The sequence below is a fragment of the Maylandia zebra genome, linkage group LG15 (assembly GCF_041146795.1).
Source record: "Maylandia zebra isolate NMK-2024a linkage group LG15, Mzebra_GT3a, whole genome shotgun sequence".
Taxonomy (NCBI): Eukaryota; Metazoa; Chordata; class Actinopteri; order Cichliformes; family Cichlidae; genus Maylandia; species Maylandia zebra.
Window position 1 is genome coordinate 6,985,311 of NC_135181.1, and position 62,853 is coordinate 7,048,163.

At 41.4% G+C, this 62,853-nt stretch overlaps 6 protein-coding genes across 14 annotated transcripts in view; 5 read left to right on the top strand and 1 right to left on the bottom strand.

Moving 5' to 3' along the window:
• Nucleotides 1–2,663, top strand: part of nkain2 (sodium/potassium transporting ATPase interacting 2) — a 107,996-nt gene extending 105,333 nt beyond the window's left edge. Inside the window, exon 7 of the mRNA XM_024805210.2 lies at nt 926–2,663. Within this exon, the coding sequence (XP_024660978.1) occupies nt 926–935 (10 nt within the window). The 3' untranslated portion in view covers nt 936–2,663. The remainder of the gene's footprint in view (nt 1–925) is intronic.
• A 5,319-nt stretch (nt 2,664–7,982) lies between these two features.
• Nucleotides 7,983–24,468, top strand: rnf217 (ring finger protein 217). Of its 2 annotated transcripts, none has more exons than XM_012916630.5 (7): nt 7,983–9,243; nt 14,068–14,289; nt 15,301–15,465; nt 16,275–16,372; nt 16,459–16,565; nt 18,826–18,897; nt 20,371–24,468. In XM_012916630.5, the coding sequence occupies exons 1-7, from the start codon at nt 8,275–8,277 to the stop codon at nt 20,451–20,453; spliced, it is 1,716 nt and encodes a 571-aa protein (XP_012772084.2). In that variant the 5' UTR covers nt 7,983–8,274; the 3' UTR covers nt 20,454–24,468. The 2 variants fall into 2 exon arrangements, with proteins under 2 accessions (XP_012772084.2, XP_012772086.2); XM_012916632.5 differs by having other exon boundaries at nt 7,989–9,243; nt 16,462–16,565.
• Nucleotides 24,469–25,402: 934 nt separating this feature from the next.
• On the top strand, nt 25,403–40,594 carry tpd52l1 (tpd52 like 1). 8 transcript variants are annotated; one of them, XM_004542007.4, is made up of 11 exons: nt 25,404–25,558; nt 27,393–27,491; nt 28,588–28,791; nt 30,892–30,912; nt 31,970–32,085; nt 32,193–32,341; nt 34,380–34,481; nt 36,554–36,568; nt 37,112–37,150; nt 37,608–37,668; nt 38,826–40,594. In XM_004542007.4, exons 1-11 carry the CDS (start codon nt 25,540–25,542, stop codon nt 38,946–38,948), a joined length of 948 nt encoding a protein of 315 aa, XP_004542064.1. In that variant the 5' UTR covers nt 25,404–25,539; the 3' UTR covers nt 38,949–40,594. The 8 variants fall into 8 exon arrangements, with proteins under 8 accessions (XP_012772056.1, XP_004542064.1, XP_004542065.1 ...); XM_076873771.1 differs by lacking the exon at nt 25,404–25,558 and adding an exon at nt 25,570–26,280; XM_012916602.4 differs by lacking the exon at nt 37,112–37,150 and having other exon boundaries at nt 25,403–25,558.
• hddc2 (HD domain containing 2) lies at nt 38,606–43,577 on the bottom strand. The gene is made up of 6 exons (XM_004542009.4): nt 43,435–43,577; nt 42,939–43,060; nt 42,580–42,682; nt 42,440–42,508; nt 42,225–42,363; nt 38,606–42,150 (listed from the first exon to the last, which is right to left on the bottom strand). Exons 1-6 carry the CDS (start codon nt 43,510–43,512, stop codon nt 41,993–41,995), a joined length of 669 nt encoding a protein of 222 aa, XP_004542066.2. The 5' UTR covers nt 43,513–43,577; the 3' UTR covers nt 38,606–41,992.
• A 735-nt stretch (nt 43,578–44,312) lies between these two features.
• cenpw (centromere protein W) lies at nt 44,313–45,553 on the top strand. The gene is made up of 3 exons (XM_004542006.4): nt 44,313–44,510; nt 44,591–44,704; nt 45,349–45,553. Exons 1-3 carry the CDS (start codon nt 44,424–44,426, stop codon nt 45,373–45,375), a joined length of 228 nt encoding a protein of 75 aa, XP_004542063.1. The 5' UTR covers nt 44,313–44,423; the 3' UTR covers nt 45,376–45,553.
• A 2,787-nt stretch (nt 45,554–48,340) lies between these two features.
• LOC101478542 (E3 ubiquitin-protein ligase rnf146) lies at nt 48,341–52,709 on the top strand. Its single transcript, XM_004542005.2, has 2 exons — nt 48,341–48,547; nt 49,098–52,709. The coding sequence occupies exon 2, from the start codon at nt 49,099–49,101 to the stop codon at nt 50,155–50,157; it is 1,059 nt and encodes a 352-aa protein (XP_004542062.1). The 5' UTR covers nt 48,341–48,547; nt 49,098; the 3' UTR covers nt 50,158–52,709.
• The last annotated feature ends 10,144 nt before the right edge of the window (nt 52,710–62,853 follow it).

The following is a 62,853-nucleotide window of genomic DNA, read 5'->3' on the forward strand; positions in this document are numbered from 1 at the left end:
TAACCTGTAACGCCCTAAAAGTGGAAGAAGATGGATGGATTGAAAACACTGCACAGTGTGCTAAAATATGATATGTTTTCAGCTAAAGACTAGAAACTGAAGAAATGGGAACAAATAATGTGTTTTGGTAACAAAGTGCCTCAAGATGCATTTTAAAATGGTTTCTTAGCTAAGTTGTCTGTTATGTGTAGATACACCACTGGTTTATCACTTGAGTGAGGGGAGGTTTTTTTGTACTTGAATGTTTCAAGGGTCAGTGTTAAAGGGCCTAACAGAAGAAAAACACTTCTCTGAAAATGGTCAGGTAAAAGAAATGGGCTGATACGAAATAGTGAAAAAGCAGCCACTGCCCAAAGAAAAACTTTTTTCAGAAAAATCTGGAGAGCTGTTGCTCAAGAGCGCTCTAAAAAAAAAAAAAAAGACAAGAACAGATGGCTCAAGACTTTTTCAAAGTACAGGTTACACGGCTACCAAATCTTAGTCTTACTCTTACAGTTAGACATCACTGCATTAAAGATGATGTAATATGATTGCATTAATGTCAGATGATTGTTTTGGCAACAAAAAGGGGGTGTGGGGTATCACAGAGCCAGTGTACCCTTGAGATTGTCAGGCTCTCTCTCGAGTGTTATCTTTCACAAAACACATGGGACAAGTGCTCATGATGTTCTCATCCAGCAACATTATCATGAGTAAATGACTAAGTCAGGGAGCGTACTGAACACAATGTACTGCTTAGCATTTCAGCATAAACCTCTTAACCTTCAGTGTTCTCATTTTTACGGAAGATTTGACCGTGTCACATACACTTTATGTTTTCATGTCTTATCGCACCTTAAAAATAACTACTTACCAGTTAGAATAGAAATAAAATCATTGGCATTGTTTTGGGTTTTCTTCATCTTGTCTTTTTTTCCCCCCACAGGTCAAAATAAGCCCAGAAGCGACTCCAAGAGTGCTGCCTTACCAACGATTCCTGCTTAAAATCCTGTTTTTATTACTCCCAACTGTCTTTTAATAAACAACAGAGACACAGACAAGTAGACAGGGAACAGATGACTCTCTGCGATTCAGCTCACAAATCTCCCCAAACACTTGGTCAGATGGCTTCCCACTAGCCTGTCTTTCAGTGGAGTTCCTGATGAAACATTGGCCTCATGTGGCTCAGCATGGTAACTGCAGGACATTTTTCATTCCTTCCTCAGACCCGGTCAGTAGCCAGTGACTTGCTTCTCCCTTGTGCTGCTGGGCGTCTGCTTTACGAGGGAAACCGAAGGGATGCAAAGAGGCCACGCTCGACGGTCGACGGTCACGTGTTCCTGCGAGCTTCCAATGAGAACTCGTTCAATTTTCTGCTGTCAAAAGAAAAAAAAAAACATGTTTCAGGAGCGCTGGTTAAGTGTGTTGGTATCTAACAGCTCTTGCGCCTCACCAAAGAGTTTAAAAACCATCCCCGTGCACACAACAGAGCCTGTTTAACCTTCTCTGGAACTTTTTGCTCTTTGTGCCTGACTGATTAACACTTGGAAAAGTCCAGCGAAGAATCTCCGAACATGACTACCGATTAAGGAATGTTAAACACCTTTCAAAGTTTTTTTTATTTTGTTTTAGTTATTTATTTATTTATTTTCGGTGAATTTCAGGATCTGGTTTTCTAACGGTGATGGCCAAGACGGCAGGAGGACACATTTTACTCTGGCAAAAAAATGTTGAATGTTATCCAACAGCGTTGATTTTACCGTCCTCTCATCTGTGCATGCGTACAGGAAGCAGACGCATTCACAGACAGGCGTTGAGTAATGTACATGTGAACGCATGCATGCACACAAACACACACACACACACAAACTTAGGACAAATCTTAGCACTTCACTTTTTTTTTTTTTTTACTGCTAATGTGAATCTTAATGTTTACAATTGAGAGACTGAACACTTGACTGACGCAGCAGGTAGAGATGACCCACACTTCTTAGCTGCAGCATCCCAAAGGTCGGGGTGTTTTCAGCCATACAAGGAAAAAAAAACAGCTGTGTCTCTTGCTGTATAAATATTTCGTCTTCCACCCAAGACACATACAGAGATGGCAACAAAGACAGAAAATGTCACAGGAGAGCGACAGGTTCCCATCCGTCTCAGTCCTTGTGTAGACTACCCCATATCTGTCACCGAACAATCGATTCTCTTTTTCTTAATTAGACTCTTTTGTTTTTTTAAAGAAAGAATGGCAAATCACCCTTTTTTGCAATATCCAGCTCTTTTTAATAATAATTCAAAAGCAGCCAAAATCTTCTGCAGGCAACACTTTATATAAATGACAATCACAGTCAGAGCAGCCTGTCGTGTCGTGAATTGGCATTTTTCTGTCAGTTCAGGGAGCTGGATGTTAGAGAAGGAAACCTTCCCGAAAGATGGTGGTCACCGTCACTGGAGAACAGGGAAGCCTTTAAATGATATTCTTTGATGCATTATTTGATGTTTCGCCTTTGTGGTGAATGATAAAAGATTGAAAGGAACAAATGGGGAAAGCAAGGTTTGCCGTATCCTTGCACACCCTCGCCAGCAGCCTGATGAGGACAAAAAAACAGAGAAAGACATTTAGCAGTTCTCCTCTTTCACTTCATTGCTCCACTTTTAATGCTTAAAGTGCCAACTGTACCATCACATAGACCTCTGTAGACCTCGGTTTCAGAGAGCCGCACACTGGGACCAATAATAGTAGGTCTCAAGTTTACTTTGCAGGGTTTCCATGAAAGAAAACTGATAAAAGAAATCACAAATTAAAATTATATTGGCATTCCAGATAGCCAGCAGGTTTTTTTATTTTATGTTTTATTTTTATTCAACTGACTCCTCCTGGAAATGTGACTGATGTTGCATTTGTATTGTAATCACTGGACCAAATGTTTTGAGGCCTTTTTCTTTTACTGAGAAACTTTTTTTTTTTTCTGGTAGGAAAAACACTGGCTTCTCACGAAAGAAGGATGGACAAGGTCAGACTGTTTTCCTCAACAAAATTCGTCTCAAAATCCACCTTAAGCACCCCCTCGGCCAGTATCTTCAGCAGTATATCCGTTTTGTAATGAAACTCCAGGCGTTTCAAATCGCTGCCCTGTGGGGCTCCGCCGACGGTCGCTCCGGAGGACAGAAACAGCATTTTGTGTGTTTGCATGAGGTGTTTCCCAAACTGTTGCATATTTAATCTCATGCTGCGTGTGACTAACTAGCTACTTAAAAATGGGAACTGTTTGGTTTGTCGAATGCTCCTCAAAAGCTCCTCCAAGAGTCCTAAATGTGAACTTTGTGGGGTTTTTTCTATAAATAACACAGTCTGAAATGTCTGCTGAGTAAAGGGAGAAAAATAGCTACTACGATGTAAAACTATGAAATGTAACTTTGACCTTCTAGACGTTTTTTATTCACATGTGGCTGTGTTTACTGTTTTTTCTAGTTGACTAATACTGTATGATGTTGTGTATAAGTGGGACTACTATGTTTTACTTCTTCTAACTGTATAGTATATTTGAAATCAGAGCGGGAAAGAGAGGACAAGGCGGAGGGAGAGTATTAGTTGCACTATAGGCTGTAATTGTTTAATTAACTGGTCTGTTAGGCCTTAAAATTCACTTTCAATTCAACACATAATTAAATTAACTAATATTCATTTGTATTTGAACTGTCAACCAAACACATGCACATGTGGCTTTCTGACAGCTTGGTTTGTTTTGCACAGTTCAAATCGGGAAACTGTGAAAATGTTCCATTATTGTGAAGCTTAATTGAAAGAGCTGGTCAGTCGCAGCATTATGAAATGACTTTATTTGAACTGAAAGTGGATTTTATTTGTTAATAAATTTGTCTTTGACCACGCTGTGTAATCAGTGATCTAGAAAGTCCTAATTTGGTACATTTAACAAGCGAGAAAGGATTTCAGAAATATAATGTGACCCGTGTGTGTGTGTGTGTGTGTGTGTGTGTGTGTGTGTGAGACCACATGTGGGACTGTGTACTGCAGTGCATTGTTTTCTATGTCATGGTGAACTATGCAGACTTGAACCCCGAACCTAACAAAAAGACAATTAAAAAAACACACGCTCTGCTCTAAAGCGAGGTGCCACTTTAAGCTGAAGGAAGAGCTTGTTAAAGGTGAAAAAACAGCAATAACAACAGTAATAATACATTTTTAAAGTAAAAAGGAAGACAGCAGCTACACTGTTTGTTATTTATCTTGAGAGCTGGTTGAGCCCATTTAGACTTTGGAACAGTCAATAGAGCTTTTGTGTGATAAAAGGAAAAAAGAATTTGTAGAAGAATTGAGCCAAGCCATTATTGTGTTGATCAGTGTAAATAAACATTCAATCAAGCCAGTGTAAAACTCTTGACACTGCAATAAAAAAGCTCCAAGATACTCTGTGTGGTATGAGATACCAGTTAGCTGAGTTCTCTTAGATAATTGATTTAGGTGGAAATTTGCGCTTTAATTTAAAAAAGCATACATTCTGGAGGGAAATTGGTTTGTTGAAACAGATAATCTTCTGTTAGACGAGTGTTTGAAAATGCAATAAGACATGATCATCTTATATTTAGCAACTATTTTCACAGTACAATGTTACGGAAATGTGCCACTTACTGAAAGTGGGAGCAGAGACGTCCAGTCTTTTCTCTGTGGCTCTGGGTTGATTTGTTGAAGTTCACCACTGACTAGAATGTACCATGTATGTATGTTAGCGCCTTCTCTTCATATGATGGGTTTCCCACAGGTGACTGACTGTACATAAACTAGACAGCTGGGATTAAAGTAGAGTGTGGAGAAGGAACGTCTGTACTGTGTCCTCTATTCTTTGATTCCTTTTAGACATTAGCTCAGATTATTCATCCCAGCTATATTATGCATGTAAATTAGTTTAGCATTTACAGACCGGGCTATTTCTGTGGACTTCAGGGTTTCTTATCAAGTATACGCTCACACTTTGCTGGGACTGGGTTGGACCCAATTTAGCCTTTGGCACTGCCTTCGTTTGTTGTAGCACAGCTTCAACAAGGTGCTAGAAAGTTTTGCTTCATATTGACATGCAAGCATCACACAGTTGCTCCAGATTTATCAGCTGCACATCCAGGATGTCAACCTCCCGTTCCACCACATCCCAAAGGTGCTCTATTGGATTGAGATCTGGTGACTGTGGAGGCCATTGGAGTACACATCGTCATGTTCAAGAAACCAGTTTGAGATTAGCTGAACTTTGTGACATGGTGTGTTATCCTGCTGGAAGCAGCCATGAGAAGATGGGTGCACTATAGTCATAAAGGTACAGACATGGTCAGCAACAGTGCTTGGGTAGGCCGTGGCCTTTAAATGATGCTCAGTTGGTACTAAGTATGTTGGAAAATATCCTTCACAACATTACGCCACCAACAACAATCTGAACCATTAACACAAGGTAGGGTGGATTTATTATTTATTAATAGACAAATGACATTTGTCTATTGTATGAATTTGAACTGTAGTATTAGTATTCTATTCATAACTGGCCCAGTTTAGTCTTCTGCTGCTTCAAGGTTCAGTGTGTTGCTCATTCAGAGATGCTCTTCTGCTTACCCCGATTATAATGATTGATAATTAGGTTATTTTTGCCTTCATGTGAGCTCATAGCAGTCTGTCCATTCTCCTAAGACCTTTGGCATCAAGAAGACATTTTCACCCAGAGACCTTTTGCTTACTTGATAGTTTATCTTTTTCCAACCATTATCTGTAAACCCTAGCAATGCTTATGTCGGAAAACTGCAGCTGATCAGCAGATTCTGAAATATTCAGTGCACCCTGTCATCAACAACTACGCCTGTTTAACTCCCACATGCAGTCAAAACTGGGAAGCTGTTGTTCCTGTTCCAAAAAACTACAACAGTCATTTCAACATATCAATGTTAAAGGAAGGAATGACACATCTACCCACTTATATGGGAAAACATTCCCGGAGTGAGCAAGGCCAGTTAATTGTAAGGCTGAAGAAATGCTGAAGAATGCAAGTAGTTGAACTATTTTATACCCTGCACACTAGTTACTTTTTGACCTGTTTTGTGTAAAACAGCACCTTCCTGATTGGGTTTGAGGCCTTATGTAATAAACGTGCACTTGTAAAGATTTTTTTTCCTCTCTGAACATTGTTGGCATTCTCCATTAAAACCAATTGGGCACAACCAGAACAAGAAAACTAATTAGTGTGTGGCCCCAGCCCTGTGGCATTAATGAGAAGTTGTAACAAAGCTAACAACCCATTTTACAGGTACCCTACTTAGATTCATTTGAAAGTTCTACTGCAGTAAAAATGTGTCCATTCAAACTGCTTTCATTCTTCACTTTTCCTGATGAAATTTAACCAGAGCTGGATTTTTATAAAGAGGGGAACTGTGAGTGTGATGCAACAAAGAGTAAGTGGTCTACAACAAGTGCTATTGCTCGATTCTTTCTTCTCTGAGTTGTTATAATGATTTGCACAGCAGTACAAAGTGATGTATTCAGTTTCTTGTAAACGAAGCTGACAAAGATTCAGTATCTTGCTCAAGGACATTGCCACAGCAGATGCAGATACACAGCAATCTGAAGTTTTTTGTTCTCCTTCAATAAAATTTCCCAGAAATGAATTGCCCAAAGACCTGTTAGACTCTGGGGGGGGGGGGGGGGGTACAGTAAGAAAATACAGACATTATCTGTATTTTTTTGTATTACAAAAACACATTATTATGAATTAAGATACACAAACCTTGGTCAGAAGGACTGTTAATATTTTTACATTACCAGAATGATGATTATATGCTTCAATGGTTTGGATTGTTCAGTAGTTATTGTAAAAATACAGACTAATGGCTTTTTACATTTATGAACATTTATGAAAAGCTGAAATGTGGCAGGAAAAAATAAATTAAATTATGGTCCAATTCTCTGTCGTGATGGGACAAAATGGAAAATTGTTCAGACAATAAATGCTCACGATTTTTAATGTTTTAATATTGTATTTGCTAAATGTGATCATAGCTCAGATTTTTTACAAGCAAAACTTATTAAACTGAACATTTTCTTTAGATTTACAAACAATAGTTATAAAAGAAGGCTGTAATTTTATATTAATTTAATGCTGAAATGTCAAAGAAATGTGATGGATTTTTTTCATTTAATTATTTTAACTGCACATTATAAGATCCAGCTGCAGAGCTGCAGTCGTTACAAGGACAGGTTGAAGAACCTACGAGGGCAGGGATGTCACTTGTTTTATACTATGTGCCGCATAAGAGGGCCGCTTTAATCTTAAGTGAAACTGAATGATAAATGTGTAAAATTACAAAAAAGGTTATGGCAGTTCATTGCACAGGTTGTCCTGTAATGATAAAAGATAAAGTTTCTGTTAAACTGTAGACTCGCTGTAGTAATGGAAACACATGAACTTTACTGTCTTGAAATTGTTTATCTGTTAGTTAAGTACTTTGGTGTAGTATGAATGTCAATGGGCGAGTCTTTATCAGGAAAAGCTGTAAAACCTATGAAATACAGTTAAAAGTTCAAAATCTGTGCACTCCTTCACATTTGCTAAAACTGTACAGTAGGCTGGATTGGGAGAAAAACTGATTTTTTTCTGTCTTTTCTTTTTACAGTAAAAATAATTTATTTCAACTAGTGAAAAAAAGAGGAACTTTCTGTCATTTAAATGTTTATCTGTTACTTACTTTTTACTTCGTGGATGTTAATGGAGGAGGTCTTTATCAGTGGGAAACACAGTAAACGCTAAAAACCGATAAAAAAAAAAAAAAAACCCTGAAAGCCATACATTTCACACCCGAGCCTCAACTCTCGCGGCCCGGTACCAAACGACTCACGGACCGGTACCGGTCCGAGGCCCGGGGGTTGGGGACCGCTGTTCTAAACCATCCAGTGGGCCAGATTAGAGTCTTTAGTGGGCCGATCCTGGCGTTATGTTTGACACCCATGTACAGAGGCCTAGGACAAAAAAACAAAATAACCAGTGGGCCAGCCCTTCTGGCTCCTCTTCCTCACACTTAGTACCGGGAGCACTGTTTTTATTTGGTGGCATAGATTAAAGGGGAGTTAGGCTCTCTCCGATCTCCACCACTAGGCTTTCCATCGGCCTATCGCTGCTCTCCTTCACGCTTACGACGACACCCGGAAGCAGCGACCTGACTGCTTTGTTTTGTTTTGGTAGTGGGAGTTGGGTGAGAGGCAGACAGACGAGCAGGCGGCGGTACGCATGGGAGAGAGCCGCTCTCTAAATGGGGAGAGCTAAATCGGGAATGGAAAATGACGGCCCGATAGCTGACGCCTGTAAAATGCCGAGTTTCATCAGCGGCATCGAGGAGGGGAGGGTGAAATTGTCCCGCAACCTGCCGACACAAACTTCCCTCACGGACGGTAAAGTTGAGCGGACGCTCGGAGATTTGAGCCGACGTGTCACCAGGTCAAACTCTCGGCTATCGCTGGACGAAAGCGACAGGGACCCGGGGGGGAAGGATGCGGAGGGCAACAACAACAACAACTGCAACGGCGGAGGGAGAGCGAGGAGGAGGGCGAGCGCTGTCGACATCCTGAGGAAGAATTTCGGGGATTCAAAATCTCCCTCTTTCCGTCTTAACAGAGGCAGTCGGATGCAGTACGGAGCCGAGCTTGAAAACCACGAAGGAAACGTTAACGACACTCAAGATTATGTACCTGATTGTAGCGGGTCTACAAAGTCGGACGTAGAAACGGGCGAAGCCGAGGTGGAAAACGAACCAACCTCGAGCGAGTTACCGAGTTTGGGTGTTCGGGCAGTTGAATTGTTAACCGTTACAGGTCAGCACCATCATACGTGTGACAACAGCGGCAGCACGGCCACTCCGGAGGGGTCTGTCAGTGCCAAAGAGCACGTCTACTGCACCGTTTACTGCATTGCCAACGACAGCCATAGACAAGACGCCGAAATCACGGACCGCTCCGATGACACGGTCGCACCAGACACGTCAGAACGGGACTTGGAGACTGGGCAGGATGCGGGTTCGAGTCTCGAGCCGCAACCGTACACAGTGGACGACCTGGTGGATCCTTTCGGGGACTTGTCCCACCGGCTGTCCGCGGAGCAGGCCGGCGCCGAGGGTGCGATGCAGAGTTGCCGGGTGTGCATGGAAGAGAAAACCATCGCACCCCTGCCCTGCTGCAGGAAGGCCGTGTGTGACGAGTGTCTGAAACTCTACGTCAGCTCCCAGGTTGGTTGGGTTAGGGATCAGTGGGGGGGTATCTCAGTGAAAACAAAAGGGGCCTGTCCCAGAAGCAGGCCTCGCTGGGTCGGTCAGCAGCAGCTGGCCGAGGTGTCCTTGAGCAGCAGTAACTTTGCAGTCTTCTCCGTCACCCTTTTCTGGGGCTATATTTGGCATTTTATCCACATTTAGAAGCACGGGCTTGGCTTTCGAGCATACCAGGTGGTGACCCCCAACCCCACGTGTTTCGCATGCGTCCAAAAAGATCCACGTTAAGGGTTAATTAACGAGTGAGTGCGAGAATCTACAGGTCTTCTTGTCTTGTGATGAGTACTTTTTCGGTGAATCTGGGTCACAGACGCATGCCACACCAAAATTGGGACCTGGCAGCGGTGGTTTTCACAATAGAGGACTTTGTGAGAGCTCTTTGGCTTATTCAGCGTCTTTCTCTCAGGCTCTTTAAGAAGGATCCCACCTTCAGATAGAAGACCTTTATTCTTATGTGCATTAGTATGTCCAGTTGCATCCCAAAGGGGCACAAAGTGTGGGATCATCCCCTTCTGGGTTGATTCCTACATTCCCAGAATGCCTTTTGGTATCTGGAGGAATAAGATGGATAAAAACAGCTGCAGCAGTCAACACAGAAGCAACAACGTCATAGTTGACGAATGAGTTCTTCCACTATAATAAATATCAGTGTGGAGTCTCTGTTGCTTTATGCTGATCCATTAAGAGAATTAATAATTGATAGATTGATTACTCTCCAGTATAAACAGCTATCAGACTGCAGCACAAGGCACATTGCTGCTTCCTACCAGGCCTGCACGATGTAAGGAAGCTCTGCAGTGTTCAGTAACAGTGGTCAGCGCTGCCATGACTGTGTGACCTGTGATAAATAAGCAAATATAAAATTGTGCGTATTAGCAGTTATTTTCTGCTTTAATAGCTCCACTGCTAAAACAGACCCCGAAACACTGACTAGTCCACTGAACAGATAAATTAAATAACCGTTTATTGTACATGTTCACTGCACTGACAGTAAAATTACAATTTGCCAGCCCGCGATGCTTTCTACCAGAGGTAAAGTGTTTCAGGATGGATTTTCTGCCTTTTTGTGGCTTCTTCATCAGACTGTTCTGGTCAGCAATCTTTCAGTCATAATCCCTGTTGCTTTTGCAGCCCAGGGAGGAGCTGCACTCTCATCTCCTTGCTACTGTTGCCAAGATTGGCTTTAATCTGTGTAGATAACACACTTTTTATCAGTCATTGAGGCTCATTTTTATCTGCAGTTGCCTTGCTTTGATAACAGGGCATGAACATTCATGCAAATACAGAACCAAGCCGGCTCTCTGATGAGCACACTGAATTATTTATTTTTTTTTTTTTAAAGGGTCATGTACATTATCCTGTGGAGGTGGAATTTTTAGCACACATGCTTGGCGCTTACCCTCAGTAGAAGCGGTATGTCAGATGGATGTGGTCACAGACACTTGGGAATTGGTGGTTTTTTTTGTTTTGTTTTTCTGTGTTTTTGTTTTTGCTCCTGGGATCTTGGTCAGGCTTTGCAGGATGGATGGATGTTGCACTGAACCGCTGCCAGCCGTGTTGTTATGACAGTTGTTATAACAGGGATTAAACCTGCAACTTTCCTGTTGTGCTAAATAAAGACCTAATGAAATCTAGGCAGTGTAATCGCTTTCATTTCCAAGGTTATATGTATCAGGACATTAGCATGTTCTTAAATGAACACCAGCACACGATATATTACACTGTGTCGTCATTTATATAACAAAAATTAAGCCAAAATGCAGAAGCAGAGTGTGAAAAGCTGAGTATCCTACGTGATTCAGTGGAGTCACCTTTAGCGGCAGTAAGTTGAAGTGTTTGTTTTCTGTTTGTCTCACATGATTGTGGAGGAACTTTCAGCCCGTTGGTCTTTACAATGGTCATTTCAATCAGGTCGAGGTCTGGACTTTGGCTGGGCCATTGCAACACATTGATTCTTTTCTTTTTCGGTCATCATGCTGTAGATTTGCTGCTCTGCTTGAGATCATTGTCTTGTTGGTGATCCAGTTTGAGCCAAGCTTCAGCTGTTGCACTGATGTTCTCACATTTCACTCTAGAATACTTTGGTGTACAGAGGAGTTCATGGTTGACTCAAATCATCACCCCTCCATCATCAGTTGTTATGAGGTGCTGATAGGCTGTGTTGGGTTTTTGAAAAATGTGGCACTTTAGAGTCTGAGAAGTTGAACTTGTTTTTTAGTTTTTGTTTTGGGGGGTCAAACGTTGAGGTGAATGCGCTGCATCATCCACTCCTGGGAAAAATCTCTTCAACATTTTACATGTTTAGTCTTTCTCAGTGTGGGATGATGGGTTCCAGATTGTTTAGAAATGGCCTTATAACCTTTTCCAGGCTAACGGGCAGCAGTAGTCGCTCCTCTGAGATCATTACTGATGCATGTTAAGACACAGCTGAATGCTTCAGACCAGCAAACTGCCAGAACCTCTGCTTTCATAGAGGTGCTCGCACTTCCTAAAGATCCATTAATGGGGTTCATTTGATTACCAGCACCTGGCTGCTACTTACCCGCTTAGACATATGACAGAAGCAGTATGGGTCTTATTTAGTTTTTCATACACTGCTTCTCAATTTTAGCTTAGTGTTATTAAACAAATAGTGACGAGAGGTTTCATGAGGTCAGATTAACTATGGGAAAACCCTATGAGCCAAAACCTCAGGCTTCACATTGCCCATAATAGTAAGTTCTAGACATTATTTTGTACTCTGTGCTCTGTATGATGTCAGCAAAAGTGGAAATCCCTAATCAATCATCTCAGGGACACATCCACCCATCTGCTCTTCAAATGTTCAGTTCAGCAGAGGCAGGCACTCAGCTGAAAGTCGGCTTAAAGGGAACAGGAAGAGAGCGCTAAAACAGTTTTTTCATACAGTTGATAAGCTGGCTGAACCTGTGAGACAAATTGTTTTACTGTGAATTCGATTCAGCTTTATTTCTATAGCACCAATTCACAACAACAGCCACGTCAAGGGAGTTTATATTGTAAGGTAGAGACCTGACAATAATACAGAGAGTACCCCAACAAGCAAATAGCCCCCTTTGAGCAAGCACTTGGTGACAGTGGGATGGAAAAACTCCCTTTTAACAGGAAGAAACCTCTGGCAGAATTAGGCTAAGGACGGAGCAGCCATCTGCCTTGACTGGTTGGGTATGAGGGAAGGGAGACAGGGCTGTGAATCGTGCAAAGCTACCCCAGTAGAGTACAGAATACAAATACTGAATCACAGATTGCCAAACACAGGTCCCTTTTAAAGCCTCCTACATTCCTAAACACTTACTACCAGTTGTTTTACTTTAAGGCAGCATGATCTCATTTTGGTCCACGTCATGCTGACATCATCTGCTGCTCTTACGAATCTGTTATTCAAAGCTGGATGTAACCCAATGCTGTTAGTTTACAACCCAGCCTCAGTCAGCTAGTTTTCAAATACGTGCAGCACGTGGCAGTTTACGTGCTCGGACTGGCTCAGGTAGGTGAACGGTTCACTGCTTATGTGGTAAAATCAGGTTTCTGGTTATATTTGATTATGTTTTCACTCAAGACATTAAAACCACAGAACAAAGTCACCTGTATTTTCAGCAGACCACACTCTGTGACACGTGGAGGTGAGAAATAACCAGTCAAACCAGTCTGTGCTGGTCATCCCTGCGCTGCTGTTGTGGCAACAATATCAATATAGCTTTGGATGATATATGCTAACTTTATATGCAATATTGGGTTTTTGAGGGGTGGGTGATATGGGTGTGACACCATCAGAAGTTGATGCTATTGTGCTTTGTTTTCGGCCTGCCATTTCTCACACACACACACAAAGGGAGAAAAGACCTGATCATGTGTCAGTATAACAGGTCTCGCAGGGTTTGATGGATTTAATGTGTTGAGGAGACAGAGAGAGCGAAAAATGAGGAAATGAAAGATGAATGGAACTAGAGAAGATCAGCCCTAGCTGGGAGGAAGCACATTGAAAAAAGTTTGAAACGAAAGATGGTAAAAGAATAGGAGGCAATATTTCCAGTGGGATTTGAGTTGTCTCTAATCCTGCCCGTGACATTTACTGCATCACATACTGCATTATAGGCAGGGTTAGATGACATGAGTTTGTGTTTGCCGGACATTTGCACGTAGCACTGTAAAGGCTAAATTAATGACTCATGATAATAACAGATTGTGAAATTTCCAGGATTACATGTCAGCCTCCTGAAATCGCTTAGTCAGACAGTCAAAATATCCGGCTCACCTTTTGGTGAGCAGGTTTGTTTACCTTAGCCTCACACGCCTTCAAGAGAAGTCTAAATAAAAGAGTGCACTTCTTCCAGAGTGCGTGACCTTATGGTTAGTTAGTGTTTTACTGGATCACCAGACTGTGGTTCAGTTCCACTCAGAGTTACCAAGTTCCAGGCACTCACGCTGCACTAATGTGCCCACGTGCACACGCTTTGTCGTAGATTAACCTCCAGCGGCTGCACGACCTCCCTCTGCCCCTCAGTCCTCTGGTCTTTGGTGAATTATTTACCATCTCTCATCAGTGGTGTAAATATATTCAGCATGTAGATTTGGGCCAGAGAAACACACCATAACAAACCGCCGAGTGGTGACACACGTTTTATGAAGCTTACCGATTTCTTTGTGGAGCCTTTGACAGGTTTATCAGTAACATTTAAAAGTAGAACACCCTCCTCTGAGCCTCTGCGTGCATTAAAAGCAGCTTTTTCCACGATGCCATGTCATCTGTCTGTGTTCTTTCCCCAGGTGCGAGTGGGGAAAGCTCTTATCAGCTGTCCGATCACGGAGTGTAGTGGCAACCTGGAGGAAGGACTGGTGATTTCCCATTTGACCAAAGAGGAGGTGGCAAAATATCGTTACTTCTTGGAGCTGAGTCAGCTGGATTCGAGCACAAAGCCCTGCCCCCAGTGCAGTCAGTTCACTTCTCTCAAGACGCACACCCCCAACCGCTCCGAGCACAAGTATAAAGTAAGTTGACGTGCCGGCGTTGACAGTTGCCGTAATGTTGTACAGTAAAAAGGGATGCTCGCAGCGAGTCGCAGTGAGCTGTGTGATTAAAAAGAAGTGCCTCGTGCCGCTGGTGTGTGCACTAGGCAACAAAAGCAGAGCTGGGGTAAAAGTAATTGCTTTGGTTAACTGCGAGTGGATCAAATCAGATCCCAAGCCTTTATTCACGTCAAGAGCAACAAAGACCAGGGTCCCCTATTGATGTATGATTTTATTTGTTCAACCGAAACCACATCCATAGTTCACATCTGCACAGAGATATTTGCTGCTTATCGTTTCCCATCTCTCTTCCCCCATTCCCTGTCATCTCCCTACTGGCAAATTCTTATATTTAGGAATAAAATGCCTCACAATCCTGGGGAAAAAAACAGGCAAATTCAAAAACCTAAAGGTCTTAAATAATACTTTTGTGTGATGTGTGTTTATTTGTGTATTATAATGTCAAATGCTCTTATGAAATTGGGCAGAGTTTTAAAATAATAAGGTAATCAGTGGGAAGTAAGACCTAAGCCTTGGTTTCCAGCCTGTGCCTATCTGACATCAGCTCGACATATATTTTCCTCTTGTAGTCATCTATTACACAGCTGGAGGTGTGGGTTTGGGTGAGCCCTCGGTGAGAAGGCGGAGCTTAAAAGCAGCAGGTTCTGTTTGCTGAAGCCAGGCGAGGGGGAACCAATCAAAAGGGGCTTTCTGGAGTTCCATGCTTTAGGAGACAGGAACTAAAAGATCAGATCGGTTGGAAAATAGATAAACCTGGGATTTCATTAAGGGTCATGTGTATATATGAATATAAATAACTGGCTACTAAAATAATGCATTTTGGTTTAAGGATTAATAGCCTGTACTAAATCTGCACCTCTGCTCAAAAGTACCACATTCAATGTGATTGGTCAAACTGCAGTTGTCCATTTTTAAGGCTAAGCATGTTGGTTATTTGTGGGTAAACATGTCTGTCTTCTGTCTCCTCTGCAGATCCAGTGTAGCAATTGCCAGTTTGTGTGGTGCTTTAAATGCCACGCACCTTGGCACGACGGGCTCAAATGCCGCGACTACAGGAAAGGAGACAAGCTGCTACGTACCTGGGCGAGCGTCATTGAGCACGGACAGAGAAACGCCCAGAAATGCCCCAAGTGCAAGGTGAGACACTGATGAACGACACACGCCACAAGCTTTTAGTTTCCAACATTTTGGGAAGAGGACTCCTGAAAGCAGCCACAGTGTCTGTAAACAGAAAGGGATTTGACTGATGGAGGGTGTTATTGGTGTAGATGAATGAATCAATGAAGGTTAAGAAGCATTGAAGCAGCTGTAGATGATGGATGGAGCGCTGTAGAGAACAGGATGGATGCACAGATGTAAAAAAAAAAAAAGCAAAAAAAAAAAAGCACGTGTGGCAGCGGCAGTCCACGCTGAAAAATGATGGCCATGTGTGCTGCACAAAACCATATCTGGTAGACTCACTGGCATCTCCCTGCTAGCCATAATACCAGCCTGGTCTTATCGTGCAGTCTCATTACGACCAAGTTGGTCTACGCAATATCTAATTTGACTGTCAGATGACTAAAGGAAGACATAAATTAAGCTAATTACCGGTATATGGGAACTGTTTGCTCACAGCAGTAAACACTTTCCATCTGTGTTTGTCACACTGGTGCTCCATGGCTCTGGAAGCAGGAAGAGGAGCTCATGTTTGATGAAGACAGCAGATTGGTGTCAAGTAAAAGAAGCTGCTCAAAGCTAGTTATTGCTGAGGTTATAGAAAGTCTGCTCCCTGATGCGTACTGCTGATGTACTGTACTACTGCGGATGCTGTTAGATGCTTATAGTGTACAGCTCGAAACCGAACGAGACTTCAGGTATTGCACTAAAGCGATAGTGGATAAGCTGCACTATTGAGATTCAGTTAATGTTACATCACCTCTCTTTGTTTTAATCTTCGTCTGTAGATTCATATTCAGCGTACGGAGGGATGCGATCACATGACCTGTGTGCAGTGCAACACCAACTTCTGTTACCGCTGCGGAGAGCGCTACAGACACCTGAGGTGTGTTGTGCTCCACTTTCTTCATTCTGGCTGCTTTGTCCGCCCATCTCTTCTCTCCGATTTCATCTTTCGCTTCATTTTGCCAGCAGATTTTTTGGGGACCACACATCCAACCTCAGTGTGTTTGGCTGCAAGTATCGCTATCTCCCCGATAAACCTCATCTGAGACGGCTAATTAGAGGCTCTGTCTGTGGTAAGTTGCTGCGTGTAATTGATAAAGAGATGTTTTCATAGCATGTTTGCTCTTTTCAGCTATAGTGAGCTTTATGCTAACACAGCTGCATGTCTACAACTAGGAGTGGCCCGTTATGGCAGTTACCGTGTGTTCTGCCACAGATTTAAACAACAGAGCTGTTTGCTCAAGCTGTGATGAGAGTGAACTCTGGTCACTGGCTTTGTCACACAACAGTAGTGTCAGACTAGGACAATGTCCTCTGCTCGTTACACAAGTGTGTGCAAGACGAGTAACAGACACCTTACATCCAGAAAACTCAGGGGAAGTACCGTATGTGTGCTTGACTGCACCGTGCCCCAATTTTCTACTTTCAAGTAATGTGTTGATGCTTTGGACAGTTGGACAGTGCTTTTGAAATTACAGAGAACCAGTACATTCCCTGAAAGTTTCAAGAATATTATTGGAAATGATTTCTTTTCCCTCATATGTACAGCACAAGGTTTCATTTAGCTGTTGTGTCCAAGTTTCAAATGTCAAGCTGTCGAAGTATTTGGAGGTAGTCCTCCTTCTTTATTATCCCATGCGCTTTGTGCAGTGTATGGAGTGCCAGTGCAGCTGCTACTACCACCGTGCTTTACTCCTGCTATCAGACCTCCTGTAATTGAGGCAAAATAACTCACTCTTTGTTTTGTCTGATCATGAAACTTTTCTCCAGAAGGCACTTGTCCTTGTAGCTGTAAATTTCAGTCGAGTTTGAAAGTGTTGATTTTTTAACTTTTGGAAAGCATCCTCTCAGTTCCTGGTGATGTAAAACTTCACTGTGGACAGTTACCTGTTTACGGCAGGGTTGAGCCTTGATGGTTCCTGAACATCCTAACCAATCCCCTCTCATCTGAGGGTGACAGTTTGGGTCTTCAAAGTGGCACAAATGCTTGTACTGAAAGTATAGTTGTTTGAACCAATCTGGAGTTGTTTTTGGCCTCTTGTTAGAAAATGAAGGTGTGTTTTCCTCCACGGATAAGTCTCCATTTTGAAACACAGTATGACCGAGATTTACAAAATACGCTTAATTTTTATTTTGGTGTGACCTGAAATGAGTGATTGAGCCTGTAAATTCAATCAGGGTTAGCGTTAAGTGCCTTTGAGTTGCAGTCTTTTTAATGGCCAGCAGGGGCCGACTCCTGTGGCTGCACAAAGATCTTTGGCTGTAAAGAAGTGTGTGGACAAACAGCCCTCGCCTGCTGTTTCTCTGTGACCTCAGTCATCACGCTCCTGTTGACTTTATCATCATCATCATCATCATCACCTTTATTTATGGTCTAAGTTGTTACTTTCAGGTCATACTGAACAAAACACGCAGTCCATTTTGTAAATTATGGTCATTCTGAGAGTCAGAAAGGAGGATGATCCAGGCTATCCTCATGTGCTAAGGACTTGTTGATCACAAGTCAGCTTCACAGTCAGATCGGCGCCTTGAAACCACAGCGAAGACGCTCAGACTGAGGCTTTATAACCGTCTATGGGCTGCACTGAAGCAGGAAGAATTAGTAGGGATACTCCTTACCACGTTCAGCATCCTGTCTTAGTGTTTTAGCGCGATTGCTAAGAAGTATTAAACACAGAGAAGAATAGAGGTATTTGTACTTTTAACAGTTTGAAGCTATTACAGTTTGGATCAGAGTGGCGGAACAGCCGGAATTAAGCAGACTTGCCATCCCTAAAGCTCCACTGCTTGCATCACTTTAATGAAAAAGCCTTTCCTGGGGCTCCTGCACTTAGAAACCAGATTCTCTGGTTTCTAAGTGATTGATGTGAATTCACCACCCAATAACAACAGAAGTGAACATATCCACATCTACCTCTGTACTTCATTCGTGAGATTCCTGATGAAGCATGATTAGAATCACATATCAGATGTTCATTCTTATTATCCATTCACGGTTATCAAATACATGCAATCCCCTCTGATAGCTCTCTTTCACTCTGCTCTCAGCGACAGCTTCAGCTCGTTATGTCAGCAGGGTGCCCGTGAACCGGGAGCTAATTTGTCGCTTAACACGAGCCACTGGCCCATTACAGCGCTCATAACTGCTCTCGTGCCATGCACTGCTAGCGGCAAAGATGTAGCATTTAATAAAGAACATTACACTGCGGATGAAGTAATTTGTAGTTACAGTAACTTCCATCCCGCAGCTATTCACCGATGACCAAATGTCGCAATTTATGAAGAGAAAAAAAAATGACAATCATCTTTTCCTCTGCCTGTGTCTCTCTGCAGCCTCTAAGGTGCTGATAGCTCCTGTGGTCATTCTGCTGGTCGTGGTGCTCGGAGCTCTCGCACTGGTGATAGGTAACATATTACAAACACACGTGAGCTCTAATCTGCTTCGGTGAGAGCATTTAACACTTATCAGCGAGATGGTTCGCCTTGTTGTTTTCCTCCAGGCTGCTAAGGAGCTCTCTTATCATCTGTTTTCGGTCATGGGCATCTTTTTATTTTCTGTAAAAGTTCACTTTTTCTGTTCAAAAAGGACAAAGCTGTTTATCCAGAGAAACACTATAATGGAGTAACTATTGCTTCCTGGAAGGACAGGACTGTGCAAGTGTTTAGTCACCCCTAATTTCTTTGTATTTGGCTTCCAATGAACAAAGCTTTCTAGTAACTTTTTATGGTGGTTTTGAGCATCAGTTCTCTGGGCTTTCTGAAGGTTGTCATAGGACATTGGGCTGCTTCTTCACTCTTTTTCAGTCCAGTCCCTGTACCTGACCTGAAGCTTAAAAATATAGCTAACACAAAGGATGAACTAGAGTTCAGTGTCTACACAGAAGAGACAACCTAGCAATGGACCAATTTCAGTTTTATCTTTAAAATTTGCACTTTGTTATAGCAAAAACATATCATTTGTTCCTATTTTTTATAGATAAGAAAGATAAGGCAGTTTCACAGGTATGAAATAATATTTTTGCACCAGCAAAGTGATTCCCAAAGAGATTTTAGCTGGAAGTTGTGCCCCTAAAGATTTGAGGGAGACGAGATTTACAGCGGATGAACAGTAACTTAAGAAATAGCTAGAAATTCAACACAGACCTGACAAGAGGGACCCGAGAGATGCAGCTCCCCTTCAGAATTTTTTTTCACTGAAGCCTCATCTTCATTTTGCAGCATGAAAATGATCCCAAACACACTGCCAATGCAGTAAAAACATATCCTGATTTAAATAAAAAGCACACAGTGGAACACTATCAGTCATGGAACAAACGTCAGCCAACATCAGCATAAGAGCTTTAAATGTCCTTCTAGAAGAACTATTCCTAAAGACTACTTAAAGAAAGCTGCCTAAGAGAGTTCAGTCTGTGTTGAAGAACAAAGGTGGTCATGCCAAATATTGACTTTAAAGCCCTTTAAGCTTCGTGTATGTTTGCAGGTTTTAATTCATTGCTCCAGTTTTCCCTGCAAAATATAAAGAAATGAGGAAGGTCAGGGGCTCAAGACTTGCACAGTGCTGTACATTTGTAGGAACATCCAGCTACAGACTAATCAGACTGCACTGTGAACTGCTCATGCCTCAGCTGACCTGTAGTTATTAGTGTAATTATTGTTAATCTGTTTCCTGCGTCTGTAAGTCCGACTGATGGTCCTCTGCAGACTGATAGTCATGCTGGCGGGTTCATCATTAATAGAATCAGTGTTGTGCTGCCGTCTCTCTCCGATGCCTTTCAGCTCCACATTTGTTTGCAGCGCTGCACAACAGAGAATATTTAATGCTTGTAGATAAGACAGCGGTTTGACCTCTCTTGCACTTTCTGCCTTCTCTGTTTGTAGGGTTGGTTGTTTTCCCGATTTATTACGTGTGCAAGAAGAGGAAGAAGCAGCAGCGCACCAGAGGCTCCGGACGATGGATCTGAAGCTCGTCCTTCTTTCCACGCAGACCTCACACACACACACACACACACACACACACACACGGTTTGGAAAGACAACACCCGCACCTCCTCAGGGACAGACCTCCCAGCCTGAGTCATCACAAAACTCTTGAGATGAGCAACACAAACTAAACACTGGCAGTTAGGAAGGACCTCAGGTGGAATGATGTACCTAAATCTATAACGTGAGGACTACATGAATGCACATCTTTACATCTGGATTATTGCTCTCAAGTGGGACTACTGCAAAATGAATGCTGGATATTTACGCAGAAGAGTAATTAAAAAAAAAAAAAGTTAAAAAAAAAAAAAAGCAACCCCCCCCCGATCAGCTGCTGTCTTGCACAGTGCTCGTCACATAGAGGATGTTAAATGCAGGAACTTCTGAGGACTTTCTTGGATACACTGCAGGAAGTTTAAATCAGTGCACATTTTCCACGAATGTCACACTTTTTATTTCATTATTTTAAAGGAGAACAACCATAAATCGCAGCTTAAACAGCTGCAGTTTGGTTTGCGCCCTTGCTTTCCTACCTGCGGTTAGTTTGACGCTGAGATGTAGGAATACTGTGGACACGAGGCTTTGATTGTGTCGGATACCGGTAATTATGAAGGTGCCAGAAATGCCGGCTGCACGGTGATAGCAGAGCCTTGCGGATGAAAAAGAAGGAAATACGTTTTTATTCATTTGCAAAGGTTGTTTTTGCCGCTGTTGGCTGCAGGAAAAAAGGGTGAGAAATGGAAATGAATTTGAAACAAGCACTGATATCAAGTTCTCACCGATGCAACGCAAGCTGGACCTCAATTTTTCCCAGCGTAGGTCAGATATTTGGAAAAATTTCCATCGCAGTTTGAGTATCTGGCAAACCGACAGCGTGGACAATAATGTCAAAGGAAGGATGATACTTGACTATTCTGGGTAACAGCGACTGCCTCTCAAATTCTCGCTAGAAGGTTTGAAGATTGGGTGTGTACCCAACCTTAAGAGTGACGTCTGGTGTTAAAGACCGCACACACACTAACACACACGAAAGTGAAACTTTGGAAGGCCCTTTGGAGTTCTAACAAGCCTCTGTTGTTTTCTGTTATGGTTTTCCATCAAACCTTCATCCTGTCTGTCCCCGTCTCTCTTGCTGTCTTTTTGTCCCACCTCTCTGTCTGTCTGTCTGAGCTGATGCTGGTTTACACTCTCCCTCTCTGCATGGCATGTTGTTTCCAGTGAGCCTACATGCTGTATGCCAGTATCTGCATCATCAAAAAAAAAGGAGCTGCTGTGCCAAAACAAAGCGCTGAATATGGCGGGATAGACGGTTTACCGTTTCCCTTTGTTATTTGTTTTGTTTTTATTGTTCTTTTAGACGTGAACTTTTGCAGGGGTGTCGATGAGGTGTAATGGAGTGTGCACAAGAAATGGGGATCAAAACAAGCTGTAGAAGTACGGTAGATAGTTGGAAAGTGCTCAGAAGACCAGAAACTGACTGAAAAGACAGAGAATAGAATGTAGAGTTAGGCCCGCGGTTTACCAAAGAGCTAAACAGGGTGTTATTGTTCTTAAGGTCATCCAGTTTATTTGGATGTCAGCTGTATGTGGATAAGTTTTGTGTTTGGTTTTTTTTGTTTGTTTGTTTGTTTGTTTGAAGCTGTCTGCCTGCTTGACAGTTTGGATAGTGACAAAGCAGTTTTGATGCAAACCTCTGAATTCATTCGCACTGGCACGAGAGAGAGTGCGCACAGCGAGCGCTGCCAGGAAACGACAGATTTTTAAGAGCTTTAAAGGTCGCCACCTGGCAGCAGTCAGCCAGCTGCTCTCTCCACTTATCCTGTCACTCTTTTTGTTTTTTGCTTTATTTCATTTTTTTTTATATATACCTTTGATGCCTCGTGATTGTCCTTTAACATCTTTTGTCCGTGCCGCTGCCCCGTGAGGTGTGACTGGACTCTGACCTCAGCTGTGAGTGGATGTGGAGAGGCGGGTGATTACAGTACAGGTGGAAAGTTTGTGTCTGTGCATCCGTAGCAGTTGCTGTCGGAGCGAATATTACAGCACGTTTCATCACTGAAGCAGATGATTGGATGATTTGCAGTGCAATGCCATTAACTGGGATTTATCCCATGACCTGATCTCTTTTCTACATCTGGGAGTTAACACATACAACGTGTCAGCTGTAGGCGCAATATACATACACAGATTGTTACACACCCGATCTGAACAACCACAACAGGGTCACGATTCTGGGTTTGAATCTGTTCTCAGGAAGTTTGCTTTTCTCTTCACTGTAACCCAGAGACTCCCATCTTACCTGAGCTGTGCCACAGATATCCTCAACTGCACTCTAGAGTCGCAGCTCTTCCTGATGCCTGGAGCTTCAGGGATTAGAAACCCTGGTTTAAATTCCAGGAAGTAAAACCACTGTAGTGTCAAAAGAAGATCAAACTGTCTGGGTGCAGCCGCCACTGTCCGGTCTGCACTCTGGTCACGGGTTAAACCTGTACATTACAATATGTATTAGTAAATCAGCAGCATGGAGGCGGATGTGCAATGAATGGGCCAAACTGAATGCTTTTAACATTTACTCACATGCATTTCATGCAGGCACGTTTCAGCTACACTGGTGTATTGAATTGCTGCTTGTTTTTTTTGTTTTTTTTTTAAAGTTATTAAATGATTGACAGAGAATATGTCCTTTAGACTATTGTCCTTTAGCATTTTCCTAAATTTAAATTTTTCTTTAATGGTTAGCTCGTAGAAAAAAAAAGATGGCAAATTTGCCTTTTGTTTTTGGGGTTTTTTTGTAAATACAGATAATTGAGGTCTTATGGGATGGTTCTTTTCCATGTCACATCAGGTTTTTACCCTTTTATACACATCTGTGTTGCATAACTCTGCCCAGTGCTAATGCCATGCAGAAATCCCATCTTTGTTGTTACTGTTGTTGTGTTACTATAGCCAGGAGCTCTTTGGTTAAAGCTGTAACCAGAAGCTGCTCTGTATATTCATTTAGTGACATTAGAGTTGTTTCAGGTCATGATTTTTTTCCCCTTGCTGGGAAGCATTGGCTGGTTGACACCCATGGTCTTTGTTTTGTTTATATGACATTCCCGGTTTTATTTGCATAAATATGCAATGGTGCCTTCACATCAACAATAGATCAGATTACCAACTTTTTATTCAGGGTCCTGCAAATATTACAGACAAGGGTGCAGTCTTATCAGCCTGCTGTTGTATGTGTTATTTATTAGAACAGTTAATAGAGCAGTACAACAGGCTTCTTGATGTAAAATAAATTTGTCTGAAACTACTGTTGAAGGAATATATATTTATGGATGTCTTACCCATACCACACAGAAGATATGCAGATGACTCAGTGTTTTCCTGCTAAAAATATGTTTTATAGCTTCAGATTAAACTAAACTTCTGAAATTTTATAAGTGCCACAATGCAGTGGGTTTCGCTACATCCCAAATACTCTTTGTACCTTTTTGCACAAGTTACTCTGTCACCATGTTTCCGACTCGCTCTTTGGATTAATTCGAGGAGGCTATTGCACTCATCAGATGAATATAATTTAAGGCCAACACGGGACTAACCCTGTCTCGATGAAAGAGTTAATCACGCCAAAAAAAAAAACGATTTCAGTGTCATTTCAGCATAAGTTTGACTCAGGACAAGTGATGTTGCAATATGGTGGTGTACTATCAGTAACATCGGGTTGGGTTTTCCCTATCTAGACATGCAAAGTTGTTGGAACGACAACAGCAGCAGGTTTATGTGTACACGCCACACAGTTATCCACGGGTATTCCTATTCAAGGAAATGTTAGAGACGCTTGATGAGTATGTTCCTTGTTTTCACCAGGAAAACCTTCTTCCACCTGCTGAAACATCTGCTAGTAATATTTGTTATTGTTGCTCACTTAGCCAGGCACAAACACTGTTTTCTCCTGAACATTTGCTTTATTAACGGAGAATAAAGTAAAGTAAGTCAAATGCCAAAATGCCCCGGTTTGCCTGATTCTTTTTTATATTAACGCATCACCGAAACACTCTGCTTCTTTGTTCGTAGATAAAGTGGAGGCCTCTCTCAATTATGCAGCTCTTTCTGAGGTCTGTTTGACAGGGTGTTTAAGTGGCTACAGTCTGTGTATTCGTGTAAGCACGGCTGTGACTGCAGTTTTATGTCAGCAGGGGTCATAAGTGCACCAGAGGAGGTGAAGCCAACATAACCATGGGCAGTCTAAGGCCAAAACCTCATTATTTCCTATGAACAAGTAGACACTAAAACAGCGGTGTAATGAATTCTGAAAAAAAAATGGCAGATTCATTAATGGCTTAAAAACAAGTAATAACATTAAGTGTAAGTGGCTTATTTAGTGTTCAACTGAAGTGTGAGTAGTCGTGTCAGGAGTGGTACAAACACACCAGTAAGAGCAAAGCCAACCTTATTTACTTTACTTAAGTACTTTAAAAACAGAAACCACTGACCAAAGTGTTAAACACGGGAATAAAAATACATTAGAAAAAATTACATGAATAAATATAATTAAATTACAGCACAAAATGAAATCGATTAAAAAATGTACAATTAGACATGAGTGAAATAATAAGTGCACAGACAGTGCAGAGGTGTAGTACATGCACTACTTTATATGTACTAGTAGCTCACAACATCCAAGATGGTTACATTTAAATATTTACCTTATTTTTATCTCTTTATTTGTATTTTTATGTTCCGGTTTGTTTGTTTTTTAATAATGAAAATGAAAATATTTCTCCACCTCCAACAAAGATTTATTTTCTGGACCTTTGTCGCTGTGGCATCTTCGTTGTGTCCACCGAGCGCAGCTTCCTGTGCACGGAGCAAATTAACTACATTAAAACTGCGCGCGCTCATTGGCTCGCGCTGCAGGCTCCGCCCGGGAACTGGCCCAGCGCGCGTGACATCCAAGGAAACTTGACACACGGACTGACCCGAGGAGCGGTGCAGCTGCCCGTGCGGCCGATCCTTGTTGACTCAGAGCGCGTTTTTTTTTTATTATTATTTGTTGTGAAGCTCACCTGTGCGTCGCTCATGGAAACCAGGCAGCAAGGTGAGTGAGTGCCGTTTCTTACCTCTCAGACCGGGATAACTGAATCCGCAGCGTTACTTTTTGTTTCCAGTTGATCTGATAATGAGTTGAACTTGAGTGTTGCACGCGCCACTGTTATGACGTCGCTGTGGGAATGGAGAAGAGGGGGGAAAAAAGTGTATAAAGCGGAGCATCTGCTGCTGCTTATGTCAGCTTCATCTGTTGCTGCATGGCGCCTTCAGTGTAAAGACTGTTTGTTGAGGGTGCTGCGTTTTTAAGAAGCAGTGCAACAGTTAAGAAGCTTCATGCACACACACGCACGCACACTGTAAGACGACATGGAAACTCCTGACCAAATCCTGGGCTGGCTACTGTTTACCCCCTCTATGTGGTGACTTTCAGGCTATTTGTGGAAGTTCTGCAAAGCCAGAATGCTTTCTATTCACCTCAGGAATTGGCTTAGCCCCCCTCCATCCTTCCCCTGTCCACTACCTTTGCGCTTTGGTCTGCTGCAGGTACTGCAGGAGATAAAATCACTGCTGCAAAAGGCTTTACAGAAGACGCATTGCTTTCGTTTTCTACAGCAGTGCAAAGAATCTGTGTTGTTTTTAGAGTACAGAGTGACTCCAAGCTATAGATAAATAATGTTGACTGACTGCTCAGACCAAATGAATTGTGAAAATGAAAGCTGGAGCTCGAGCAGTAGCTCTGCTTGTGTGGGATATAAAGGATTGCTTATTCAGGTAGGTAATTGCATTCTTTTGCAGTCTGATTCTAAATAGGTACCTGTTACAGCTAACAGGAAGCCGGAAAGGCTTAGAGAGGGAGGAAAAAGGGGGGAAAAGACTCTGATATGGGAATATGAACTTTATAATCAACTTATTTGTTTTTTATAAAGCAATACTTTTGGTTATATTTCATGGTTACCCATGTACAAGCAGCTGTAATGTCTGGAACAGGGATTTTTTTTGTGTTAACTGCTGTAAATGTTATGTGCAGTATCTACTGTTTGCCAGCTTTAATTAATTTTTTCAGCCGTATGACCATCCCCAAGCCTCTGATTTAGCATAGCCACATGACCGCTGGGCCGAATGGTAATCTTGTGACCAAAGGTATTTCACCCCCACAAAAAAGCAGGGGGAGGGAGGAGACACACAGAATGGACAGTAAAGAAGGAGACAATTTTCTTCTGAGCACCCTATGACATAAATCAGTGTTAGTGCTAAAAGACCCTCACAGTCTGGTATGACCTGCTTTGAGTAGCTAAAATCACACATGTTGCTGTATAAGACCCACCTCTGAGGAAATTATTCTTCTTTATTACCATAAAACATGCTTTTTAGATTAAAATGTATGCTCAGTGTTTTTCCACCCAAGTACGTGATCTTTTTCTTCCCTGGAAAAACTGTTTTTGCCAGTCAGCTTTGCCTCATTGTCAAAATGTGGAACCAGAGGGACATATTGTAAGTGAAACTGGCCTTATCCTGGCCAACTTCCTCCTGTAGTGCTGGAGTGTGGTGTAATGAGATTTCATCTGCAAGAAGGGAGCTTGTATTGCCTAATAGCTTCAGATATTCTTTCTGGATTGTTTCAAAGTTATACAAGATCCCATTGTGAACCCTCTGTGGCACTGATTTCTTCTTGGTCTGGGTCTCTAAATAATAAGAAGGAGCTACATCATGTTTAAAGAGCTCGGAGAAGTTCATATCAGTGGCACATAGGGTCAAAAGTCAGGTTTCCTGTTCCTGCACTGAGCTGGGCCTAACTACAGCTGTCAGGGAGGAGAAGTCTCCATGTTTGCATGTATAACCGGATTTCTTGTGTCCCCTCACCCTGCTGCCTTGCTCCGCTGCAGAGATGTACTCTAGTGTTCTGAGTGGATCAGTGGTGGACTGGGGCAGCATGGGCCCCGGAGAGGAATGGGTTGATTCAGCCATACACGAGGGAGAGCAGGGTAAGACTCAACTCTCCCAGTAAAGCAAAAGAAACCCGTAAATCCACCCTGAATCACAAAAAGCATAAAACCACGTCATGCAGTGGTGCTCTGAGCAATGCTGAAGCAGTAAAGGTGCAGAATGTTTAAAGGTGCCTGTCTATAGGAATTACTGGAGCACTTATTGCCCTTCTGTTATTCAGTGTTGATTTAATGAACAGTCAGATGAGTGAGTTTGGTCTGTGTGAATAAACCAACAAGTAAAAAGACAAAAAGACTGGAATTTTATTCCTTAAATTGAAGGGAAAGTCATTCCTTTCATTGAATTTGATATAACTTTACCCAAAGCAGCAGTGATCAGGCTGATTTGAGTGCATGATACCTGTTAAATCACAAATAATCTATTTTTTCAAAGACCTGAAATATGAATGTATATGTGGGAATGCATTTAAACCACACGAAATGTTTCTGCAATAGAACAGAAAAAGATATACTACGTGTAATATGACAGGTTTTTGCTCATAGCTACAGAAAATTATGGTCCACATCAGCCCTTCAGAGCATTTTAACATCTTCGGTGGATTGTTTCGGTATCGCGGTACACAACGTTACCGTTTCATTTAACACTCTCAGCTCTCACCAATTGTGTTTTCTTCCACCACATGCAGCTGTCTCCTTTAAAAAGCCTCCATAGGTTTTATGAAACCTTGTAAATGCTAACATTGTGTCTGCTGGGTGAAGTTTCGACGTCTTTCATCAGTTTTGGAAGAAAATGCAATTCTGTTACAGTGCAAACCATTTGAGGGATATACTGTATACGTAAAACCACTAGCAAAAAACGTTGGCAGTTATATGAGATGTTGCTGACTGATAGGATGATTTCCTTAGTATGAAATTACTCACATTCCTGTGTTTCCCTTAAACCAGTAAGCACTCTGTTCTGTCTGCAGGAACTTCCTGTATGCTTACAGGCAGTTTCACAGCCTGTGAGCTTTCCCACTTTTGCCTTTTTCCCCTTCCTTAAGATAAAATATTAAATAAGAACTAATTGCTTGCAAAATTAAAAATTCTGTTTTCCTCAGGTACTGAACATGTTTTAAACTGTGACTTTACTCAGGTTTGAATCAAGGTAAGCTTTACCCCTCTGATGAGGAGTCCCTTAGGAAAAGCTCATATGGTTTTACCTCCGTCGTCCAAAATGGGGAAAACCTGACAGAATGGGGTAAAACTTCACCCTCAGGGGACAGCCGGTGGGGTCACACATCAGTGTCTGACACCTGGGCCACGTCCACCGCTTGGGATATGCAGCTGGACAGCACAGGTGACAAGGGATGTAGATATAGAGCCTGTAGATTAGATCAGTCGTTCACTTTGGCTGAACATTTAAACCTACAGCTACCCCTAGGGCTTCTGTTGGCACAAGCAACATGGTAAGCATCAGGCAATCTGATCTGTGACAAAGCTATTAAAAACTAAATTCAGTCTTTTATCTCAGTAACGATTGAATCATTTGTATCTGCCGATACATGATTTTTGTGGTGTCCTCAAATGAGAATGCACTCAGAGGTGGCAGTGACTGTTGTTTATCACTCGTGTCACGTTAACATAATAGCCATCTAGAATTTCACATGGGATGTATCCCTAGCGGTTATAATTAAAAAGCAAACACACAGACCCCACTGTATATAATACAGTTTGCATTTAGTCTCAAATATAGACCACACTCAGCCTAACAGCAGCAACAAGGAAAATGCAATCAAACAATTAACCAATCAGATAAATTTAATAAATCCAAATTCCTGCAATTTTTGGGGGAATTTATTTTCTTTCTGTTACCAAGTGTCTACAATATGTTAAGTGTTCAATCAAAAGTTTTTTTTGTTGTAGAACATAGTTTTTATATTGTATATTGTATTATAAAAACAACATGAAATTAGCATTGTAACTTTTCACAAAGTTTAATCTTCTCGTTGTTAGATGTTGCCTGCACATTTCTAGTGGCCCACTGCTCCTGTTTAATTAAAAAGTGTCAGTCACACAGGCCTAGAGACCAGTTTTTGACACCTGGCAACCTCTGGTTGCTAGGGAAACGTGTTTTTCTGAACTGGTTGCTGTTGCCAGGTGAAGTCAGTCGCGGAGAACGTCCCACAGCTAAAACTTGCTTGTGATTGCTTTTGTCACTAGCAGGTTGTCACCGTCCACTGTAGTTTGCATGGAAGACACAGAGACTTGCCTGCAAACACTTGCTAACAAACCACTGAGCTTCAGCAACATTTGAAAAAGTGTGACAGCAATTAGACACGGAGAAATCAAATGCTGTGTATTATCGCAAAACTTTTACTTTGAAGGCGACCAATCATCGCCTCTACTGCAGTAGCACCGTTTCTTTGAAACCAGTTTCTTGCTAGCGACTGCCAGCAACCACTTGCCAGCCAGTCAGAGAATACACATTTTTCCTTTGCAACCACTGCTTGTTTGAGGATCCCCAACTGGTCTCTAGACCTGTGTGAAGACCTGGGAAATTGAGATTGTCAGTACCTGATCTTACACTGAATCTTGTTTTCAATGTCTGTCTGTTTGATTTTACCCAATGAACATTAACCTTTCTGCAGGTTATTCCCCTTTCACTCTTATCTATATTTCACTGTCAAATAAAGGCATAAGATGCCTTATAACTACTCTTAACCAGGGTATTTCTTAGCTAAAGCAATATTTTGGTGGACCTCAAAGGTTTTGGACAGACAGACATAGCTTAGGTCTTTAAAAAAAAAGTTAGCTAAAAGGAAATCAAGGTTAGCCAAAAAATTGCAAAAATCATCAGCTAACAAGTAAAGAACAGCACTCAAATGTGGTCATTCATAGCTACCTTGCAGTGGTTTTTACCTTTATATTCAAAAGCACTTTGAAAAGAAAACATAATCTGTACCTTGCAGACGAACTTCAGCAGAGATGGTGTGTTGTGTTGTGTAGTGTTTTGTTTCCCAAGCTTTACCAACTCTGGTAGAAAATATCTAAACCGGGGCTCTGCCTGGCTTTTTAAGGCTGTGTAAACAGGGACACTGCTTTCTGAGTGCACTTAAGACAGACATGAAAAGCTTCTATTGAAACCGCAGGGGTTTAAAATCTCATTGTCCTCCTGCTGTGTAATGTTAGCAGAAAAAGCTCTTTACTGTAGAAAGACCTGGAACGGACTGAACTGCTGCAAGCTGTGCTTGAGTTTCGTGCTGTACGCTGTTTTTGTGTGTGAGTTTGCTGCATGAGCTGCTGCTGTGTCCCCTTTAACCTTAGTTTTCAAAGAACTGAACTGCTGATATGTTAAAGTAGCCACTACAGTCAGTGGAGAGTGGCGACACAGTGCAGTACATTAGTCTTTACTAACCTCACTGTCCCCTCACCTGTCTTATAATGCGGCCACATCAAGAGAGGGGACACCTCACCGCAGGTACGTGAAAACGTTTTACTTCCATCCTGTCGAAATGGCGTCTGAGTCAGCATTTAAAGGGATAACTTTAAGTGTTCATTGACACACGACTTGCGTGTATTTACCTTTCTTGCGTTGTGTGTACACTGCCCTCCTGCTGTTTCCTGGTACTGTGTGCTGCTGTTAAGCCCTTTACAAATATCATAAAAGCAAATGGTGCAACAGTATAAGACGGATCATACTAAAATAGTCTAAGCGAGTTCACCTTCAGCTCATGCTTTATTTTGGGTGTTTGCACCTCTCTGCAACTATTATTTCAATAGAATTAAAAGGTAAATAAACATTGCTAATCAGAAAGCGTCATTTACTGTAGTTGTTTCATTCTGTTTGTGTATCTGAATTATGTGTGTGTTCTGTCCTGTCTAATCATATTTCATTTCTTATAGCTCGTAAGTTGGGCAGACGGCTGCGATGCTGCTCTTGTAAGCAAGCGGAGGTTTTACATAATGTCTTTAATCTCAATTCAACGCTTTTCCCCAAGCGCATGTTTTTCATTTGCTACAAAACTGAAAATCAATCACTGCAACTTAAAATTTGCTCTCCTCCCCGAAGTCTCAACCCATCTTGTTTGAGTGTGCGTTAGTGTTTGTGTTTGCCCGTGGTGTTGGTCAGCAGAGTTTAAGCACGATAATCCACATCAGTTAAGCCAGATTAGGGCACTACAGGCTGCAGCCTCAGATTACATAACTGTCAGAGACACGATCAGAGATGGAGACAGACACAGAAAACGTGGAAAAAGCAGAGTCAAAAAAAACAATGAAGCAGAAAAAGGCAGAATGAGGCATGGATGCCAGATTGTCTCTGACATGGCTCATTTAAAAATACACGATGGCAACAAAACAAGTAACAATACCAGGAAATAAATCGGCGCCAAGTACAGATTTACTGGTGGTCAGAGACCAGATTTTCACCTTGAAATGTTGAATTCACACCTTGTCATTAGGGTGTCGTCAGTTTTAAGGTCACACATGGACACGCTAAAGTGCATTTATGGTGCCTTTGTGTGTGTTTCACACAGGTTTTCTAGATTCGGAGCCACTGAGAGAGGCTGATGAAGACTTTGTGTCAGACGTCAACCTGAGCGCCTCCATGACGGAGGAAGAGAGGGAGGAGATTCAGCAAGAGTTAGCTAAAGTAAACACACACAAGAACACAAATATATCTTTAGCATTAGGATGATGACTTTTTTATCTCGGTCTATGAAGTCACTTTAGAAGCTGTGTCTTTCTGTGCATGTCCAGCTGGAAGAGGAGATCGGCACACTGAGGCAGGTTTTGTCTTCCAAAGAGAAGCAGCATGCGGAGCTCAAACAGAAACTGGGCATCACTCCTCTGAGCGAGCTCAAAACCAACTTCAGCAGAGGCTGGCACGACATGCAGAGCTCAGTAGCGTAAGTTACAGTGTGTGTGTGTGAGAGAGAGAGGCTACATCACACAGCTAAGAAACAAAGAAAGAATTTGTGTGCTTAATAAGGTGTGTGTTTCGAAGTGTACACGGCAGAATGGCTTTTATGTTAGCTGTAAACACTGATGCCCTTCATAGGACACACTCAAAGTAATCACACAAAGAGCAGGTTTCTCTCTTCTTAACAGCCAGCATTGACTATCCAAAACGAGTGCCAGATATCAAAAAGCTAATTAAAAAAACATAATGTTCTGCTCCTGGCTGCACAGCATGTGTGTGATTTGTTATCTTTGTTGTGCTCACTGTAACAGACACCATAAACCTGATCAAAACACATCACCCAGTGCTGAAGGCTATGGTTGTCCTCAGTGCACAATTAGTAGTACATGTTCCCTTTAGCAGCTGGAAGTCATTGTACTGTACTATGATTTTCTTTTAAATGTCACTTCCCTACCTGTAACAGGAAACATTTATTGTTTGTGTACTTCTCTTTTTTTTAAAGAGAAGTTGTCGGTGTATTTCTGAAAAAAAAATTCCCTTAAAGAAATATTGATTTCAACTGTGTGCTTTAAAAAGTGTACAACTATCTACCAACCTAATAGTGAATGAAATGGTACAAAACGTGCAGCCCTGCAGGTTTTAGGTTTGATTTTACCGGGGCTTTGATGTTCATGCAGATCTGCAGGAGTTGATCTTATTTAAAGATTAATAGGAATAGTTTGGAGTTTGGGGAAATGTGCTGGTTTTCTGTTCTTTCCAAAAAATCTCAGAGGGTGACAAATTAAAAGGAAAACAGAAAGCCTCGACCTCCATAGTAAGAAGATCTGGTGGTTCTGTAATGCTCTGCATGCATGGCACTGCGATCGACTCAGGCTTGTAGGACAAGCAGGGATAGTTAACGGATGGAAAAACATGATGGTTTAGCAGTTAAGTGCAAAGTGATCAAATTTACCCAGTGATCCTACATTTCTATCTCAAAAGGAGTGTTTTTTTTTTTCAAAGATAACATCCAGATGGTTGGATAAAATGAAAAGTAGTGAATCGTGCCCAGTCACCACATCTCATGTGAATCCGGTGCTTGTTACACTGCGTTCCTTATCACTGTGATCGGGAATGTTTTCTATAAGAATTATTTTTATCCCTTCACTAGACCTTCAGAGACATGCTAGGACAGACTGAAGCTGTTCTGGCAGCATGTATTAACCTAACACCTTAGCAGGAACCCAAATACTATTGTGTTGGGTTTTCCTTTTAATTTTTCATTTATCTGTACAAGACCAGGTGATAATAGTTAGCTCCAAAGATACTTGGTAAGTCTCTTGATGGGAATACTAAGCTAAAGAGCCATCTTCTCATCTCCAAAATGTTGTTTCTGTAAGATCTTTTAGTGTCTCTGTCTCCAGAGAAACAATCAAATTTTCTGATCAGATGGTCAGCACTGAGCTTTTATCCAGACAGCAAGAGACAAAGAAGAGCAAGAGGATAGTCTCTGAAGGCCAGCTTTCTTATCCAGTTACACTTTTCACCGAAGATCACCTTACACACAGACTCCATCCTCATCTATAATGAACCAGGGTGACCACAGCAATGTGTGGTGTTAGAGAAACTGGGCAACACAGACATGCGAGAAGCTGTGATAGACGATCTGGAAGCAAACAGGCCCAACATAAATTCATGTCAAATTTCTACAATACAAAAAAGCAAAGTAGAGCCTTAAAGTGATGTGTTCGCCTTTTTACTTAACGCTAACAAATAATTTCAAAATAAGCTAGATGGTTATTTTTATTACCAGTGATTGAAGTGAGGCTTTGTAAAAATAATTGCACATATGAATTATCAGCTAAAGGAATCACCCAACGTGAACTGTGACTTATTCCATTTGCTCCTGTAAAACCTCAGTAGTGCAAGTTTTAATTACAGCATGTTCATGCTTTTGTTTTCTCCGAACAAGCCTGTGTTGTGTATGCGTCTTTATCTTTCACTGCACGCACCTTTGTGTGTTTTGTTTTGGGGGGTTTTGGCAGCTACAAGAAGACATCAGAGACGCTTTCCACAGCGGGACAGAGAACCTCGGCAGCCTTCAGCACGCTCGGCAGCACCATCACCAGGAAGATTGGAGATATGAGGTACAGACTGATGGTCACATGTTCATTGAATTTCCTGCTTCACACTTGCCAAACAGCTTTAACAGTGACAGTAGTTGTATGCAAACCGTGTGGCCACAGTCACCCAATGAATTTGGTTGTTCTGTGGACACATGGCGTTGCCTTCTGTGACACCCGATCTGCAAACGGTTTTAAACATAGATTAGATAAACTGTTTCAAATGTCTAAAGTCATCTTGCCTCTTCAGTGAAGCATGTTCGCCAAATAGTGTGATAAATGTCGTCCTTCTGCAGAGGAATATGTGCTAATGAATCGAAGCCCTTGTTTGTGAAGGTTTTCAGTCATTGTTTGTCTAAAAGTGGATTTTATCTTAATAAAAGCTGTGCTAGTAGTTCTGCTGACAGGTCAAGAGCATCTTGTATTAAACCAGGCTTCCTTTGTCTAAACACATGGATTGATCCCATTAATTGCTTTAGTCTTTGAACTTTTTCACCATTCAGTCTTTAAATGTTGTTCATGTGTGCTTGTAGCTCACAAAAGATACCATTTAAATGTGCCCGTTGCAGGCACTTGATCATCTTAAAGCTCCATTATCGGCTCATCTGTGTAACTTACACAAGCATTCCGGTTGAACCCATCTGCCCCGCGTGCGCCTCCACTTTTAACCAGCTCGGTGACACTTTCTATCTGTGCTACCCATCTCTGTGTCTCAGACAGCAGAGTTTTGACTCTTGGTCTAAACAGTTCAAGGCAGCATCAGATTATGTAAGAAGCACTAAGCTGCTTTCTGAGTCAAAGGGCTCGAGGCAGCAGCTGTCTCCCTCGGTCACTTTCTGTTGTTGTTGAGCTGACAGTCTGCATTGCTCTGTTTGAGAGACGGATACACACACACACACACACACACACACACACACAATGTTGGGGTGTTTTGCAGGAAAGCATGTGTCCCTGTGTTAAATGTGCACAGATGACTGCGTGACAGCGCAATGGTGATGCAAAAAAACAAAAAAAGCTTTTGAAGGTTAGGAACCAAAAGCCCAGTGAGGACATCACAATGTCACCAGGCCCATGTTGCTAGTGCTTCATAATAATAATAGTTCATATTAATAATGTAATAGTGGTGAAATCAATCAGAAGTCTTTTCTGCAGACAGTTTGGCTTTCTTTGGCTTTAAGTGGAAGCACAATTACACTTAATTATTCTATACCAATACTGTACTTATATACTTTTTATACTATTCTAATTATACAATTAAAATTATACTATACTTTCAGTACTTCCCTGTGTAATTTAATGTATCCTTTTTTGAGGATATCAATTGCAGAAAAGCAACAACTTATTATCTTTGGTATATTCCAGCATGTTTGGTCTAGAGTTACTGTTCCCACGGAGGTATGTTCTCACACTCTACACAGGTTTGGTTTGTGTGGGCATGAACTTATTCGAATATTTTTGCTGTGGATATCTATCTATCTATCTATCTATCTATCTATCTATCTATCTATCTATCTATCATGATCATTAACAAAAAAATGTTGAAAGGTTTAACTTGCAACATTTAGTAATGAACTATAAATACTGGATGTGCCACAAAATGTTCATGCAAATATGAATAGGAGCTGCCTGTCTGGTATAACATGTGTTAATGCTGTGCAATTAACACTGACCAATGACGCCAAAAAAAGCAACCCACAACCTACAGAAAATCACGTTACAGGTAGATTAATAGAAACAAACTGTCAAATCAAGTCAGTCTGTAACACAGTTACAAAGATGATTTACACTGTTGTTTGTCAACCGAGTTCCACAGCTGGGTTTCCAGTCACTGTGACACTGTTTCCCTTGTTCTTCTTCTGTTTTCTTCTTCTAACACAGATTGTTTACACATGTTTTAAGAGTCAAGTTTCAAAGAGTTGGTTACTTGTGTTACCTAAAATAAGTGTAGTAGTCGTAGTTTGCCTTTTGTAGTTAAATAGTTTTGTATTGATATTAATGTTTGGTAAAGTGAATTTGACAGAGTGTGACTGTAATGCTGACATCGGCTTGTCCAAGTATCCTAAAATGTTTTTCCGTCTTTTTTCATGCTTCCTAAGATCCAACTCCATAGGGTAAGGAGCCACACAGTAGATTTTATCAAAGTAAGGAGTCTGTTGCAGTGAGTAGATCTCAGTCAGATCAGCTGATAGCACTAACTGGACAGCACAGTATGGACTCAGTCAGGTTCTGGTCTGAGCCCAGAATCACATCAGTTTTGTTTTCGGGGAGAGAAACTGTCTTCCTGACTGAGTCACATGAGTGGCTGCACTTCCCTGTGCAGAGAGTGCTAAAGCTAAGCTAATAAAAAACAAATTTAGGACCACATTGGATTTTTCAGTTTTAAATTAATAGCTTTATTTAATAAATCTATTGAAGAGAGATTAATGAAAATACACGAGAAACTCTGGAGTGGCTGCTGCTAATTCCTTGCTTGCATATCTTTTGACATGTAACTGCTTTCCTGTACGTAATCCTCTGTCACACTCTGCACATGCACAGCATCAGGACAGAACAGCTAAGCACTGCTCTGACTCTTGGCTTTGTTTCTGGTTTGGTGAGTGCGTGTAACCTGTGTTAATCATTAACTCTTCTCTCACCACGCTCTCCGGGGACAGTTACTCTATCAAACACTCTATGAGCATGCCTGCTATGAGGTAACCACTCTGTGCTTTTGTGCGTGTCTTTGTGTGTGTGTGAGTGAGAGAGAGATGTTTATATGTGAGATGATCATTTAAAATTTGAAGTTTTTGTGTATTAACACAAAAAAATCCTGTGCAGTCTTTAGGAGTTAATGCAACGCTTGCACTGCTTTGTATTTAGTTAAAGGCACTCTGACCCTGACACACCTGGAAAAATACCTGGTGTGTTTTTTTTCCACATGCTCACTTCTTCAGGTCATTTTGACTTTTTTGTGTTGCAGTACCAAAAAACCCCCATTGTGTTATTTCAGAATATTTTACAAATCAAACATGACCCCTTTTTGAATAAGGGCGCTGCCAAAAGTAGCTTCTTCTATTTCAGAAGAGGATTTCACAAATAATTGTGTGCTCATGTGATAAGACAGCAAAATGTGGTTTATTTTTTAATAATCTTTCCCTCCCTTTTTCACAGAAACTCTCCCAGCTTCAGGTCTTTTGAAGAGAAAGTTGAGAACACAGTTTCCACTATCAAGGTAACCATGTGTGTGTGTGAGAGAGAGATTTAGCATTATAAAGTGATAACATGTGAAAAGCCTCAAACAGAGTGTGTTTGCCTTAAAAGTAGTCTCACTTAATCCGAGGCATTTAGGGGCACTTTTGAATGTTTTTCAAGATAAACTAAAAACTATTTCATGTGAACGCTGCACATAAAGAAGCTGGTCAGGTTGCAGCTTCTAAGTACTGACGCATAAAACAAAGTACTATAATTAGTGTGTAATTATGAGCCTACACTCTGACAGGGAACCCACTGATTACTGACATTTATAGTGATACCAAAACAAGTCCTAAGAGTCCAGAGGAGTGTACTAGGAAGCAACATTCATGGGTTAGTAAGCTGTGAAACTGACCCTGTTTTTACCCAACTAGATCACCAGAGAGGTTTACATTAAGAGTTTTGGTTTTCAAATTGACTGAAAGCACATTTTCACTCATTCATGTATGGATGCTTTAAATGTGATGTAAATGATCAGTTTGGTACATGATTTCTTGGCCTAAGACACAATTTTTGTATTTTTTCCGCTGTACACCATCACAGAGGATTTTAAATCAAACAATAAAGCTGTGATTGAAGTGCAGACTTTCAGCTTTAATTCAAGAGGCTTTACAAAACAGCTGCATTAACGGTTCATGAATTACAAACAGTGGCTGAAAAGTAACTGGAAAATTCACTGACAAGCGGTTCTGTAATCAGGTGACTCGTGTTCCCTTATTTAATGACAAACAAAGCAGACACAATAGCTGAAGTTTCAAAGTGTAAAGGCCCACCAGAGCATCTCAAAGTTATCCAGGATGTGGTGATGTTCACGGGTTATACAAATTTGTTAGTTTGTCCAGTTACTTTATGAGCCTCTGAAAATGTAAATTCTTAAACAGTTAATGGCATTTTGAATCAAAGTTGAATATCTGTACTTTAATCACATGTTGATTATTTGATTTGAAATCTGCTGTGGTGGTCGGCAAAGTTGGAACAAAAGCTGGTGAAATGACTCCTGTTTCCATGTACACGCCCTGCAAATGCCCGACAGCTTCAGTCTTTGTAAAAGTCTGCCACCTTGAGTCGACTCTGTAGCACCACAGAACAAGAACGACAGCTTCAGTGACACTTTTGTGCCTTTGTTTCTTGTCCCAGACAAAGGTTGGCGGCACCGGGAGTGGGGGCAGCTTTGAGGACGTCCTGTCATCCGCAGCGCACGCCAGCTCACAGGACACGCCCACCAACAACTTGATGGACAGCTCTGAGAGGCAGTGTTAAGGCTCCACCCGGACCACGAGCCAGGGCTTAAACGGGAACTCCGCTGCCGATGTGTCGCAGCACTTTAACTCAAAGCTCTGACTGAAACAGTGCACAACACCTTTTGATCCTTTGTGTCAAGGCGCTTTTGCAGAATACAGATTGTCTTAAAACCTAAATAATTACATTTACCCAAAATGACCCCTAAGGCTGCAGTCGTCTTCTTTTATTTTAAAAGATCAACTCTAAACCTCATATGATACGGGGACTAATGAGAGCAAGGAGCCTATAATGTTTTCCTTCTATTTATAGTGTTGAAGGGTTTTTAGTGGATTTGATGAATGCCATCTGTCCTCCAGAGGTTTCCTAACCACGTTACACCACAGATGTTGATGAGATGGGGTTGGGGAGGAGCAGCTAGCAGATAGGCCTTAAATGACCTGAAACATGACATGAAACGAGTCTGAGCTGATTACACATCAACTTCAGGAGACAGACTGAACCTAAACCCCGCATATCGAGCTGGTACTTTCTTCTTCTTCTATTTGGCACATTTGTGCTCATGTAGTTCACTCGGCTGTCAGATCACAGCTGGGTTTCCCCAGACACAAAACAAAAGGCCGATTCCTCCGTGAGATGTGTAAATTTAAGACAAGTGGAAAAAGTGACAGTAGATGTTCAACACCGCATCAGTATGAGAGTTTTAAAACAGCTACCTTTCTTTATTAGGACAGCAGAAAACTGCTGTTTCACATCTTTACTAGAAATATGTTTGTGATTTAAAAAATTAAGTAATTTTATTACTTAATGCTGTAAAAATGTGACCAATCAACCTGAACATCCTGGGTGACATTTGTATAAAGGATTTTACACTACTACAGAAGATCTAGCTCCTCGGGTTTCACTGTGGCATCTAAAAACATTTTGTCGTCGGCATTTCACGATATATACTCAGTGTACTGATATACACATGGGGTTGGGGAGGCGCAGCCAGCAGTCAGCTGGGAGTTGCAGCTGGGGTCTGTTTGAATATCTAAATGCAAACTGTGAGAGCAACTACAGGAAGCAGTGGTGTATATGTGAAAAAGCATCAGTGCGACATGATGTATCATCGGGAGCACAATTCTTGGCTGTAAATGTGACGCATTAATCCAGCGAATGCTGTTACGCATGTAGTGAAACTACATGAGCTCAGATTTTAACGAACATTTTAACGCTGAAAAATTGAATTCAGTGTCACTATAACTAAAATGTTGGTGCCGTAAACGATGAGAATGATCTTTGCAACTATTCAAATCTGCTCTGTGTGGCAAACTCATTACTTTGTCTTTGTATTATTTGCAGTAAATAATCGTTTGTGTTTTGTAGTTTTTACTTTCTCTTCCATGTGTTAAACTTTTGTTTTTGGTCCTCTCCCATGAGAAGATGCTTGGCCCTTGAAATACATTCAATAAAATCCATAAACAGAAACAGACTCACTAAAAATAACTCGTTCTGTTCTGTCTTTGGAAAATTGATTTCAATAAACCTTTTATGTAATAAATGTCTTTACAGCATAAACACAAAAAGACATAACTGTGACCATCATGTACAATAACACTGTATGTGAATGATCAATAACTGTTTTTATGACTTTAGTATGTATAATAAAGATTGTTTGAACCAAACCTGATGTCACTCTACAGTTTCAACAGCACTCTGGAAAAGCATGAGGAAAACAGAACAAACATTAATACCTGCAGAATACTAAAATAATCGTTTATCTGCAGCATTGTTTCTAAAACACACCTATCATTTATGGACTACAATGTAATGGTGCAGCGACACTGTTGCATTAAAGTATCTGAATTTCAGAACCAGGACCACGTCTCTAAACACGCCACTTCCTGTTCTTATCTATATATGATCACCCAGTTCTGCAAGCTGTTTTCATGCCCCATCCTACCTGCCATTTTTCAATTCTTTCACTTCTGCCAGGATCTGCCAGGCCCGGGAGCCGCCGCCAGTCCCCTTCAAGGCCTTACCCAAACCACAGCTCAATTCATGTGTTGTTGTGCACAATCGTAACGAGACAACGTTTGGTGAGCAAACTGATATTAAATCAGCTCAAAAGAAAATCACTGGACACACTTAGCTCGACAAAGCTACCTTCTAATTCAGAGCAAGCCAAGAGCTCAGTCATGAATAAAAATAAGACCACAACCTCCTTCCATCTATAAAGAAATCAGTGTCTGGTATTGATTTTTTCATTTTCTTAAACCAGCTGCAGCTTGAGGTGATTAAATGCTTGCTCAAAGCTTGAAGGTGTTGCATACACGCAACTGCTTGATTGCACGATGATTGCAAACGTCAGCTTTTAGGAGGCAAGCTGTCTGCAAACAGTCGCATCCGCCAGTCAGTCTCAGAGACTGTGGAAGGTTTGCAGATAATTTCTGTCTAATTTAAAAATGCAGAACGACTGAGATCAGTCTGAAGGAATCTTTGACAATAACTGATATCAGACCTACTCCACCACCTTATTTGTTCAGCCAATCACAGATCTAATCACACCAGCACAGGTGAAAAGTTTAAAGCACCAAATTAGTTAAGATGAGAGCCCTCGCCACAGTTATAAATGTGATGCCAAACTTGGGTTTTGAAGCCTCTAAGTTTACTTTCAGGAGCCAAGTGTGAGCGCATCTTTTTTAGATTCATACCTGATTCACATTCAAGTATCAAACACTAAAGATGTACATGTATATCAAATAACTGAAAAACACAAGCTGTCACAAATACAAGATCAAGAAATGGCGTTACTAGAGAATATGTAAACGTAGCGGTTCCTTAAAAGTCATTTGCTACTTCAAATCTTCAGTCTTTGCTTTAACTTTGTCTTGGTTTAAAATACGCAATAATGTGTGTAAACTGAAAACATATAAAACAATGACTAAAACAATGAACTGGTGTGATTTAGACAAAAAAAACAAAAACAATATTACAGCTTGTGCGTCCCTGTACAGACTGTTTGTCTGAATCCAGCATCTCTGTCTACCTGAGAAGTCCTGTTCACTGTGTGCGTGTTACAGTCAGGAAGCGTGTGACGTTGTGTGGTCTTTTTCAGGCACCGAATCAGCAGCCTGCGATGGCTCAGACGTCTTTGTGCCATCTGTGTTGGTCATGTGACTTTCTCGGTCTTTGTTCATAGAGCTGACCAGCTGGAGAACGTCCGGGTGGTGGAAACGACCTAAAGACAGCCCAGCAAGATCAGAGCGAGTAGAAAAATGGGTAAATGCTACGATAGACGTGCTGGAGACGTACCGGCTGTGGAGTCAAAGAACTCCTGCAGTCTTCCTGGTGTTCCCTCCAGCTCCTCATACTCGTGCGCCTGCAGGATCATCTCCAGCTGGTCAAACTGTTTCACCAGCCGGGCCTCTGCGCTGCTCTGAGTTTCATATTCCTGCACAAGGACAAAGCATCCCGATTATAAAGCACATGGCCAGGAAGCAACAAATGCCATGTTTGCAGAGACGTACTTCCCACAGTGTGTAGATTTCCTGTCTGAGAGCCTCCGGAAGAAGACTCGTTAGTTGCTTCATCGCTTCCTGAAAGGCAAGGAGAAGTTACAACTACAGCCAAGTTTAGTATTTGCCTCCTTTATGATGAAGTCGCTTGCCTCTTCTCTCCTGTGTTTCTCTGCTTTGCTGATGTTATCTGATGGCGCGATGTCTCCCACAATGCACTCTGCCATGTCGTGAACCAGAGCCAGCTTTATGCACCTGGAGACACAAGAGTTCACAACAACAGTCAAGGTCCTTTATACTGCAAGCTAAAAACCTTGCAATATGAAAGAGCAATTCCTTGTGATCTCCTATGAGCAAGTACATGGCGACAGCTGTCGCCATGTCGGAAAGGAAGAAGTCCCTTTTAACAGGAAGAGACCCAGAGCACATAAAAAGAGGAACATTTATATGTTTTTCAGCTTTCCTTTTAGATAATGGTGTAAAAACTGATTTTCAGGTGTATGGGACCCACCTGTCCCTGTCCACTGTGGGGTCAGTGATGGTCAGAGACATCATGGCCATGCGGTACATGTGGTCGGACACACTCTCCGGCTTCTTCACATTCCTGTACACCCAGCCGGTCCGCGGCACCCTCTGCGAGTAATATCAGCCATCAGTGACACACATGCAGATATCTGTCTCATAACTGGTTCATCAGGGGTTTTTTGGGGGACACTCTGTGTGCAGATACTGACTTCACTGTGTTTGATAACTCGTCGTGAGTGCAAGTAGGAATAGTTTTAAGTTTTTTGTTTGTTTGTTTTTGCAGGTAAAGCGGGTAAGCAGACCTAAAAGATAATATATCTCTGGCTTCTGGTGATAGATTTTTCTGGCTTTCCGTTGTGGGGAAATACTGTACACTAAAGGTTTGGTGGCAAAAAACACACGAAGCTGCAGGAACATATCACATGTACACATCTACAATAACAACATAGAGGTGTCTTGGTTCTCTTTCTATAATAACTCACTTTCAATTGTCCGATAAGTTTCATAAACTGCAGCATTTTACTCATGCCGGCTGTTTTGTCCGCGGTGGCCGCCATCATGATCCGCCGACCCGGATACAGAAAGACTGAGTTTGCTGATGTAATAGCGCAAAGCAGCCGCTGGATGGCAGCATACACAACGTAAAGATACCGAGTCGAAGGACACACTTGTATCTGTTTATTCAGGAAGCACTGCCTCTCCTCCTGTCCTCAAAATACACATTCAGGTCTTTAAAATCCTGCAGTTTGTGTTTTAGGAGTTTATGCAGATTTATGGATATTATATAATGTCATCTGCACATCTATGCAGAACATTTTAAAAAAGGAAATACATTGATGAACCTTCAAAGTGCTATCACTTAGTTTGTTTTTCTTTACCCTTTCCATCTTTTGTTTGTTTGTTTATTTACTGTTAAATAATGTGCTACTTATGCTGTAAGGGCTGATTTGTATCCCAAAATTGGTGGAAAAGTGATTCATTTCTTATGATATCTTTTAATTGTTTGTTTGCTTGCTTGCTTGATCGATTCTTTATTCAGAATGTATCCACATTTGTGCGCTTTTACACAGAAGATACCTAATTTGTAGAGGTAAAAAAATTGTGACAGGTGAACATCAAATTATAAGATTTCCTGCATGTGCATGTTACTTTTACTTTTATCTAAGTTTCAACCCTAATATTTTGTCATGTTTGCCTTAAATCTTCTGCATTTTTATTTATTTATCTATTTATTTATTTATTTATTTATGTTTTGGTATGTTAATACAAGGTGAGAAAGCATTTACTGCTTTGCGCAGTAATGAGTACAAAACTCTAGATGGCGCGGATGAAACAAGCAAGGAGGCAAACGGCTTATAAGACCACGAAGAAGAATCTACACCGGAAGTCAACAAAGCGGGAGATTAGAAAACGTAAACAAACGTTTTTCGTGGGGCGTTCCTTTCTTGTTTCACAGAGAAACTTCATCGACATGTTGAACAAAGCGCCCAGACTGAAAAGTACAATTAAAACGAAGGCGAAGGGCAACATAAACGTGAGGCCGGCGTCAGAGGCGATGGTAGGCTATCGCTTTGTCCGCAGCTGACCGGTAGATGAGCGACGCTAAATAACAGCTGGTTTTTGCTCCTGTGTGCTCAGATCGAACTGCTGACACTGCTGTTCCTGAACAGCCTGGCTGAAGAGGCGAAGGCCAAAGCGTTTGAGGAGAAATCTGCGACGATCAGAGCTCAGCACGTCAGGGCAGTCTCCAAGGTCGGTTTATGTTCACATAACTGCATTAACAACACAATCATGTAACCAACCAGTGATTAGAGATTTACTATTCATTAGTAAATCATTAGTTAATCTATTGATTCCCGATTAATCGTTTGGTTCTGTCTCTCCGTTTAACTAAACAACCTTAAAATTAGAGATTGAATTATTTTCAATATTTCCATCACTGTATATAACTGTAAAGCACTAAATGTAAAAGAGTAAACTACGTTTTTTTCCCTTATTGGAGGGGTCTTGATTGAATAACTTATATACATAAATCAGCCCTTACAGCAGAAAATACACATTATTTAATATTAAAATAAACAAACAAACATTATTTCTCTGCACACACAATCAAATCACATGTTAACATTTCAAAGACTTTTAAAGAATTGCTCCACGCTAGGTAGTTTCTGCTACTGTAAAATAATAACAGCTATCATCTTGTTACATTACGAAGTTTTTCTTTTAATCATTGTAATTGAAACTACATAAAACAGACATAATTTTATTCCCTCAGTATGCTGGCACTTCTTCTTCATATTATTAAAGATATTTTAAACGTACTGTACAGAAGTTAGAAATTTCAGTGTTGTGTCAAATTGAGCTCACTCTAAAATATTTCCGTTCTTTCTTTACAGAAAGTATTGAAAAAGGCGAGAGGATGATGAAGACGGTGAAGAGCATCATAAAGATTATTTTGGAAGGCAGTGGCAATATTCTTTCATATTTTTAATGTCTTGTTTTGATCTGAAATTCCTTTTTTGAGTTTTTTTTTAAAATTGTATTTCCGTGCAAGTAAACACTGTCCTTTCATTGTTCTGTATTAAACATTCATGAATTTTACACTGCCTAATTTATGTATGACAACTTAAAATATAGAAAATAATTGTTATTCTTATCTGAAAACATTTGGGATCAAATTCTTTTAGAAAGTCCACATTGAAATGCCTGCAGGCAGTTATTTGGGCATTCATTTGGAAGCCAAATTAAATCACTCCCTACCTAAATGTAGTTAAATTTCAGTGGCCAGTGATTCATCAAACCTGCATATACATAATCACCAGTCAGTCCTGATAAGACCTGATTAAGTTTGCTGACTTGATCCCAAAATAAGGTTTTAAAAAGCTGTATGTGTGCAGATGAGCTCTCTCGAATCTGTTTTGTTCTCCCATTATATCCCATGATTCTTCAAATTCCTCACTTCTTCACACTACATGTGTTAGTGTGATGAAGTGATATCCTACTGGTTCCACGTCACTACAGGGTTCCTCATAGTGAGCCAAAAGGTTGAAGTCGTAAAAGTGCCTGATTGTTCTTTTACAGTATCTGCTAAGTTACTAATGAAAAGAGTGTCATGTTTGCTCAACCGGCACCCTGACAGCAGATGTAGCGGGGGAGGGGGTTCAAAGTCATCTACATAACACCCAACAACCAAGAGTCAGGGGTGGGAATTAAGCATTTTTGAAAAAATGAGTTGGAATGGGCTGATTTATACTCCAAATATGGGGCTACTTATTTTGCCTCATTTACATAAACTTAATTATAACCAACTTTGTTCATGTATGAGGCAAAAGACATGTTAATTTATCATGTTTTATTATCTTTGTTATATTACCCTAGATATGGAGATATATATTTATACATACATTTGTAAATGTATGTAGAAAAGTATGTCCTGATAGGTGTGTTCACCTGTCACAAAAAAAAATCTGTTTGGTTTGTTTGTTTTTATATTACAGTTTTTCTGTTTTTCTTTTAATTTTAACTATTCTTTTTACCTCTACAAATGAGGTATCTTATGTGTAAAAACGCACAAATGTGCATACATTTCCAATAAAGAAGCAAGCAAGCAAGTAAACAAACAATTACAAGATACCATAAGAAATTAATCACTTTTCCACAATTTTGGGATAGAAATGTTCTATAAATCAGCCCTTAAAGCATAAATAACACACAGTAAATAAACAAACAAACAAAAGCTGGAAAGGGTAGAGAAAAACAAAGTAAGTGATAGCACCATGAAAGTTCATCAATGTATTTCCTTTTTAAATGTTCTGCATAGATGTGCACATGAGGTGTGCACATTTTCCCCTCCTGCCTTGCAGCTCCATCTTTAGCATCTGTTGTTGAATTTATGCACTAATGTCTTCTAATTTAAAAACAAGTAGAAACTCTTTCATCTAAAAGAAGCCAGATTTTTCTATACAGTCCGACAGTTATGACTGAAGTGGATGGATATGACTAACTTTATTAAAGTGCTTGTGTACATCTTCATCTGGACATGCTTGTATGTTAGCTATTAATTTCCAAGGTTCATCTGTGCTTCAGTTTATGCCTCACTCGAACACTACTCTTTTGGGGACTAAAATCAACACAAGAGCCTGGGGCAAGTATGGGGCAAATTATACTTTCACATTTAATGATGAAAACTTTGTGTTTGTGCTTGTTAGAAGCTCAAAATGGCTGAGAAATGCAAAATGTTTAATGCATACAAAAAGATGCACCAGTGCTGTGGATTCCTTAAACACTTCAAGGTTCTCCATGCACTGAGATAAGCCACAAAACCAACACCAACTCCCACCCGCCATGGATCTCCCTGACAACAAAAGAGACTCAAACATGACCCTAAGGATCTTCTATTATGCCAGTGGTTTTAATCCTAACGTTGCTGCTGATTGGTTTATATTTACAGTTTGTAATTTTGTCATCCTGTGTGTCTATCTCTCATTCCTGTGCAAAAATTTCACCGCTTTCCTACTGAACTGTTAACACAGATAATAAAGTTCAGATAATTTGATTGTATTTGCTAAATAATATAGCAAATATAATCACCAGATGTAGCAACTGCATGAAAATGTTATAGAATCACTGCCATTCTACTGCTGCAGGACATTTTCTGTGCCACTGATAAATGTGAAACTAATCCCTGCACAAAATATTAAAACATGCACTTGTTGTATAAATGACATTTGACCTCAGACAAAATGTGAACCATATTAAACCTTTTTCTAAACATATTTATTTGTAACTTTTTTTTCAACATATTTTAACCCCTTGATGCCAAGTGCATTATATTTGAGACATGACTTTTTGAGGCTTCATTAGTGTGATTTTTTTTCTTTGCCTGGTAAACCTAAATAAAGACATTTTTAAGACAAAAGCTGTAGCAAATATTATGCAAATTTAAAGGCATATATGCAAATTACTTTTTTGATTATTTCTTTAAAAATGTGTTTGAGCTGGGTGTTAACACCATAGGGAATGAGTATTCAGTATGACCATGTATATCTTTAACTTGATGAGTAAGAATTTATCAAACAATAGTTTTTTAACTCTGGGTTCAGTTTTTTAGAGTTCTGGTAACAGGGTTGCGCCAAGCACAACACACAGTAACTACAATGTCTAATTAAAAGTGAAAATATTATACCTGAGTAGGACAAATGTTTGTTTTTTTACGGTTTATTATTTGTTTTTCTTAAGTAAATCGCAGTTATTTTAAAAAATTAAATAAAGTTAGTTCTTTTTTATGGTGTACAACATACTAAACCATAACAGGTTTAATGAAGCCCTCCTTTTACTGTGAAATACACTCCTTTTTTACCTACTTTGTGCAGCCACACACACCAGATCTACACAACATATGTATCACCGCTGGAAAGTGTTTGCAGCACATCCAGCAGTACTGAAGTTAGCTGGGCAGGGCACAGAGCTCAACTAACGTAGCAACACAGTCGTTTCCTGTCATACATAACTTCATAACCAAATATAAATGCAGCTGTGGAAATATCTCAACCTGGCCTTCAGCTGAGGACGCTTCTCGAGGTACCCCGAGTTCAGGTGAGTGTATTTATAGGCCACTTTAGCAGGCTAGCTACATGCACTGCTGGAGCTAGCAGGCCAACTTTGGCTGAATGAATGATTTAACTTATTCGACTGTAGATTGGTTACAGCCACAAAAGCAATGCCAGAGTTTAACATTATGACAAGTAGTTTAATATCTGTTTATACAACTTGGGGCTGAAAAGCTAACGTTAGCACAACAGTAGCCTAGCTGGGTGGCTACATTAGCTCTGCCAAACAGAGAGGCCTTTGTTGTTCTATTTGCAGACCGATAAAGTCACGAGAAGTATGCTGGCCTGTCTGTTGTTTGTAATATTTAGGCTTTCAAAGCTACAGTTATTTGGGAAGTAATGTTCAAAGGGGGATATTTGCCCTGAAAACAGTTTTGTGCTATATGCGAACGAGGGCGTTCCCAGAAGTGTCAGCAGAGCAGTGCAGTGTATGCTAACTTGGGCTGCATTCCCATGTTTTTGTCAGTGAGTCACTAAATCTGTTTAGCTTGTAGCATGCATGTCCCATTTGCTGTGCTGTGACTCTCTCCCTGCAGCATGGCAGGCTGTGGAGAAGTGGACCTCTCAGCAAACGCCCTGCGACCTTCCAAGCTCATTGAGGAAGTGGGGGATGCTGCCTCCACCAGCACTACCCCGGAGTGTGCCATCTGCCTGCAGAGCTGCGTCCATCCTGTACGCCTCCCGTGCTGCCATGTCTTCTGCTTCCTGTGCGTGAAAGGTGCCTCCTGGCATAGCAAGCGCTGTGCTCTCTGCCGACAGGAAATCCCTGAGGACTTCCTGGAGCGGCCTGTTCTCCTGTCACCTGAAGAACTGAAGGCAGCGGCTTCTGGGTTGAGCCGAAGCGGGGGAGTAGGAGGTGAATCCTGCGGAGACTATGCATGGTACTATGAAGGACGCAACGGTTGGTGGCAGTACGATGAGAGGACAAGCCGAGAGCTAGAGGAGGCCTTCGCCAAGGGCAGAAAGAGCACAGAGATGCTGATTGCGGGGTTTCTTTATGTGGCTGATCTGGAAAACATGGTCCAGTACCGCAGAAATGAGCATGGTCGCAGGCGCAAGATAAAGAGGGACATTCTAGATATTCCTAAAAAGGGGGTGGCGGGATTAAGGTTAGACCCTGAACCTACCCCTGTTCCTGCTTTACCTGTCATTGCTCCGGCAGCAACAGAGCGTGTCAGCTCAGCTCATGGATCGGACTCTGCTGGCCAATCTCAGTCTTCCTTTCCGGTTATTGTGTCTTGTCCCCCTGTTAGACCTCAAACACTCCTGGGGCGTCATCATCTCACCAGTCCTCTGTCACCTTCGACCCTGGAGGCATCTTTTTCTCAGCTTCTAATCAGCCAGCCTGAGGGTGAAGAGGTGGAAGGAGATGACGAGCTTCAGATGTATGAATCTGCATCTGGCAACAGTGAGAGTGAGGACGAGAAGAAGTGCGAGAGAGATCGAGAAGAATCAGTGGCACGAAGAAGACATAGGCAGAGGCCGCTAAGAGAGATCCAGCCAACCAGAGTCCCTCCAAGGGGCAGGCCTTCTAGTTCTACACTCAGTCTCCGTTCACGTAGTCCTGATGGGCAGTGCACTGTGACAGAAGTGTGACTGGAACATTTGAAAAGTTCTCAAACTCTCATCAGTTCAGCAAAAAAGTTTAAAAACCAGTATGCATCTTTAAAAGATCCCATGGATAGAGCAATACCTTTTGAATGTGTTGTTGCCTGTGTCACTGGGTGATTAACCTGTTGACTGATGTGCCAAACATTATCCTGAAATTATTGTTGGAATAATTAAAATTCTCCCTCCACTTTAATGTAAACTTCATTCTGTCGGTGGCCCTGTGTCTGTTGAGCTGTGTTCAGACCAAATTCATGAAAATATAGAGAGTAGTAAAAGCGAGAAGAAGGATTACAGGCAGTAGCTGGAATCAGGTCCTCCAGTTTTGAGAGAGTTTAGAGAATCCATTTTATGACTCTTAGCAAAATTTCCACTGAAGTTGTAATGCAAGTAATTTAGCTTGCAGACTTGCATACTTTCCCCAGTTCATGTCACCTGAAGCAAATTAACATTTTTATATAGACATTATATGAAATTGCTACGTGTGGGATAATGTAATAGCTAACATCATCATAACACCTCTGATATAGGTTGATGTTTCATGTTACCTTTGTTGTACTCTCTCATGAGCAGAAACAACTAAAACCTTAGAAAGGAACATAATTTTTTTTTAAGGTCGTTGTTATAGTCGTAAACAGTTTGCAGTTCATGGCTCAGTGGTTATGCAACAGCAGGCTTGTTCCTAAAACAAAAAAGTGACGTGCTTTAGAAAGCTATCCAGTCTATAAACTACCATAAGCTCACTGCCTTATCATAAGATGTGACAGTGTAATACAGCCCTTTTGAAATTCAGTGATTCTCTATTTACCAATTTTATGAGCTCATTGTTAATGTGGCTGATTTATGTATATCTAAATGTTTTTTCCTCTTTTCTCCATTTTTAGAGTGATGGTTTAAAAATCAAGCCTAAAATGTAGCAAAAGTTACAGAGGATTGAAACTGCTTCCTTGCTGTGATGATTAGGTTTTTTTATTTTTAAAGCTTAATCAGGATCTAATTATTAGCTATTTAAATTTGAGATTGTGTGTGCGCGTGTGTGTATTAGAGGAGGGAGGTCATTTCCCCCCCTGGTTTGGTGTGATAGTCTTATTTAATAATGATGTGTTTTTTCTTTTGTTGTGAGCACTGTTGGGTGTTGAAAAGCTATTGGCAGAACCACTGGAAAGTGTTGGGTTATATATGTAGAGAGACACATTTGGATTTCTATTTCTTGTCACAGGGCTACTATCAAAGCTTTGGCATTGACGTGTACTTGAATGAGCTCACACTGTCCTCACAAGCTCTGTCACCCTCACGACGCCTTCCCTCCCCATGTTCTTGCTTCAGCTTTTAAGTTTTTGCTGTACCTGTCTTACTGAAGTCTGAATGTTTCCCTTGTGGTGTTTTTGTCAAGTTATTAAAATTGTTTATCTGTGATTTAAAGTCACATAATGGGGTGTGTTGATTTTCATTTATGATGGATGAATATGTAATTCAGTGCATTAGAGGATTGTGGGATGACTGGAAGCTCTGATCCATGGACTTGCTTGCAAGGAGTGTCCTGGATTTAATGTTTCAAGAGTCCACAAGATGGAGGTGTTGCTCAGATTTCTGAAACCCTTAAGCAGCTCCATACAGACTGGGTGGTTGAAACCTTGCCCGTGATGCAACTAAGAGTATTTTTGTGCCTATTGTGAATAATAACATTTTTAACATTGGAATTACTAACTCAAGCATACATTGTACTGGAAAGTTGCTGAATTCAGCTGCAGTTTGTGTCAAAGTGAATACTTGAGTTTTTATTTAACATTTATTTGTTCTTAAATGATTACGAATCTTAAGTGGACAGAAATATTCAGTTTGTGTGTTTAAAATCATTACTGCCTTTTCTATAATCCATGAGCAACATGTAAATTTATTTGTATAAATTCTGGGTTCTCTGCACATTTTTCAGTAAAATGGAGCTGATCCAATCCAAAACATCAACTTATTCACAGCCTTTAAAAGGTACAAACAGACTAACAGTTAATACCACTGCACTCCCACTGTATCTCCATCAAAGTCTTGCTCACATTTGCTTTGGTTTGACGCATTAGTCTGTATGCATCACTAAAGACTGTGACTTAAACACTGGGCTCCGGACCCTTCTGCCCTTTGGATTTATTTATATGATGCTCTGAAACCCCACCAAAGCCGCTGAGCTGCAGCATTTGCCAAGTGAAGAAAACTGCAGGCTTGATGCGTGCAGTTGGACTGTGACTTGAATTAGAAACATGGCTCTGTGGGCCAGACTTTGTCTGTGTCTTTTCAGAGCTTTCACAAAGCTGTGTGCACTCTTTAGTCAGTGGCGATGGTGGCCAGATGTCGTGTTTCTGTTCCTGGGTAAAATAATTTTCATCTGCAGCCTGGAAAATAAGTGAATGCAATTTTGTTTTGTTTTTGAAAAAAGAACATCTTCATTCTTTCAGCAGTTTTAGAAAGCATTCAAACACAATTTTGTATACTTTATCGAGTTGTAAATGGGTAAAAACTTAACACTCAGTTTGTAGTTTATAGTCATGTTAACAGTTAAACAAAACAAACTTCTGACCATGATAAGTGACTATGTAAGGTGTGTTTTGTTTCAGGAGGTGAGCAAGAACTAGCTGTCACTCTAAAAGGGCTTCAGGAGTCCTCTGCAGAGACAGGAAAACCTGCTCATAGATAACCACCATCATACGGGCCTTTATGGCAAATAAGCCAGATAGAGGATACCCTGATTGGAATACAAATGACTTGCCATTCATATGTGTTGGCAGGCTCCATTCTGTTTCTGGCAATGCTTAGCACTAAAGAAATACAAGAAAAATATGGAATCGCCACACTTAGAGGATGTTCATTTAGCTGTTTGACTTTATGAAATAAACAAAGCCAATATGACAAAAACATTTTTGTATTCAAATGCTGGACATTCTGACTTCATGAAACATTGGCGTTTTGACAGAACTGTAAGAAATGTGATCAAATGAAAACCAGAAAACAATGAAAATGAAGCATGGCCTGTGAATGTTCAGAAGTTAATCATAAATTCGTATTGGCTGAAGATTTTAATCTGATTAAAAAAACCCAAAAACATCCATTCTGGCTCCAAGTTTATCCATCAACTGCTCTTTGAGAAAGTTGGACTCGGTTTGATTGAGAAAATTGCTTTTATTAGTAAAGCCCATACGTCAACCAGGGATGTCAGGCTTTGATGTTTTTCTGGTTTTGTTGATAATGGTTTAACTTTGGATCTGGACAGAAATATTCCATTAATTAAAATAATTATATATAATAGTTGTTCACATGTCATCTACCTCCATGTCACCCCATTCCTAGCTTCCTATTCTGTCACACCGACCTTCTGCGTGTCCTCCTTCACTGCATCCATGAATCTTTTCATCATCCTTTGCCCAGTATATCCACTGTCCAAACCATCTCAGGATGCCTCTCTAACATTCCTACAAACCGCTCAACCTGAGCTAAAGTACTAATTTTTAATATTGCTATCTTGACTGAACATCCTCCAATTGTGGTGACTGCAAATTTTTGCCAGGAGTTGCATCACCAATAATCTTCAAGCTGTGGAGGTGCAGTTCAGCAAAATGTGCAGGGATCCAGCTAAAGAGTTTCTGAAAGAAATGACCTGAGTGCAACAGTGCAGTTATCAATATAGCAGTGAGCCTCACTACAACACTACAGTTGAGTGCATATCAAGAAAGTGTGCCTGAATCCTGTGGTGCCAAGAGATGTACCCCCCAAAATTAAAGCTTTAAATACTGCGTAACATTGACAGATTGATGGGTAGACTGGGCCTTACCACCTTCTGAGGTCAGTATATTTCCTTTTCTTTTCCCTTTTATGTGTATTGCAAAAAATAGTATTCACCAAAGTATCACGTGTTGCTGAGAAGGTAGTTTATGGTGAGTTTTATGATTTTCTTGTTCTCTAAAAATACCTTCCAGCTGTAGCCGACAACCAAACCAATACAGTAAATCAGTTTTCCACGTAACTGAAACACAACGCCTGCTTGGAACCGAGAGGCTCCGCAAGCTCAGGAGTATATCTATGGGTGCTTGTCACCACAACCAGTTGCATTTACATTACATGCAATTTGATCTATTGTTTCTATGAAAATATTGATTTCAGTAGCTTTCAATTTTTTGGAGATCTATACCTGAACACAGCTGATACTTGTCTTGTGTGTGTTCCATTCATTTACACATGAAGGCTAAACTCTGTCAAGTACTTAAAAAAAACTTGCATTACCTCACCACTGTAGCAGTGTATTCTTTTCTGACTGATATATTTTTGTATATGTTGTTGTGCAACAGTCAAAACATCATAAATATAATCACTGAACAACTAATGTGATGCACATGAATAATAACGTGGATATTACATTGTGCTCTTTTGCTTTTACACAGAAACAGAGACTGTGTTTAGATGGAACATCTGCTGGGGCGGAAGATGAGATGTGACATTAGCGTGAAAATAGCATGAAGGACAAATGAAGAAGAGCAGACATGATGTTGACATAGAAACAAAGATGTCTTTCTGAATTTATTTTTTTTAAAACCTGACTGTGAGTCTCATTGCATCTATGATGAGAGTCCATGGCTACTTCTGGTCTGGGCATGCACTATATGATATGGCTATTGCTGAGTGCAGGCAGACAGACGGGAGACAAGCCTGCTATATGTTTTCAGACACGTAGCTGCCCTCTAACGATCTCACGTGAACCTCATATACTGGTCAAATGCCTTCTGTAGCCTAACTTTTCACACTACATAAAATACATACCCTGTCTCCAATACATCCACAAATAGTCTCATCACTCTCGCCACCCTGAGGCCCAAAGTGGAGCATTGTTATTGTGGGGATTGTTTCTAACCTTATTTTGTTGAACATGGTGGATTGGTTGAGTCCATTAAATACAGGCTCAGGTTTTCTTATACAAATTCTATTGAATATTAAAATGTTTATTTTGTAAGAGAATAAAAGATGTTAGTACACTGTTTAGACTGTTACAAGAACCATTAGCATGTGGCCTCTGTCTTGCAGCTGTGCATGATGTGTCTATGCATATATGCACAGTAGGTCATCAGTATTTCTAACCATAATGCAGAGATTCACAGACAAGGTACCTCACTCATGCAGGAGCCAAAAATGACTTCACTTCTACTGTAACGCTCATCGACCTAACACCATTAGCCTATCAAGTAACATGCCTCACTAAGCCCAGTGCTACTGAACCATTTATAACAGTGACGTATCACATTATTACTATGAAGATCGTAAAGTTTATATTATGAGTCTTCTCCATTTCTAAAAACAGTTTAATGTGTGAATTTGTAAGTTTGCCCTTTTCTAAATAAATTAAATGAAAAATGAAATGAAAAAAGTTTCATTTCAATGGAGAGAAACACAATATCAACCAAAAATCCACATTAACAAAGTTCATAAAACTTAAATAAATTCATCTCCCATGCAAGATTGTTCCTTCTGGGGTGAGAATGATCACGAGAAAGGTGGCAGAACACTCTAAAACTCCCCTGTAGCTTGTTAATGATCTAATGACATTCGGGATCACAGTGACCAAGAATGCCATTAATAATACACTAGACTGCAATAGACTGAATCTTCCAGTGGCTGCAAGGTCACTCTGCTTTTAGGTGAGCAAATAAATGATTCAGAAAGAGCTTGAAAGAAAGTGCTGTGATCAGATGAAATCAAAATTGGGCTCTTTGGTTTTAGAAATGCTGAGTATGACCCAAAGATCACCATCCCCACAGTCAAGCATAGGGTTGGAAACATGCTTTGGTGTCATTTTCCACTAATGGTACAGAACGATTTACCAAAATCAGGGGCCAATGGACAGAGCCATGAAGCATAAAATCTTGGTTGAGAATCTTTCTTCAGGGGAAAAAGTCCATGACAACATTGTACCAATGCATTACTGCAGTCAACAGCAGCAGCCAGGTGCATGTACCTGCAAAACAGATGACATTCCTTGGTGATGTGTATGTCCAGGAACATTTATCTGACGCGAACATGGGCACATGAATGGGCCACAGGCCAGTCCTGCAGCCATGTTGCCGCTCCCAGCTGACCACCAAATTAAAATTGGTCATTTGTCACACGATAAATGGACCACTATAGTCACCTCTGCCAAGCAACACCAGCTAATCCCACGAGAGCGCCCCGCTCTTGTTTTGAAAGACGACCCTCGTGGGTCGTCTTTCAAAGGGGAGATATTTGGGCCCCATTCTATTTTAATGAAGGGTTCTGGAATTTTCAAGAACACTTTAGGCTCCCCCCTGGCTGTCCTTAATGGTCCAACCTCTTGTACTGCTGCACTCATCATCTAGCATTTGAGACGGCTGGTTCAATGGACAGATGCAGGCACACTGACAGTGTGGACAGGTGGACGAAGATAGAGCAGAACAAACTGTGACACCACCTCCAGTCTAACGGGACATTTTGTGCCATATGGTTAAAAGGAGCACAACATGGAAGCGTGGAGCAGTGGAATTTGAAATTACACCTCTGGCCTAACAGAGTTGACCCTCAAATTCATAATTTAGGCTGTCAACACTCCTGGGAGATGTACAGCAGCTTTGAAATCCATTTTTTACGTGTTACCGATACAGGGATTCGAGAGGAGCAGGTTCAGCAGCTGCTGAAAATGTGTGAATTCTTATCACCCAATATCTTTGAGAGACAAGAAGATAACTTTATTTACAAATGTGTGACAAGAAATTTCAGGTTCGCATAGATCTCTGAAAGAGCATTTCGCAAAAGGTCTGAAAAGACTGAACAAAACAGGTGTCAGTCGAACCCTGCTTGTTTCTGCAGCTGTGCGCTCACGTGTGCAGTGGCAGGTGGATGCCAATGAGAGGACAGAGACATGCCTGTTGTTTGAGACATGCAAACATTTCTTGTCTGTTAAATTTTAACACGAGAAATCCAGCTATATAATGCAATGAGAGAGCTTGTGAAAACGGCTGTAAAACGGCTCAGTTTCAGCTGATCTGTTCTCCTTTACACTTATTTTGGCCCTGCTGCTCTCCTGTTCACAATTTTGTGAGATGAACTCAAAATTAATGACAGTCAACTATTTTGAGTCTGTTGCAGGAGCAACTGACACATGCTGGGGATTTCATTGAAGACTCCCCAAGCCCAGCTTTAGAGAGGCGGGACAGGGGTGGAGAGCAGAGGACAGAGGACAGGTGGATGTGGCTAAGAAGTGACAGGAAGGAATGTGAGATTCTCACATTCTTCAGACATCTAAGAAAACATTATGTCATCAACCAGGGACTCAGTGAGATATATTTAACACTTGTAATAGGCATTTTTCCACAGCGGAAATCCTGGCATGCGTTCTGTGGAAAGGTAACATTAAAAACGACCACATTCCTTTTATGTGACCCAGTTTCTTGGTCTTTTTGTTGTGGATGCTGAAAAATTACTGGACAAAAGAACTAAAACCGGCACATGTGCACATAGAACATCATCAGTCCTCCTAGAGGGATGGAAGACCATTTCTTCTAGATAATCCCTGTTTTAGATGAGCTCTGACATTAAAAGTACATGTACAGCAAAATAGTTGTGTGTGCAAATTATGCATATCATAGATCATTTTAACCACGTTCTGATTGGAGACTGCAAGATAAACAGAGGTGTTTTAACAATATTGATGCCTCAGTTCCATCAGGAAGACATCTGTAATTTTATTAATTACACCTTCGCCATCAACTGGTAGTGGCAGATGGCTGCACCTCCCTGAGTCTGGTGCTACGGGAGGTTTCTTCCTGTTAAAAGGGAGTTTTTTGTTCCCACTGTCACCAAGCATTTACTCATATGTGGTCATCTGATTGTTCATGTTTTCTCTCTATTGTATGGTCTTCAACCTTGCATTAAAGAGCATCATGACATGACCGTGGCTGACTGTGATATGCTGTAAAGCAAGCAGGATTTATTTTTGAATAAAGCAATATTAACTATGAAACAACTATAAGTTGCTCCTGTAAAATAAACTCAGTTTTCCAGACATTGATTTAGACCAGTTGTAAATTGGTCTGTAAAACCTTTTTTCTTTTACCTTTTCTTTTTAGTCCAAGATTACGCTCAGTCCAAGTCTGGATAAATGTCTGAAAGACTGATACACGTGTTTTCTCTTAACAGAGGTGAGGATAGATGTAAATGTTGGCAATCACTGCCACAGGTTCGATTCTCTAAGGGGGTACAAGTGCTGCCTTGTCTGGGCTGCTCCCAGGATCTCAGCACACACACGCATGTACACAATAGCAAACCATTGAAAAGGGCAGTTCAGCATTGTACATGTGTCATGAATGAATGTGTTTGGACAGGACTGCACTTTTATAGCATATAATAAAAGTTGCATAACTCGTAAAGTAGTTGCGTAAAGTAGAGGCTGTCCGAGGTGTGATGATGTAAAACTAAAAGTATCTTTTAGTGGGCGTAACCCCCTTGGGTATGTTAACTTGGTTGCTGACGTCAAGTAAGCCAAGGCGACACTTCAGCTGTCTGCTCCTGTGTTCTCTTCCTTTCTCCCCACTGGCATGTGTCTGCTTCTGCTCACATGAATAGCCTTTCCGGTGGAGAGCATGTTGTGCCAGGCTCTGCCATGCTGTGTCGGTCTGATAGCAGTGTCTTTCATTCAGGGCGGCAGGGATAAAGGGGGAGCAGGCTGGACTAGGAGGGTGAAGAAGGAGAAGACGTACATGGCAAAGAACACTGCTTTTTCACACTTTCTACTGCGGATTTCCTGTTTAAAAGCTCGCTTATGCAGGTGGGAGGTCGAGTTAGTAGGGGGCCTGATGAGGGTAGCGGAGATGGCCAGCATCTTGCAGCATGTGGAGGCGCCAACCTGTAAGACGGGCTGTCATTTACTCACACAAAGAACCTGGAAGCAGAGGCGGGAAGACCAATGAGTAATGCTGTAACAGGGATACAGGAAGAGAGATGTAATTTTGATACCAGACAGAGGAATAATAAGGGGAACTATTGTAATGTGCCTAAAAAAGCAAAATACACACAGACACACACAAATGAACCCAAAAACCACTAAATAAAATTACTTAAAAAAGAAAATGAGTGAGGGGCAAAATTATGTCCCAGATGAGCAGTTGAAACCCAGAATCTAAAGGCATTTCTACCTGAGGAGGCAGAAAAGGAGATAAATAAGCTAAAAGATAAAGAATAAGGAGACAGAGAGAGGAGCCAAAACCCCCTTCCTGCTCTTTATTTATACTCCTAAAGACAGCAGGATAAGATTTCTGGCACCAAAACACACGTCACGCTTGCTATTTCTGTCTGAGGTGCCACATAGCACTGAGAGGTTGGGTGACAGGCATGAAATGAAACACAGGCCCAAGAGTCTTCCACGCACCAATGCAGCTTTTAAATGACATTTCACACTTCAAATACCCTGTAAAATGGGGCAAAAGGCATAGCAGGGCACGAACATAAAATGATGTTGGTTGGTGCAGAAACTGTGTGATATGAATGCTTTTTTTATGCAATGCAAATGTTCTTTCAGCGCCAGTGTGTAAACTTGTGAGTGTGTCAATGTGTTTCCTTCCTCTGCTCCAAAACAGGTGTCAGGTGCCCCAGAGGTTGTTGATGGGAGAATGATGAGGTGAGAAACACAAAGCATGCGACGTCATCTCTGCCTGTGCCGCACGCTGAATATCCCGATAACGGCAGGTAACGTAACTGCCCTTGAACGGACGCTGCACGGTGTTTATGTGCTTAACAGCATCATCATTTCACTTTTTTTTTTTTTTAAGAACATGATTAAACCCAACAAATCAAAACTGTGTCATATGCCAATCTGGAAGCTGGAAGTAATCACATAGCTTGTTTCAAATAGCTTATGTCACGTTGCAAAGCCGCCTAGCTCTGGACGAGCTGCCATCTCACTGGCATGCTGTGATTGGATATCAGCAGGCATCAGCGGGCAACGTCCTGCAATATGAGCCAATATTAATGGAGTGAGACAATGCAGTCCTTCAACGCAGAGAGAGACGAGTCTTTATGTCAAAGCACTGTCATATTTATTACCAAGAAAAAAAGACATTAAAGGCATATTATAGTCATTTGTCACAGCTGTTATTTCGACATCTTAAATATATTTTGACAATGTGATACAGTACAACACACTGTTGTTGACAGTTAGAGGAGTGGCCGCTGGAAGAACGGAGAACGGTTGATAATACAGCAGCCGTAAGGATCAAACACACGGGCATGCACCCTCAAAACAGGGCTGCATGCTTCGTCACGTTACACAGAAAACACCTGAAATTCAATACAAAAAAAAATAAAATAAAGAAGTTTATAGATACGATGCAGGATTACAACAAAGCCGATATGGTGATGTGTTGGCAAAGTTTAGGCACAGAAGGATTTAAAAGCCACAGCAGCACTGGAGAATGTAGTGGATGTGTTTTATCTCACAACAAAAACGAAGCGCTCTTGTTTGATAGAAATTATTTACAAAAAAAGAGGAAGGGAACAAGCTCAGTTCGAATGGAACTATTACATAATGACGGTCTCAGTAGGAAGAGAGTAAGAAATAAGAAGCCGGTGCTTCATGGCAGGGCTTGGGGTTCTGGTCATGGGGCTAGGGGGGTGAGTGAGTGGGCTTGGTGGGCGGTAGATTGGGCCTGAGGGGGCGGTGATTCTGGCAGGAGGGGTGCGGCTGGCCCATCTGGAAGGAGGTCGCTGGTTGGCCGGCCGTGCAGGGCGAGAGAAGCTCTTCTTAGGCGTGGCTGGTGACAACTCAGCTTGGTTTGTCTGGTTACAAACACAGTGGTACGCGTGTTAGGGTGTACTACAGTTTTTTTTTTACAGGTTTATCAAATTTATAGTAAAAAAAGAAGCAGAAATTTACCTACCTGTTGTGGCTCCTGTCTGTAGGGTTTGTATCCTGTTCTGGGATTGGAGCTGTACTCGTGTTGGATCTCCAGCATGTCCAGCAGTTCAATGAGTCCTTCATCCCTCAACTGGCCATAACGAGTCGACTCCTGTCCTGATAACATTCCCCTATGGATTACAGAGGGAGCACTTGAAACCCTGTGCTCCATTTTGGGCTCCGCTTGCTCCACTGTAGCCTTTCTTGATTTCTCTCGAGCCAGTCCTCCATCTCTGTCTGCCCCACTGTGAGCTCTGGGTCTAATCTTTGGGCTCCCTGCCACCTGTGATCTCCTCTGAGACTGCTGGGGACCAGACTGGGATCCTTTGGAACTGCTGTACCCTCCTCTTTGATCCTTGTAGTTCTGCCTTCCAGGGTCTAATGCTAACCCCCGATCTTGGCTGGGCTCTATCTCTGCTGTCAGCACGTCAGAATCCGTTTGGCACTTCTGGGTAGGCACGCGGGTGGGCAACCTGCCGGCGACTGCAGCGGCTCCCAGAGTTCTGCGCTGACAGCTGGGAGTGGGACACTTTGCTTCTGGAGCTTGCCCCCGATGGGTAACCACTCCAGATTCTGTCAGCATTTTACCTTCATTCTCCTGCAGCATGGCTCCAAACTTCCTGAGAACAGAGGGGCTGCTGCATTTCCTGTCACCCATGACACCTGCACTGAAGGACTTCCTGTCCAGAGCGGGAGATTCTGCAGTCCCTTGGAGTTGCGAGCGTGCTTGCGCAGGAGCATCCCTTTGTCCAAGAGGGGGCTTGGCTGAGTTTTCTTTGTTGGGGGAACTCTCTCTGCAGGGGGAGTTTCTCATGTGAGACACTCTGTTCTTTCTGTTTTCAGTCTCCTCGAAACTGCCGAAAAACTGTTCTTTACCAAGCCTGGTTCGGCACAGAGAAAATAACTCAAAACAAGGCACAAAAATCCTCTCAGACTATAAAGAGTTGATGAAAAACACATACAGCCTCTTACCTTTTATCTCCAGATCCTCTTTCAATCTCACCCTGGCATGCAGCGATGTCCTGGCTCACTTTGATTGTGTCACTGAAGCGCTGAAAGAGATCAGAAGTGACATAAAAATAACCCTGTATCACCCTGTGCTGTTATATTTGCTGGAAGATCATTGGCAAGGTACCCTTTACTGTATCTTTACCAAAACTGAACCCCACCACTCGATATAGCATAGCTCAATCTATTCTTATCTACTGTACTTTCATGTTGCACTTGGCAAGTTGGCTTTCTTCTCCACTGCTGTCAGGTACAGGGACAGAATGTGAAACTAGCTCCTATCTGGCAGCTTGTCTGTGTAAGCAGACTTACAGGGAACTGTAATCAATATGCTCCTGACCAAAGCCCTACTTATACTTTTACTGATCGGGTTCCTTCAGGCGTGCAAATGCCAACGACATGAGGCACATGGAAGGGAAATAAGAGAATTTATTTCCTCTACTTACCACGTGGCGAGCTCCATTGTTCTTCCGGCCCATTTGTTTCCCTGCCCCCAAATAATCCTGCAGCAGGTCGCCAATCTCTGAGACGCTGTTGGCGTGGCAGAAACCGTAGCCGTTCTGATGAGACACAGGGTAGCTGTACCCACTGGAGCTGCAGCCGTTACTATAGTGATGTGGCACAGTTATAGCTCTAGTGTGGCTCTCTCTGTGATGGTCAGGCACAAAAAGGCCATTGCCATGGTGACCCAGGCCACACTCCAACGGGGTGCCATTTTTCTGGTTGTCAGCGGCGATATC

What these genes read in the sequence shown, in the direction of transcription:
- rnf217 (XM_012916630.5), top strand. Translation starts at nt 8,275, where the DNA reads ATGGGGAGAGCTAAATCGGGAATGGAAAATGACGGCCCGATAGCTGAC. An exon ending in AGAAATGCCCCAAGTGCAAG is followed by an intron (nt 15,466 to 16,274) that starts GTGAGACACTGA and finishes CTTCGTCTGTAG; the next exon opens with ATTCATATTCAGCGTACGGA. An exon ending in GAGCGCTACAGACACCTGAG is followed by an intron (nt 16,373 to 16,458) that starts GTGTGTTGTGCT and finishes TCATTTTGCCAG; the next exon opens with CAGATTTTTTGGGGACCACA.
- tpd52l1 (XM_004542007.4), top strand. An exon ending in CATACACGAGGGAGAGCAGG is followed by an intron (nt 27,492 to 28,587) that starts GTAAGACTCAAC and finishes GACTTTACTCAG; the next exon opens with GTTTGAATCAAGGTAAGCTT. An exon ending in GACATGCAGAGCTCAGTAGC is followed by an intron (nt 32,342 to 34,379) that starts GTAAGTTACAGT and finishes GGGTTTTGGCAG; the next exon opens with CTACAAGAAGACATCAGAGA.
- hddc2 (XM_004542009.4), bottom strand. Translation starts at nt 43,512, where the DNA reads ATGATGGCGGCCACCGCGGACAAAACAGCCGGCATGAGTAAAATGCTG. An exon ending in CCCACAGTGGACAGGGACAG is followed by an intron (nt 42,683 to 42,938) that starts GTGGGTCCCATA and finishes TTGTGTCTCCAG; the next exon opens with GTGCATAAAGCTGGCTCTGG. An exon ending in AGAAACACAGGAGAGAAGAG is followed by an intron (nt 42,509 to 42,579) that starts GCAAGCGACTTC and finishes CTTGCCTTTCAG; the next exon opens with GAAGCGATGAAGCAACTAAC.
- cenpw (XM_004542006.4), top strand. Translation starts at nt 44,424, where the DNA reads ATGTTGAACAAAGCGCCCAGACTGAAAAGTACAATTAAAACGAAGGCG. An exon ending in GGCCGGCGTCAGAGGCGATG is followed by an intron (nt 44,511 to 44,590) that starts GTAGGCTATCGC and finishes CTGTGTGCTCAG; the next exon opens with ATCGAACTGCTGACACTGCT. An exon ending in ACGTCAGGGCAGTCTCCAAG is followed by an intron (nt 44,705 to 45,348) that starts GTCGGTTTATGT and finishes CTTTCTTTACAG; the next exon opens with AAAGTATTGAAAAAGGCGAG.
- LOC101478542 (XM_004542005.2), top strand. Translation starts at nt 49,099, where the DNA reads ATGGCAGGCTGTGGAGAAGTGGACCTCTCAGCAAACGCCCTGCGACCT.